The sequence below is a fragment of the Nerophis ophidion genome, linkage group LG18 (assembly GCF_033978795.1).
Source record: "Nerophis ophidion isolate RoL-2023_Sa linkage group LG18, RoL_Noph_v1.0, whole genome shotgun sequence".
NCBI lineage: Eukaryota > Metazoa > Chordata > Actinopteri > Syngnathiformes > Syngnathidae > Nerophis > Nerophis ophidion.
Window position 1 is genome coordinate 23,610,414 of NC_084628.1, and position 62,500 is coordinate 23,672,913.

A 62,500-nucleotide genomic window follows, 5' to 3' on the forward strand; every position below is an offset into this window, starting at 1 on the left:
ATCAGCGTGGACCTACATCAGCTTTATTTCTCAACTCACTTACGTAAAAAACTTACGCAACATGTGAGTAAAGAATAAAAAAGAATAGAAAGTACTTTATTGATCCCTGGGGGAAATTCAGCACCACAGTTCGCTCACAATAGACAATAATAATAATAAATAATATATATCATATATTATATATATATATATAATATATGATAAATGAATAATATAAATATAGTCTACATATATTCTACATTTAAGTGCAGTCAAGAAGGAACATATGTATTATACAGTTTGTAGATATGGGACAGTGTCAATTCTGGTCTTTCTAAAATTACTACTTCTGCAAAATCTAAGTATATATATATATATATATATATATATATATATATATATATATATATAGCTGATTATTTGCACACTATTGACTAGTGATGTACTGAAAATTTGGTTGCTGAAAATAGACTTTTCTCACTAAAAGTGGATGTTGTGATGAAGTAGCCACTCCTGCTGACAGGCTGCCTTTTTCCTTGCGCACACGAGTGATGAAGCCCGCCCAAAAATAGCGCAAAAGTCGCATTATTGGGGTAATTTCCCTTTAGACTGAAGTCACATTTGAAAAAAATCCTGTTATTTTTTCTGGATTTGGACTACCTCCTGATGTGGCCTGAATCTGATGCGAAAGGATCAGATGCGAAAGGATCAGATTTCAAGCACCTTGGAGCGTTCAGACTGCCAACAAAAATCCGATTTGTGTCACTTGAAGGCAAAACAATCCGATTTGTTTGGACAGTTGGAGCAAGGAGTAGATGAAGCTGGAGGTCCACCTGCACAACATGCATGGCTGAGGCACAGGCACGGTACTACATGCAGACATGGATCAACAGAGACCACAGCCCCGGAGGAAAAGGAAGGAAAAGAGTGGTAGGACACACACACGCACGCACGCACGCACGCACGCACGCACACACACACACACACACACACACACACACACTTTGTTAGCTCACACAAGGTCCCAAGTACGAGTAACCTCTCCAGACCGAGGTCAAAGAGTGTCCGTTGGTACTGAAAACAAGATTTGCGCAAAGAAAGAAGATCATGTTGCTGTGAACTGACCTGAATGGGAAAAAAGGAACATTTTGCATGATGTTGCCTTGCTTTAAGATGGTGTGTAATGATGATCCACTCTCCAGCTTCTTTACATCTCAAAGGTGTCATTACTCATTAGTCACCATTTTCAACTTGGTGGGCTAAGTGGGGCCATATCTTAATCCCCTTAGTATGATACACAGGACCTCTCTGATGTTTTCACAGACATGTTTAGTTGGCTTAGTAAACGTTTGCGTGTTGGGACAGACTTCATATGTCCACAAGGGGATTGTTACCAACAACAATGCATTGAAGGGAAATATTCACAACATTTTGTTATTTTACAGCCTTACTCCAAAATGGAATACATTTATTTTTGTCCTCAATATTCTAGACACACTACCCTAACTATAGTTTTTTATGCTATCAAGTATTGTCTAAAACAGTTAATAACATAAAAACTATCATAGTTAACATAAAAACTATCATAGTTAGACAAAAACATTTTGCAGCACAAACAAATGGGACAAGTTTGGGGGCTGGTAATGAATTATTACATGTTAATAACATAAAAACTAAAATAGATATTAACAACATAAAAATTACAATGTATGATAGTTAACAAAAGTGTGACAGTAATATGATAAGAACTACAATAGTTAATAACAAAAAACTATCATAGTTGATAACATATAAATGTTAATAGTTAATAATAAAACTAATAGTTGATCAAATGAAAACGATAATAGTTAATAACATAAAAATTATAATAGTTAATAACATAAAAACTACAACAGTTATTAATAAGATCAAATCTATAATAGTTAATTACATAAAAACTATAAGTTAATAATATGAAAACTGTAAGTTAATAACAAAAACTACAAGTTAATAAGATAAAAACTATAATAGTTAATAACAAAGTTTATAATAGTTAATAACATAAAACTAGTTAATAACATAAAAATGATAATAGTAACAAATATGTCAGCTATTTAATAACAAAAATATGTAGTTAATATCATAACAGTGATAGTTAATAAAATAAAAACTATAATGGTTAATAACATAAAAATATAATAGTAACAAAAATGTCTGATAGTTAATAACATAACAAATATAAGTTAACAACAAAAAGTACAATAGTTAATAACATAAAAACTATGATAGTAACAAAAATGTCTGATAGTTACTAACATAAAGGAATGTAATTAATAACATATAAACTACAATAGTTGATACCATAACTATAAGAGTTAATAATAACAAAATCTATAAAAGTTAATAACACAAAAACTATAATAGATAATAACATAAAGGGGGGTGGGGTGGGGGGTTGGGTTGCTTGATGACATCATTAGTCAGAAAATGTATTTCAGAACAACTTCAAAACCATAATGGACGGCACAGACTGCAGTCAGCCCTTTGGTCCCTGGTCATATTAAAGACTGACTGGAGGTCACAAAGGACGTCCTTGAGGACGTAAAGACTTTAGGACTCACCCGGATGGTCTCCTCGCTGAGGCCCAGCCTCCCGGCCACCTGTGCCCGCACCTCTACTGGGGGGTAGTCATTGCTGGAGAACAGGCTCTCCAGGTGTTTGGTCTGACGCTCCGTGAAGACGGTCCTCACCCGGGCCTTCTGGCGCGGCAGCCAGCCCGCAGCTGGTGCTGCAGGGCGGTAGCCATGGTAACCAGAGAACGCATCTGCACAAGGAAGAGGACACATACAGTACGTGACCCTGGTTTTTTTCAAGTTTGAAGGGTTTTTTTTTCTCCTATTTTCAATATGTATGTGATAAAAAATATGTCCTAAATGTTATTACCAAATAAACAATAATATAGATCCAGCCATCCATCCCATCCATTTTCTACCGCTTATTCCCTTTCGGGGTCGCGGGGGGCGCTGGCGCCTATCTCAGCTACAATCGGGCGGAAGGCGGGGTACACCCTGGACAAATCGCCAGCTCATCGCAGGGCCAACACATATAGACAGAGAACCTAGGACTGCAGGACCTTCGTATTGTGAGGCAGGCGCACTAACCCCTCTGCCACCGTGAAGCCCCAATAATATAGATATCATATATATTCAAGAATGTCTAAGAATAGACAATCAAAAGCACAAAATGGTTCGTCCCAGCTGGATTGCGGCGAATCCAACTCGGAACACTTCAATGGAGTGGACACAGACGCCATAATGTCCTCAAAACTCACCTTTAAGCTTTTACCTCAACATTCTGGAACAAGAATGAAGTGACATTGACAAAAGAGCAAAATATAATACATTTATTGTGGGTTATGTACATCACATTTGCCCACAACTGTGGTGCGTTCAAGGACCCTTGATTGAAGCTAGAAAATGAGGCGTTCCTGAGTTTTGAAGACAAAAGGAGACTTAAAGGGGACCTATTATGCAAAACCAAATATTCTTACCTAATGGTACCTGTTTTTGTGTATTTGGGGTCTGAAAAATAGAGAATCGATCCATGGAGGCATGGTTGACATGTTTATAAAACAATCTTGTCTTTCTTTAAACAAGTTGTTTGGAGGTTACGTGGTCCTGTGACGATTATCCATAAATGGGATACATTTACCCAAAGTGCTTTTCTCCATCCTCTTGTCGTGGGGCAGACTGGCTCGTACATGCACGTGCATCCTCCGCCTAATACACAGTAGCGTATAGTTTGAACTCATATCCCAGTAGACTCGCTTTGGACTCGTTAAAAACGACAACACGTTTGACTTAGAGAAGACGCAGTGGGAGGGGAGGCACGTAAATAATGGCGCCCACAAACAAGAAAGCGGCGTGTGGTCTGTAAAACATAATCTATGCAACATTTTGAGAAAAGAACCACCATTACATGTTATGTAGACCACAATGAAGTATTTTCAATCAATCAATCAATCAAAGTTTATTTATATAGCCCTTAATCACAAGAGTCTCAAAAGGCTGCACAAGCCACACATGTATAAATCAAATCATAATATGACCACTTTAACTCCCAGTAGTTGCATTAATAATGATATATTTTGATGTTTTATATATGTTTCATATTATCCACTGATTATAATCCTGAAATAATCTCTATTTAGTGACTCAGTGGCCTAGTGGTTATAGAGTGTCCGCCCTGAGAATGGTTGGTTGTGAGTTCAATAGTGAATAACATTGAAACTATAATAGTTAGACAAAAACGAGTCATACCAAACACTATAAAAATGAGACCCATTACCTCCCTATTTGGCACTCAGCATCAAGGGTTGGAATAAGGGGTTAAATCACCAAAAATGATTCCCGGGCGCGTCACTGCGGCTGCACACTGCTCCCTCACCTCCCAGGGGGTGATCAAGGGGATGGGTCAAATGCAGAGGACAAATTTCACCACACCTAGTGTGTGTGTGACAATCATTGGTACTTTAACTTTAACTTAATATGAAGTAAATATATAAAATCATATTTAAGTGAAAAATGACAGGTTATATCAGTGGTTCTCAAATGGGGGTACGCGTACCCCTGGGGGTACTTGAAGGTATGCCAAGAGGTACGTGAGATTTTTCAAATTATTCTAAAAATAGTAACAATTCAGAAATCCTTTATAAATATATGTATTGAACAATACTTCAACAAAATATAAATGTAAGTTCATAAACTGTGAAAAAAAAAATGCAACAATGCAATATTCAGAGTTGACAGCTAGATTTTTTTGTGGACATGTTCCATAAATATTGATGTTAAAGATTTTTTTTTTGGTGACGAAATGTTTAGAATTAAGTTCATGAATCCAGATGGATCTCTATTACAATCCCCAAAGAGGGCACTTTAAGTTGATGATTACTTCTGTGTGTAGAAATCTTTATTTATAATTGAATCACTTGTTTATTTTTCAACAAGTTTATAGTTACTTTTATATCTTCTTTTCCAAATAGTTCAAGAAAGACCACTACAAATGAGCAATATTTTGCACTGTTATACAATTTAATACATCAGAAACTGATGACATAGTGCTGTAATTTACTTCTTTATCTCTTTTTTTCAACCAAAAATGCTTTGCTCTGATTAGCGGGTACTTGAATTAAAACAATGTTCACAGGGGGTACATCACTGAAAAAAGGTTGAGAACCACTCGGTTATATAATGATTTAAATTTTCATATAACTTTTTATTTTCTAAAGAAAACCAAATTATTTAGGGAGTGAGTCAAAAATATGATTAAAACCATTGTTTTTTTGTTGTTTTTTAAAACAGATTTCAACCTAATTCATGCATTACTGATAGTTTTCTTCGTGCATGTTAAAGTACCAACTGGGTTTGGGGTGGGATGGGGGGACCTTTAAACTCAGAATTGGCGCTGCGCCCCTGCGTGAAAGACATGAAGTTGTGTCGAAAAGATACCTGCTGAGTTGGGCCAGAAGGAAACGCGCATATGTGGGTTCTGGTCGATGCCGGACGCGTCTGGCCACTGCAAGCCGACTCGGTAGGGCTGGAACGTCTGTCCGAAGTACTGCAAACAAGCCGGTACTGGCACCGGAACCGCTGACCTCGCCTGTGTAACGTCCACGCAGAATCCGAAACGGGTCACGTCACGCAGGTCCGGTGCTAAGCGAAATCCGGCGGGGGTGTGGCGTCCGAGTTCCGAGGAGAGGATGCGCGCGATGCTAAAGTCCGACACTTTGCTCTGCTCCATGGTGACTTCGACAATTCAACACAAAGTTCTCTCTCGGATGCTGTAGCAAGCTGGAGTCCATCTTTAAAGACGAGGAGTGCCGTCATCAAACACCTGGAATATGTTTGATATGCTAATCAGCTGCTTTTCAACTCGCACTTATCGATAGTAACTCTTCGTCGAAACCTTCACCGGAAACACAACTGTTGGTTTCACTGCAATTGTTCGTCATGTCGGAATAAAATGATAATAAACATGAATGCTTTGTGTGTTAACTGCAGTGTTACACTCACTGAATCATTCATAACATAGCGTAATAAAAATGACAGGAGTGACCGTATAGTGAGTGCAGTGACACTAAAATTCCAGCAGATGTCGCCAAACTACAATAAATCCAACTCTTATTTTAATTTGATTATTAAACGTTTCTGTCAATAAATACTCCAACATTTACTTATTTACTAATTCATATACACGCTTTTTTTTTTTTACCTTTTATGTTGCGTTTTAACACCCTGTAATCGTTAATTGTCCTTTATCTCTGCAGAAGCTGCTCTTTGACAGTTTTTCTTGGCCCATTTTATTTATTTATTTGGTATTTTGGTAACACCTTTTTGCCTTTATGTTTGCTAGTTCGTGCAGGATGACTAATCGATCATAACACATGTTTATTTTAGCAAATATCAAATATAATAATGTAGCAAATATATGAATATATCAATCAATCATCCTTTAGAATTGTTTTGGGATTAAAATTAAATAATAAACCCAGAGTGTTTCCTATAGTAAATATTAAATAGAATAATAGAGTACATATAATAATATAGAAATATAAATCATTATTTAGATTTTTTTTGGGGATTAAAATTAAATATTAAACGCAGAGTGCACGGGGGCGGGGGCGGGGACTATTCATTTTATTTTACGTTTTAACACAATTTAATCTCTTATTGTCCTTTATCTCTGCAGAAGCTGCTCTTTGACAATTTTTTTGGACCATTTTATTTATTTCTGGGGTATTTTGGTAACACCTTTTTGCCTTTATGTTCGCTAGTTCGTGCAGAATGACAAATCGATCATGACACATGTTTATTATAGTAAACATCATTAATGTAGTAATTATATTAATATAGTGAATATAAATCATTCTTTAGAATTTTTTTTGGATCAAAATTAAATAATAAACCCAGACTTTTTATTATAGTTAATATTAAATATAATAATAGAGTAAATATAATAATATAGTAAATATAAATCATTCTTTAGAATTCTTTTTTTGGGATTAAAATTAATATTAAACCCAAAGGGGTGGGGGGTTGGTGGGTGATTTTTTCAACATTACGTAATTATTTTTAAAACGAAATCATTGATAAAGACATGAAAAATAGAAAACATACTTTTGTCACAATAAATCACGTTTTAGTACCAATTAAGTCCGCTTCGATTTCATTGATTGCAAATAAACTAATTAAACATGAAAAGCAACAAGTTGAGTGTCTAGAGATTGGGGATCAATAGTATCGACGTAACAATCAGCGTTTAAATTCCTTTGATGTACCGACATGAAAGGACTCGTTAAAAAAAGCACACACTCGTGTTCAATGTTGACGTCGAGATGACGTCACGATTTTACAAAGATCAAAAGACTAAAACGGACTGATTTTATTTTGATGAATATTGATGACGAACAAGCTCTGGTTAATCTTCATCTTGTTTATGGTTGCGTCATTTACGTCATGACCTACTTTCAGCACGTGCATGTCTCCCATCTGACCGCCAGGGGGCTCTACTGACCGCAATCATTGTCTTTTGAATACAACAAACTTCAAAGTCTCAGGATTCTTGCGTGTGAATGCTGAAAAGCCGAACTGAAATGTTAACAGTTAGCACGCTAGCCAGAAAGCGTGGGGTAACAAAAACTAACAGCTTGCATCAAGTACCAAAATATATAACTTTAAGGTGTATACCATGAATTGATTAACGTGGGCCCCGACTTAAACATTTTGAAAAACTTATCGGGGTGTTTGCATTCAGTGGTCAATTGTACGGAATATAGACTGTACTGTGCAATTTACTATTAAAAGTTTCAATCAGTTTCAGTACGTTCAAAAATATTCAAAGTTAACATGCTAACAGTAAACATGTGTCAAGTACCAAGATATACGACTGTGAGGTGTATATCTAAAATAAATTCTAAAAAAAAATAGCATACTAATTTTAACATGCTTACATGCTAACCATTAACATCTGTCAAGAACCAAACTATCACAATCTGAGGTGTATACCTGTGAAATTAGCTAAAAAGCTATAATGCTAATTTTAACAGGCTAACCATAACATCTGTTAAGTATCAAAAAAGCACCATGTATACCTGCAAAAGTAGCTAAAAAGCTAGCATGCTAGTGCCAACATGCTAACAGTTAGCATGGGCCAAATTTAAAAATATATGAAACTAATAAAAATAGCTTAAAAAAAGTTTGTATGCTAATTAGAACATGCTTAAATGCTAACCAATAAAATCCATCTAGAACCAAAATTTCACAATCTGAGGTGTATACCTGCAAAATTAGCTAAAAAGCTATCATGCTAATTTTAACATACTTAAATGCTAACCATAACATCAGTTGAGTATCAAAAAGCAACACGCATACCTGTAAAATTAGCTAAAAAGCTAGCATGCGAGCGCCAACATGCTAACAGTTGGCATTGGCCAAGTTTAAAAATATATGAAACCAGTAAAAATAGATTAAAAAAAGCTAGCATGATAATTTTATCATGCATACATGCTAACCATTAACACCTGTCTAGAACCGAAATATCACAATCTCAGGTGTTTACCTGCGAAATTAGCTAAAAAGCTAGCTTGCTAATTTTAACGTGCCTAAATGCTAACCATTAACATCTGTTAAGTACTAAAATTATATCATGTATACCTGCAAAAGTAGCTAAAAGCTAGCATGCGAGCGCCAACATGCTAACAGTTAGCATTTGACAAGTTTAAAATTATATGAAACCAGTAAAAGTAGCTAAAAAATAAAACTAGCATACTAATTTTAACATGATTACATGCTTACCATTAAAACGTCTTGAACCAAAATATTACAATCTGAGGCGTATACCTGCGAAATTAGCTAAAAAGCTAGCATGCTAGTTTTAACATGCTTGAATGCTACCATTAACATCTGTTTAGTAACAAAATTATACCGTGTATGCCTGCAAAATTAGCTAAAAAGCTAGCATGCTAGCACCAACATGCTCACCGTTAGCATGGGCCAAGTTTAAAAATATATGAAACAAGTAAAAAATATCTTAAAAAAGCTTGCATGCTAATTTTGTTTTGTGTACATGCTAACTTTTTACACCTGTCTAGAACCGAAATATCACAATCTGAGGTGTCTACCTGCGAAATTAACTAAAAATCTACCATGCTAATTTTAACGTGCTTGAATGCTTACCATTAACATCTGTTAAGTACCAAAATATCACCATGTATACCTGAAAATGTAGCTAAAAAGCTAGCATGCTAGCACCAACTGTTAGCATGGGCCAAGTTTAAAAATATATTAAACCAGTAAAAATAGCTTAAAAAAAAGCTAGCATGCTAATTTTGTCATGCATACATGCTAACCATTAACACCGGTCTATAACCGAAATATCACAATCTGAGGTGTATACCTGCGAAATTAGCTAAAAGCTTGCATGGTAATTTTAACGTGGTTAAATGCTAACCATTAAAATCTGTTCAGTACCAAAATATCACCGAAATATGCGAAATTAGCTAAAAATCTAGCATGGTAATTTTAACGTGCTTAAATGTTTACCATTAACATCTGTTTAGTACCGAAATATCCCCGTGTATACTTGCAAAATTTGCGAAAAACGCCAACATGCTAACAGTTAGCATATGTCAAGTACCACAAGATAATGTTATCGTGCTAGCAATTGACTAACATTCGCAAGGAGCATTTTGACTTTGTAATATTTGAAATTCGTATAAAAAAATGGCTATTAGTTTTAATTGGGCAAACATGTATGTAAAATATATTTACAATTCATGGTAATAGTGGGACAAAATAAAATAGGTAGCACGCCAAACATTTAGAAAGTGAAATAGTTTGATTTGGATTAAAATGTTGGAGAAGAAAGTGGATGAAAAACCGGATGGAATAATGGAACACCACAATCAGCCAGCATAGTTAGCATGACGAGAGGGAGGGAATCGAACCTGTGACCTTTCAGCAACCTCACCGAGCCACAAGTTCACCGGACCTCCAAACCGCATCGCACAATAAACTTCGAGCTCTCTTAATAAACGTATTTTAGTTGCTAAAAAATTTTACAAATCGAAAAAGTCCCTTTCTAGTCCAGTAAAGTGCGACCCCGGGGCCATTTTTCACTGGCCTGCAGGACATTGTAAAAAAAGTATTTAACACAAAAACCTAGAAGAAAAACAGCACAAAGGCACAATGTAAAGACAAAAATGGAAATGTTGGTACTAATAACCCATAATTAGACACATGTCTTGAAAATATACAATTGTTTATTGTTGTTGATTGGACATGACTGAGATATTTTCCTCTCTCCTCTTCTTTACTATATAAACAATAAACAATAATTTATTATTATATATTTTTATTTTCTAACTGTTTATTTTTGTCAGTAAATGGTCACACTTTACCCTTGCACACCTTTTGTTTTTGTTTTATGTTCCTCACGTCTTATTATCCCTCTCACTTCCTTAATTTCTGTGCAGTAGGAATCATTAATCATAAAAAAATGACAATTTCATAGCTAGAGGATAAAAAACTGTTTACGAACTTTTATAAACATCACAAAATCCATTTAGACATGAAACAACACCCTTTAGTCGACTTTACACTCCTTTAATTCAATATAATGCTTTTTGCGGCTGAGGCAAAATACTGAACAGTGCACTCTGGTTGATTTGGCGCTCTCTAGTGGCCATCACTACAGTAATATTGATGTTTACTTTATTAAAAGGCTTAATTTAGGACAAACAAGTGTAAAATATGCAGAAAAAACGATATATATATATATATATATATATATATATATATGTATATATATATTGGGGTGTGGGAAAAAATCAATTCGAATGCGAATCGCAATTCTCACGTTGTGCGATTCAAAATCGATTCTCATTTTTTTTTAAATTGATTTTTTAAATTTAATTTAATTTTCTATTTTTTTTATCAATCCAACAAACCACTACACAGCAATACCATAACAATGCAATTCAATTCCAAAACCAAACCTGACCCAGCAAACTCCGAACTGCAATAAACAGAGCAATTGAGAAGAGACACAAACATGACACAGAACAAACCAAAAGTAGTGAAACAAAAATGAATATTATCAACAACAGTATCAATATTAGTTATAATTTAAGCATGGCAGTGATTAAAAATCCCTCATTGACATTATCATTAGACATTTATAAAATAAAATAAAAAAGAACTATAGTGTCACAGTGGCTTACACTTGCATCGCATCTCATAAGCTTGACAACACACTGTGTCCAATGTTTTCACAAAGATAAAATAAGTCATATTTTTGGTTCGTTTAATAGTTAAATCTAATTTACATTATTGCAATCAGTTGATAAAACATTGTCCTTTACAATTATAACATATTTTTTACAAAAATCTACTACTCTGCTAGCATGTCAGCAGACTGGAGTAGATCCTGCTGAATGAATACAGAATCGTTTTGAATCGGAAAAATATCGTTTTTGAATAGAAAAAAATCGATATATTATTGAATCGCGACCCCAAGAATCGATATTGAATCGAATCATGGGACACCCAAAGATTTGCAGCCCTAATATACATATATATATATATATATATATATATATATATATATATATATATATATATATATATATATATATATATATATATATATATATATATATATATAAATATATATATATATATATATACACATACCATATATACTTTTTAATTATTATATATTTTTTGAAGCGCAATGTGTATAGTGTTTTTTTAGTATTATACAAAATTATATATATGCATATATATATATATATACATATATACACATTTATATTTTTATATATATGTGTATATATATACATATATGCATATATGTGTGTATTGCATTTTTTAATCTATTACAAATTATATAAATGTATATATATATATATATTCATATATACTCATATATTATTTTTTATTAATTTGTTTTTTTAAGTGCAATGTGTGTAATGTTGTTTTAGTCTCTTACATAATTTTATATATATATATATATATATATATATATATATATATATATATATGTATATATATATATATACTTTATATATATGAATTGTATTTTTTAATCTCTTACAAATTATATAAATGTTTATGTATGTGTATATATATATATATATATATATATGTATATATATATATATATATTTATATATATATTTATATATATATATATATATACATATATATATACACATACATAAACATTGTAGCTGAGATAGGCACCAACCAGCGCCCCCCGCGACCAAAAGGGAATAAGCGGTAGAAAATGGATGGATGAATGGAGATGACGACTTGTCCAGGGTGTACGCCGCCTTCCGCCTGACTGTAGCTGAGATAGGCTCCAGCATCCCCCGCGACCCCGAACGGGACAAGCGGTAGAAAAAAAAAAAATAAAAAAAAAAAAAAGAAAAAAAAAAAAATATATATATATATATATATATATATATATATATATATATATATTATATATACATATATGTATAAAATGGCTTTTGCCTCTTATAATATAAATAAAAAACATGTATATAAATATATATCATATTATAACATATCATTATATTATATAATTCATTTATATTATATTGAAAAAAATATTGGGGATAGGTTGATTGGCAACACTAAATGGTCCCTAGTGTGTGAATGTGAGTGTGAATGTGATGTCTGTCTATCTGTGTTGGCCCTGCGATGAGGTGGCGACTTGTCCAGTATGTACACCGCCTACCGCCCAAATGCAGCTGAGATAGACTCCAGCACTCCCCGCGACCCCGTAAGGGACATGCGGTAGGAAATGGATAGACGGATGGCTATTAAAAACATGAATTTGTTGTTCAGAAATATTGTATAAAAAGTATGAACACCCTCGCTCTTGTCAGACACGCACACACACACACACACACACACACACACACACACACACACACTTGAACAAAAGAGATGGTAGGGGGTTCAATGGAGCAGCAGATGGGGGTTCAAAAAGAGTATCTCCAAGCTGATTGGTCATTTAGTGGGCAGGGGACGTTGTGATTGGCTGACCAGGAGAACAATAGGACTGTTATTGGCTGACAGGAGGACAATGGACGTGTCATTGGTCACTTTTAGACCACAAAGGGAGGTTTGAGCGCCCGGAAAGAGGTGACAGGTCAGTGTGTGTGTGTCCGCTAAGTTATTAGAGCCAAATATTAATCAATAACCAAGGCAGGGCGTCCCAGAGTAACCATGAAGAACAAACATGCAAACATAGTGACTTACAAATATGCAAATGAGGTGCTGATCTGTCCGCTGATGTCCGAACTCCACACTTTCTGTTTCCCTACCATCAACTAACTCAAGAGAAACCGAAAGTTGCACAGGTCCGCCATTACACTATTCCCTCCTGGTATTTTATGGTCGACTTATTTGTTGTTAAGTACATGACTGAGACGTGTGCGGTGATGACTTATTTTGAGTGAGCTATTAAAATCATTGCATGTGTGTTAGTGTCGCCAAACAACAAACGGGAGGTGGCAAAATATATGCGAGGCTAACTAGGTCACGCTTGGCACACAGAAGTTGACCCGTGAGCAGTTTCAGGTGTGCAGTGGTTGGGGGGGCGTGTCAGGTTAGGGGGGCGTGGCCACCAGACAACCTGCAGCAGGTAGGTTCAAGTTACCTTCAGTGTGGCTCAGGCAATGTGCACACCCAACGTCTGTCTCTCGGCTGGTGCGATTTCCTGTGGTTTTAAAGCAGTTCATCGCCCATGACGTCACCTGTCGGCAGGTAAGGCCATCACATGCTCCTTGATTACAACGGAGCCCCTCGTTAAAGGTCGAAGGTTAGCTTTCTGCTCTGTTTGTTTACTTTCCTCGTCACCTGAGCCTGACGTCGCCCGCTTGTGTCGCTTTAAGTACACGTTAAGGCCCATTATTGACGCCACTCAAAAACCGGTTTGTGTGAGTGTGTCACGGCAGTGCTTCCCCAGGTCAGGACCTTTAGAAGGTGCTGTGTGTGTGTGTGTGTGTGTGTGTGTGTGTGTGTGTGAGAGAGACCCTGCGTTATCATGACAGGTGTCACTCTGCTGGTCAAGCTACAGTAAGCAAGCTATGACCAACATGCAGAATTTTAATTACATTAAGTGGATCAAAGACGCCAAAAGCCACCCGATGTAGGTCAATAAAAACATCCACATCTCATCTCCTTAATAATAAAGTCACTTTATGTTTTACAACCAGACGAGGGTCAGTTAAAAAATGTAATTAGACACTACTGGTGTAAGCCAGGGGTGACCAGACTGACACAACAAAGGCCATTTTGGGAGTTTTCATCTTGAAAACCGGTACAATATCCATCCATCCATCCATTTTCTACCGCTTGTCCCTTTTGGGGCCACGAGGGGTGCTGGAGTGTATCTCAGCTGCATTCGGGCAGAAGGCGTGGTATACCCTGGACAAGTCGCCACCTCATCGCAGAGCCAACAAAGACACCGTATTTCCTTGAATTTCCGCCGGGGCGCTAATTAATTGAAAACCTCTTCTCACTCCTGCGCTTACCAAAGGCATGTGGTAAAAGTAAGCATGCGCTAATTATTTTAAAACCTCTTCTCACTCCGGCACTTACCAAAGGCATGCAGTAAAAATTTGAGTGTGATGTAAGCTTGGACCTTAAATTCTTCTGAATAGCTCTTAATCTTCTTCCCTTTATGCGATTTCAAATTACCAGTATTGAAATCAGCCTCCTCCATTTTGAATATGATGACAGGGGAAGTGTCAGTCGTGATGTCACGAGTTTGACTAGGCGGTAATACTAAGCATGCGCTAATTATTTTACGAAGCGAGTTCGACCCGGCAGTAATTCAAGGCAGGCGCATACTATACGCCCTGCAGCAATTCAAGGAACTACGGTAGACAGACAATATTCACACACTAGGGACCATTTAGTGTTGCCAATCAACCTATCCCCAGGTGCATGTTATTGAAAAAAAAAAATAGTTCGCATGCTAGCCAGATAGCATCAAGTAACAAAATATATGAGCAGAATGAGATAAAAAAAAGTTAACAGTATTATGCCAACATGCTTTACAGTTAGCGTTAGTGAAATACCAAAACATATGACACTGAAGTGTATATCTGCTAAATTAGATCAATCAATCAATCAATCAATGTTTATTTATATAGCCCCAAATCACAAATGTCTCAAAGGACTGCACAAATCATTACGACTACAACATCCTCGGAAGAACCCACAAAAGGGCAAGGAAAACTCACACCCAGTGGGCAGGGAGAATTCACATCCAGTGGGACGCCAGTGACAATGCTGACTATGAGAAACCTTGGAGAGGACCTCAGATGTGGGCAACCCCCCCCCCTCTAGGGGACCGAAAGCAATGGATGTCGAGCGGGTCTAACATGATACTGTGAAAGTTCAATCCATAGTGGCTCCAACACAGCCGCGAGAGTTCAGTTCAAGCGGATCCAAGACAGCAGCGAGAGTCCCGTCCACAGGAAACCATCTCAAGCGGATCAGCAGCGTAGAGATGTCCCCAACCGATACAGGCGAGCGGTCCATCCTGGGTCCCGATGAGCGGTCCATCCTGGGTCTCGACTCTGGACAGCCAGTACTTCATCCATGGTCATCGGACCGGACCCCCTCCACAAGGGACGGGGGGACATAGGAGAAAGAAAAGAAGCGGCAGATCAACTGGTCTAAAAAGGAGGTCTATTTAAAGGCTAGAGTATACAGATGAGTTTTAAGGTGAGACTTAAATGCTTCTACTGAGGTAGCATCTCGAACTGTTACCGGGAGGGCATTCCAGAGTACTGGAGCCCGAATGGAAAACGCTCTATAGCCCGCAGACTTTTTTTGGGCTCTAGGAATCACTAATAAGCCGGAGTCTTTTGAACGCAGATTTCTTGCCGGGACATATGGTACAATACAATCGGCAAGATAGGCTGGAGCTAGACCGTGTAGTATTTTATACGTAAGTAGTAAAACTTTAAAGTCACATCTTAAGTGCACAGGAAGCCAGTGCAGGTGAGCCAGTACAGGCGTAATATGATCAAACTTTCTTGTTCTTGTCAAAAGTCTAGCAGCCGCATTTTGTACCAACTGTAATCTTTTAATGCTAGACATGGGGAGACCCGAAAATAATACGTTACAGTAATCGAGACGAGACGTAACAAACGCATGGATAATGATCTCGGCGTCTTTAGTGGACAGAATGGAGCGAATTTTAGCGATATTACGGAGATGAAAGAAGGCCGTTTTAGTAACTCTTTTAATGTGTGACTCAAAGGAGAGAGTTGGGTCGAAGATAACAACCAGATTTTTTACAGAGTCACCTTGTTTTATTATTTGGTTGTCAAATGTTAAAGTTGTATTATAAAATAGAGGTCGGTGTCTAGCAGGACCGATAATCAGCATTTCCGTTTTTTTGGCATTAAGTTGCAAAAAGTTAGTGGACATCCATTGTTTAATTTCATTAAGACACGCTTCCAACTGACTACAGTCCGACGTGTTGGTCAGCTTTAGGGGCATGTAGAGTTGGGTGTCATCAGCATAACAGTGAAAGTTAATACCGTATTTGCGTATGACGTCACCCAGCGGCAGCATGTAGATGCTGAAGAGTACAGGGCCAAGGACCGAACCCTGGGGAACTCCACATGTTACCTTAACATAGTCCGAGGTCACACTGTTATGGGAGACGCACTGCATCCTATCAGTAAGATAAGAGTTGAGCCATGACAGGGCTGAGTCTGACATACCAATTCGTATTTTGATACGCTCTAATAAAATATTATGATCGACGGTATCGAAAGCAGCGCTAAGATCGAGGAGCAGCAACATAGATGACGCATCAGAGTCCATCGTTAGCAATAGATCATTAGTCAATTTTGCGAGGGCTGTCTCAGTCGAGTGATTTGCCCTGAAACCGGATTGAAAGGTTTCACATAGATTGTTAAACGCTAAGTGTTCATTTAGCTGCTCTGCAACAACTTTTTCGAGGATTTTCGAAATAAAGGGAAGGTGAGACACCGGTCGGTAGTTTACCATGAGGTCAGGATCGAGGTTAGGTCTTTTAAGGAGAGGATGAATAACCGCTTTTTTGAATGCAACGGGAACAGTGCCCGAGGAAAGTGATAAGTTTATAATATTTAGCACTGATAGACCTAATAATACAAAAAGCTCCTTGATAAGTTTCCCAGGAAGTGGGTCAAGTAAACATGTTGTTTGTTTTATTCCATTTACACGTTGTAACAATCCTTCTAATGTTATTTCATCAAAAGGAGCGAAACTATTTTGGATATTTGCAGTATCCGCCGTATATACAGTCGTATCTGTGTTACTATAACCCCGTTGTAGGTGGGACGCATTGTCTTTAATCTCCTTTCTAATAAGTTAAATTTTCTTATTAAAGAACTTCATAAAGTCATCTGCCGAATGGGTGGAGCTACTGGAAGGAGTCCCTTGTTGGGTTAGCGATGCTACTGTACTAAACAAAAATTTTGGATCGTTTTTATTAATGCGGATGAGATTTGAGTAATAATTAGTTTTAGCTAAGGTAAGCATGCGTTTATAAGTTATTAAACTATCACTCCATGCTTGATGGTGCACCTCAAGTTTAGTCGTGCGCCATTTGCGTTCCAGCTTTCTACATAATTTCTGAGCTCTAGTTTCTTCAGTAAACCATGCCGTACGCCTTTTTGGAGCCTTTTTTAACTTCAGCGGTGCTATACTATCAATGGTTTCGCGCAGGGCGTTGTTAAAGTTGTTAGTGAGGTTATCAATAGAGCCCACATACTTTGGGAACGGTGCCATTACCGAGGGCAGTAGGTCCGCAAGAGTCGTCGTTGTGGCAGCATTAATGTTGCGGCTGCTATAGCAGTTATTATTATTATTAGCTTGCCGAACATGAGTCTGAACTTCGAATTTTATAAGGTAATGATCGGACATTACTTTAGTATACGGGAGTATCATAACTTTGGAAACGGTGATACCTCTGACAAGCACTAGGTCTATCGTATTACCGCTGCGATGCGTCGGTTCATTTATTATTTGTGTAAGACCACAGCTATCAATTATAGTCTGGAGCGCCACGCACGGTGGGTCCAATGGGGTATTCATATGGATATTAAAGTCCCCCATTATAATTATATTATCGGCGTGCGTCACTAGATCAGCAACAAACTCTGAGAATTCACTAATAAAGTCCGAATAGGGCCCTGGGGGGCGGTAGATAACGGCCAGGCACAGAGGCAGAGGTGTGGCAGACTTCATAGAAAGCACCTCAAACGATTTATATTTATTATTTAAGTTAGGACTAAAGTTAAAGTTTTCGTTGTATATTAGTGCGACACCCCCTCCCCTTTTGAGGTGACGGGCAATATGCGCATTCGTATAGTTAGGAGGGAATGCCTCATTTATCGCAAAAAAGTCGTCTGGTTTAAGCCAGGTTTCGCTAAGACCGATGACGTTAAGGTTGTTGTCTCTAATGACCTCATTGACTAATAACGTTTTGGGAGACAAAGATCTGATGTTTAGAAAGCCCATATTATAGGTAGTGGGCTGTTTTAAGGAGTTGTTGATAAAATTATCCGTAGTAGCAATATTAATAATGTTGCGTTTATTATGCGCAGTGTACTTAAAATAATTGCGACCATATCTAGGAATTGATATGACGGGAATTTTCAGATTGTCTACTTGGCGCTGCGATAAACTGAACGCATCATAATTTGCCACCTCAGTAGAACGCATGTCTAACTCTGACGTAGTCATAGACACAGTAGAAAAAACATTTTGTGAGTTGTGTATTATTCTACGAAAATTGCTATGTGTAAAGGGATCATCCAGCCTGGCGCTGGCTAGTTCTAGCTTAACTGACTCCATACCCAGGCTAGCAGGCTCTGTAATTGCCTGCGACCGGGCTTGCTCTAGTGCAGTTAGTCAAATGTGGCTCAATGCGAAGTCTAACATATTAATGTTAGCATGCTAAAAAAGTATATATATATATATATATATATATATATATATATATATATATATATATATATATATAATATATTATACTACACTACTCTGGGGTGTGTACTTGGGAAAAATGTGTTAAATCAATATTTACATAATTAGCTAAAAAAGAAAGCTAGCATGCCATCAGGTATCATTCATCAAGTAACAATATTTGACACAGATATGTGTACATTAGCTTAAAAAAAGCTAGCATATAAATGTCAGCATGCTACAGTGATAACTGTAACATGCTTCGAGTACCAAAATATACTACTCTGTGGTGTGTACCTGGAAAAATGTGTTGAAAATGTTAGCACACACCAAGTATGAAAATGACTGGGGTGTACATTTATAAAATGAGCTTAAAAAAAAAAAGTTAGCATGCTAACAGGTATCATTCGTCAAGTAACAATATTTCACACAGATATGTGTATATTAGCTGTTAATTTAGCTTAAAAAGCTAGCATATTAATTTTAGCATGCTATAGTGCTAACTGTAACATGCATCAAGTACCAAAATATACTACTCTGTGGTGTTTACCTGGAAAAATGTGTTGAAAATGTTAGCGTGCATCAAGTATGAAAATTACTAGGGTTTACATTTTATAAAATTAACTTTAAAAAAAAAAACTAGCATGCTAACAGGTATCATTCATCCAGTAGCCATATTTGACACCAATGTGTACATTAGCTTGAAAAAAAGCTATCATATTAATGTTAACATGCTACAGTGCTAACTGTAACATGCATCAAGTACCAAAATATACTACTCTTTGGTGTTTACCTCGAAAAATGTGTTGAAAATGTTAGCATGCATCAATGAAAATGACTGGGGTGTACATTTAAAAATGAGCTTAAAAAAAAAGCTAGCATGCTAACAGGCATCATTGGTCAAGTAACACAATATTTGACGTAAGGTTACGCTGAGGCTACCTGCATGGTAATGTTACCTGCTAATTTAGCTAAAAAAAAGCTAGAATGGTTAATGTTAGCATGCTACAGTACTAACTGTAGCATGCTAACATTAACATCAAATACCAAAATATACAACTGTAGGGTGTGTACGTGGAAAAATGTGTTGAAAATTTTAGCATGTATCAAGTAGGAAAATGACTGAGGTGTATGTTTACAAAATTAGCTAAAAAAAACGAAAACAAGAAGCAGGTATCATTTAAGTAACACAATATTTGACGCTGAGGTGAATACAGTACCTGTTAAATTTGCTTAAAAAAATAGCAAGCTAATTTCAGCATTCTAAAATGCTAACGGTAGCTTGTGTCAAATAACAGAAAATATGAATCTGAGGTGTGTACATGAAAAAGGTGTTTAAAATGCTCGCATGCTAACGTTAGCAAGCATAGAGTACCAAAATATTGCAGAGGTGCATTTCTCCACAATTAGCTAAAAAAAAAAAAAAGAAAGCCAGCATACTAACAGGTATGCTGAGGTTTATACCTGCTAAATTAGCTATATAGCTAGCATGCTAATATTAGAATGCTACCAATTGCTTACAAACGTGGCTCGGAGTGACGAATGAAGAATCCTTTCGAGCAGAACGCTATGGACGGTTTTACTTCCCGTTTAAGGCGTCAAAACAGGAAGTGCACTTGCATTGAGCAAACCTGTCCAAAAGATGGGGCCATAGCACAAACACTGCATCAAAACTATTGAACACAAAACATATATATGTATATATAATTTGTAAGAGATTAAAAAAAACATTGTACACATTGCACTTCAAAAAGAAAGAAAAAAAAAAATATATATATATATATATATATATATATTTTTTTTTCTTTTTGAAGTGCAATGTGTACAATGTTTTTTTAATCTCTTACAAATTATATATGTGTATATATATATATATATATAATTTGTAAGAGATTAAAAAAACATTGTATATATATATATATATACTGTATATATATATATATATATAGGACCACAGTGCGTATCGCATGACCATGTCACCTGACCTTCACGCTCGCGCCAGGTGACCCACCATCAGTTGCCGCGGCAACAAGTTCTCACTTTTCAGCGGAGTCGTTGTGCCGACCTGAGACAGGAAGCGAGGAAAGGCTGGTACAGCGCCACCTCGAGGCCGCCGGCCAAGCTTACGTAGAGCGGCGCCATCTGCAGGCTAACATCTCCTCTGGCGGCCGTAAGGACACAAAGTTATGATGTCATAAAAAAGCTTTAATTAACATGGATGCTGGACCTGGCTGGTCCAGACAAGACCCGAAGAGACCACACTAGATCTACTTCTAACTAGATTACTGGTTAGTCCTGACAGGACTCGACCAGATTTACAAACCCCGTTTCCATATGAGTAGAGAAATTGTGTTAGATATAAATATAAACGGACTACAATGATTTGCAAATAATTTTCAACCCGTATTCAGTTGAATATGCTACAAAGACAACATATTTGATGTTCAAACTGATAAACATATATATTTTTGCAAATAATCATTAACTTTAGAATTTCATGCCAGCAACACGTTGGGAAAGGTTGCACTAAATACTGATAAAGTTGAGGAATGCTCCTCAAACATTTATTTGGAACATCCCCCAGGTGTGCAGGCTAATTGGGAACAGGTGGGTGCCATAATTGGGTATAAAAGCAGCTTCCATGAAATGCTAAGTAATTCACAAACAAGGATGGGGTGAGGGTCACCACTTTGTAAGCAAATTGTCCAACAGTTTTAGAACAACATTTCTCAACGAGCTATTGCAAGGAATTCAGGGATTTTATCATCTACGGTCCGTAAAATCATCAAAAGGTTCAGAGAATCTGGAGAAATCACTGCACGTAAGCGATGATATTACAGACCTTTGATCCCTCAGGCGGTACTGCATCAAAAACCGACATCAGTGTGTAAAGGATATCACCACATGGGCTCAGGAACACTTCATAAAACCACTGTCAGTAACTACAGTTTGTCGCTACATCTTAAAGTGCAAGTTAAAACTCTACTATGCAAAGCCAAATCCATTTATCAACAGCACCCAAAAACGCCGCCCGCTTCACTGGGCCGGAGCTAAACTAAGATGGACTGATGCAAAGTGGAAAAGTGTCCGGTGGTCTGACGAGTCCACATTTCTAATTATATTTGGAAACTGGACGTGGTGTCCTCCGGAACAAAGAGGAAAATAACCATCCGGATTGTTATAGGCGCAAAGTCCCAAAGCCAGCATCCGTGATGGTATGGGGGTGTATAAGTGCCCAAGGCATGGGTAACTTACACATCTGTGAAGGCACCATTAATGCTGAAAGGTACATACAGGTTTTGGAACAACATATGTTGCCATCCAAGCAACACTATCATGGACGCCCCTGCTTATTTCAGCAAGACAATGCCAAGCCACGTGTTACAACAGCGTGGCTTCGTAAAAAGAGTGCGGGTACTTTCCTGGGCCGCCTGCAGTCCAGACCTGTCTCCCATCGAAAATGTGTGGCGCATTATGAAGCGGAAAATACGGCAGCAGAGAATGGGAAAGAATTCCACTTTTAAAGCTTCAACAATGAGTTTTTTCAGTTCCCAAAAGTTTATTTAGTGTTGTTAAAAGAAAAGGTGATGTAACACAGTGGTGAACATGTCGTTTCCCTACTACTTTGGCACGTGTTGCAGCCATGAAATTCTAAGTTAATTATTATTTGCAAAAAAAAAAAAAGTTTATGAGTTTGAACAGCAAATATCTTGTCTTTGTAGTGTGTTCAACTGATTATGGGTTGAGAATTATTTGCAAATCATTGTATTTCGTTTATATTTACATCTAACACTTTTCCCCAACTCATATGGAAACGGGGTTTGTAACTATATTACACCGGACCTAACTAAACCCGAATGGACCACATTGCACTACACCAGACTAGGGTTGTCCTGATATCAATGATTTGGTACCGTTACTAAAATATTCTACTCTATTTCCTGAGTTTATAAACATAACATGAATTTTTTTTAAAGGAAAAATGATTTTGTGAGGATAAAAAATATCAATATTGTCATAGTAATATCGACTTTATACGCTTTTGTAATTGGTATTACAGTGGATATTAGGTGTAGATCTACCCATGGCGTTTGTTTACATTCAGGAGTGCTAGTTTGCTGTTAGCGGTTAGCTATCTTATCCTACGGTGTGTAGTGAAGCCTGTTTAGATATTCCTTGTAAGAAACTTACTTTTTATGGCCATGGAGACGATGATTAGTGATTTAGAAACAGCTAAAACACTGTGGATGAATGTTAGCCGCTAGCTAGCTAGCCATGTCTTAAATCACCTATTCCTGAGGGCGTTTCAGTGTTGTAACTTCACCTTTATTGTCAATTTTCAGGCCAAAATGTGTCAGTTCTCCCTTTTCTGTCTCCACACTGTGTCTGCTTGTAAGTACTCTGTGATTATGCGCTGCCGAACATGCTTTTCTGCTCGTAAAACCAGGAATGTCATGACATGACAACGCGCATAGTTACCAACCCTCCCGATTTTACCGGGAGACTCAGAAATTTCAGTGCCCCTCCCCAAAATCGCTCGCGGCAACCATTCTCCCGGACAACAATATTGGGGGCGTGCCTTAAAGGCACTGCCTTTAACGTCCTGTACAACCTGTCGTCACGTCCGCTTTTCAACCATACAAACAGTGTGCCGGCCCAGTCACATAATATATACGGATGTTACACACACACAGGTGAATGCAGGCATACTTGGTCAACAGCCATACAAGTCACACTAAGGGTGGCCGTAGAAAAACTTTAACACTGTTACAAATATGCGCCACATTGTGAACCCACACCAAACAAGAATGACAAACACATTTCGGGAGAACCTCCGCACCGTAATACAACATAAACACAACCGAACAAATACCCAGAACCTGTTGCAGCACTAACTCTTCCGGGATGCTACAATATACAACCCCACTACCACCAACATAATTTATACGGATGTTACACACACATATGTGAATGCAGGCATACTTGGTCAACAGCCATACAAGTCACACTGAGGGTGGCCATATAAACAACTTTAACACTGTTACAAATATGCCCCACACTGTGAACCCACACCAAACAAGAATGACAAACACATTTCGGGAGAACCTCCGCACCGTAATACAACATAAACACAACCGAACAAATACCCAGAACCCCTTGCAGCACTAACTCTTCCGGGATGCTACAATATACAACCCCACTACCACCAACACCCCCCCCCCCTCTCGCCATCTCCCGAATTCAGAGGTCTCAAGGTTGGCAAGTATGACGACTTGTCGTCATGCCCGTTTTAAAAAAGGGGAAAAAAATAAAATAAAGGACAATTGGCACTTTTCAAACAGCGTATTCTTGATTTACTAGTATCACGTTACTATACTAGTACCAGTCTACCGTACAACCCTAAACCAGACAAGACCTCACAGTCTGCGTGGACCTGCCAGGACCAGACTAGACCTGAATGGACTGCCGATGCTAAAGGAAAACTCGTTTAACAAGCAGGACATCCATACAAGTCTGAGCGCAGAGTCTCCCTGGGACTTCCAGGTGACGTTTGCGTGTGTGTCCAGGTCCACATAGCGCTGCAGTCTCCTGATGAGATCTGATCCGAGGTCAGCTAGAAGAGACGTGACGTCCTCGGCTCAGCCTGAAGGCTTTCAGGCCGTGTAATTCTTCTTATTTAAAATTCATATCTGCCGAGTCTGCTATTTGGGTCACCAGATGAACACCTCCAGACAAAAAGCTCTGCTGACACCTTGACAAACGTTAGTCCTCTTTGGTCTGATCCTAAAGTCCTCTGCCTTCCACATTGTTCTTTTTATTGGATGAGACTTTTTAGACTGATGGGTTTTTTTTGGAGCAACAACCTGGTTTTGAAGGACTTTTTTTTTTTTTTAAATCAAAGTTTTAATGGTTTTTTTGTGCCAACGGGTATCAGACCGGGACAAGAGAGGACACGTGGAGCTCCTCCGGGCCTGTCCTCGCCGTGATCACCTGATGTTCTGATGCCACGATTACAGCAACATCCCACTTGACCCGGGTTCAGCGTGAAAGACGAGAATAAATGTCGCATCTGTTACGCCTCCAATGCCACCGATTTGACTCGGCAGTCATGTGACACCATGAGAACTGTCTTCTTCCCGTCCTTTTCTGATCCTTCGCCTGCGTCTAACCTTTCCGCGCGTCACAAGAGAACTTCCCTCCTGGCCGAGGAGGACAGAGGACGTCTTTGTTCCCGTCCCGCTTCTCTTTTGTCATCGGGAGACAATGAAACTAAAGAATTGTTCGGGGTTTGTTTTGTTTTTCTTCGCTGAAAAAGTGCAGCAGCGGGCTCAGGTGTCATCGTGATGAAGATGACGCCCGGTCAAAGAGTGACATCGCGGACAGAAGGCACAAACATCACATCACAGGACAAGGGAGGTTTCGGAAAACCTCTGCCAAGGCTCAATCGTGACTGTGGACTCCTACCTGCTAGCTCGGCGGCTAACGTTAGAAAAACGGAGCGGGAAGATTGAGGAAAGCCGGAAAAAGGATGGCCGAAACATTAGTGGACTTTAGCTAGTCAGTAATGTTCCACTCCAGCCCTGCAGGTGGCGGTAACGCGCTTTACCGAGTGGCTGCAACGTGCCAAACAAGACAGAGACAAGAAGTGGTAGGAGTAGTTGTTGTAGTAGAACATGGTACTCAAGTAAGAGTACTGTTACCTTTTACCCATATTTGGTAGTTTTCTCCTTTTTCAAAGAACCAGAAAAGGCCATTTTGGTAGAACTTGTGTGTGACCGCTGAAAAGAAAAAGTGGAACTGAAATGCTAACAGCTAGCATGCTGCCCAGGTATCACCAGGTAGCAAAAAATAGGAGCAAAATAAGCTGAGAAATCTAGCATGCTAACAATAGCATGCCTACAGTTAGCATTGGTGAAATACCCAAAAATTACTAAGGTGTATATCTACTATAAAAACATGTTAAAATGCTAACTGTAACATGCGTCTAGTACCAAAATGTATTGCTGAGGTGTGTATCGGAAAAATTTAATCCAGCTAACGCTAGCATGCATCAAGTACCAAATATGCCTGAGGTGCAAACCTCCAAAACTAACTTAAAATTAAAGTACCAAAATATGACCGTAAACCTAAAAAATGTACTTGATAAAACAGCTAGTATGCTAACGTCAATCATACGTCAAGTACCAAAAATAGAAAAGCAAAAGCTGAACTGGTAACAAAAAAAAAGGAGCAAAATGAGTTAAGAAAGCTAGCATGCTAACAATAGGATTGGTGAAATACCAAAAAATGATTAAGGTGTATACCTGCTATAAAAACATGTCTTAAAATGCTAACTGTAACATGCGTCTAGTACCAAAATATATTACTGAGGTGTGTATCCAAAAGATGTTGTCCTGCTAACGTTAGCATGCATCAAGTACCAAATATGCCTGAGGTGTAAACCTCCAGAACTAACTTACAAAAAAAAGTACCTAAATATTACCGTAAACCTAAAAAATGTACTTGATAAAAGAGCCAGCATGCTATCGGCGATCGTACGTCAAGTACCAAAACTAGAAAAGCAAAAGCTCAACTGAATTTCTTAGCACGCTGGACAGACAGCGCCAGGTAGCAAAAAATAGGAGCAAAATGAGCTAATAAAGCTAGCATGCTAACAATAGCATTGGTGAAATACCAAAAAATTACTAAGGTGTATACCTGCTAAATTACTATAAAAAACATGTTAAAATGCTAACTGTAACATGCGTCTAGTACCAAAATATATTACTGAGTCGTGTATCCGAAAAATGTATCCTGCAAACGTTAGCGGGGATCAAGTACCAAAACATGCCTGAGGTATAAACCTCCAGAACTAACTTTAAAAAAAAAGTACCAAAATATTACCGTAAACCTAAAAAATTTACTTGATAAAACAGCTAGCATGCTATCGGCGATCGTACGTCAAGTACCAAAACTACAAAAGCAAAAGCGCAACTGAATTTCTTAGCACGCTGGCCAGACAGCGCCAGGTAGCAAAAAATAGGAGCAAAAGGAGCTAATAAAGCTAGCATGCTAACAATAGCATTGGTGAAATACCCAAAAATTACTAAGGTGTATACCTGCTAAATTACTATAAAAAAAAACATGTTAAAATGCTAACTGTAACATGCGTCTAGTACCAAAATATATTACTGAGACGTGTATCCGAAAAATGTTATCCTGCTAACGTTAGCGGGCATCAAGTACCAAAACATGCCTGAGGTGTAAACCTCCAAAATTAACTTAAAAAAACATTTAGCATGCTAAAAGCTATCATTCGTCACGTACCAAAATATATTACTGAGGTATGTACCAAAAACAAGTTTAAAATGATAGCCAGCTAACATTAGCATACATGCAAAAGGACAAAGGTGTATAACTCTAAAATTAACTTTTAAAAAAACCCCAAAAAAACAAGGACTCTTAACAGCTATCATTCCTGAAGTAATAAAATATTTGATGCTGCGGTGTGTACCTACAAAAATAGCATGCTAATGTTAAAATGCTAACTATGAGCCACGCACCGTTAAAAAACTATCAGCTACAGTCTGCCAATGGCCTTCTGTTTGCACTTTGGACACCCCTGCTTTAGAGTAATATGACTCGAGTGAAAGCAGTCATCCAAATATTTACTTGAGTAAGTAAGTACAAATTAAGTACAAACGTACTTAGTAACTTCGAATGTATTTAGTAGCTATGTTTTTAATGGTACTTGCACTACGAATGTGTGCGTGTGCGAGAGAGAGAACCTAATTGCACACTTCACAGCAGGGATATGAAACTAAATTGTTTTGGGGGCCACATTTCCAGAAAGCTAAGGACCAAGGGGCCAGACAGTTCCATTTACTGATAGTCTTATATGTTGTTTATTACAGGAGAACCGATATCCCCTACAGGAGACATCAAAATATGGTCTATTTATTTTGTCAGACTTAAAGAAACGTTTTGCTGTTTTTTTTACGACCCTCTACAAAAAAGCTAATCAAAGATCATCTACACGACAGCACTGCTGTAAAAATGTTAGTCTCAAGTTTTTTTTAACGGAACTACACGGGCAAACAGCTGAACAGCCCAAAAGATGAAAAAGAGAGGACCTAAAGTGGAACCTTGAGGTACACCACTAGAACAACGAAAGAAGTTGAACAAAGGACTGACAGAATCGGAACGAAACAAGCTGAAGCAACACTTTTAGTTGTATAAATTATGTTACAAATAAATCCTAAATTCTAAAAAGGAGTGGACTTAAAGGGGTGCTTTGAGGAAACTACCACTAAATATAAAATATAACTCGCTCCAATTTAGGTAAAGTAAGGAAACACTTTTCCAAAAAATGTAGTAGCTTGATGCTAATATACATTGGCCTCGCTATTGACGTGCTACTGATTAGCATTAGCGACTTTACATGGCGATTTCATCACCTCCAAATTTGTTGTCAAACTACAACCAGTATGGAAGTTACAATCACACAGCTGGTGCGTAATAAACATTATTAATACTTCTTAGGGCGCAACAAAAGACGAGATTCAAACAAGGATTTAATTGACCAGCCAACACACCATAGATAACACACTACTGCCATTTAACGACTTGCAAATGTGATTGCAAGTTAATGCCATTCTTGCAAATGAGACTTAGCAATGTTGTAATTTTAAAAAGACAGAGGCTCCAGCACCCCCTGTTACCCCAAAAGGGTCAATCGGTACAAAATGGATGGATGGAAAACAACTGGACATAATCGGCTAATTTTTAAATGTTGCCATGAAAAAATGTATTTAATTTATCAACACACATAAAAGTAACAAAAATTGTTACTGTTGAATATCAGTACCCGGTCCCGGGAATAAATACGGTATTAGTAACTCAACTTAGATATAAATAAATGTAGCAATCGGAATGAGACTCAATGTAACAAAGTAAAAGTGTTTCTTTACAATAATTGTTGCATTAAACCCAGCAGGCACAAGACATGGATACAATATTGATTATACATCTGTACAATATTGATTATACATACATGTCCTTTAAAAAAGTATGTTGCATTAAACCCAGCAGGCACAAGACATGGATACAATATTGATTATACATGGATACAATATTGATTATACATACATGTCCTTTAAAAAAGTATGTTGCATTAAACCCAGCTGGCACAAGAGATGGATACAATATTGATGATACATACAGTACATGTCCTTTAAAACGCACTTTGAAACCACATTGCAAAATAGTTTTAAATTGTGACAATGTTCATGTCTAACGTTGGATCCACGTTGTTGGTTGGGAAATCACCAAATTTCAATGGTCAAATCAAAGTTACAAGCCAACATTGATTAAACGTCATCAAAGCATGTTTTCTCAACGTTGTATTTGTGTTGTGGATTATTGGTTGGGAAAATGACCAAATTTCAATGGTCAAATCAACGTCAGAACCCAACATTGATTAAATGTCATCAAAAAGCATGATGTTTCAACATTGTATTTGTGTTGTGGAATATTGGTTGGGAAAATGACCAAATTTCAATGGTCAAATCAACGTCAGAACCCAACATTGAATAAACGTCGTCAAAAAGTATATTGTTTCAATATTGTATTTGTGTTGTAGAATATTGGTTGGGAAATGACCAAATTTCAATGGTCAATGTAAGCTTCTTACTCACAGTTCCCACAGATGCACGCTGGACGCCAGTGGTTCGGGTTTGACAGTAGTTTTAATTTTTCAATTTTGCTCAAGATCACGCTTTTCTGCTTGACTTTTTCAGTCTCACCAACAGCAGCCGCCCTCTCCTCCGCTGGCCGTTTACTGTTAAAGACAAGAGTTAATTAGATCAGCGCGTACCACCTGCGACATCTAATCAACTGCCAGCTGCGTCTCGCCGTCCTGCCCATGCCACCCCCCCGTCTGAGGGTGCGCTGTCTCCAGCCACCCAGACGGGGTCGCTGATCTTCCTACCTGCAGTGTGCTAATCACAACCTCCCTCCACATACCTCCACCGCCAGACTTAGGCCGGGCCCCGGCCGCACTTACTCGCCCCCCCCCCGCCTGAGCGCGGGAGAGGAAGTCTGCCACGACCATCTGCGCTCCCGGCCTATGGACCACTCTGAAATTGTAGGGTTGTAAAGCGAGATACCACCGGGTGATCCGCACGTTGGCATCTTTCATGCGGCGGAGCCACTGGAGGGACTTGTGGTCCGAGCAGAGGCTGAATAGTACCGGAGGGCACCGACAGCCCACCGGATGGCGAGGCACTCCCTCTCCACCGTGCTGTATCTGGTTTCCCTTTCAGAAAGTTTCCTGCTGATGTACAGGACCGGATGGTCGGTGCCCCCCCGCTGCTGGGATAAAACGGCTCCCAGTCCTCTGCCCGACGCATCTGCCTGCAAACAAAAGGGGATGGAAAAATCAGGCATGTACAGTACCGGCTCCTCGCAAAGTGCTTTCCTTACCTTCTCGAATGCCTGCTGGCACCGCTCCGTCCGCTGGACCAGATCTGGGGCACCTTTCCGGGTGAGGTCAGTTAGTGGACTGGTCAGGTCTGCAAACCCGGAGACAAACCTCCGGTAGTAGCCCACCAGCCCCAAAAACTGCCTCACCTCCTTTTTCGTCTTCGGGGTCGGGCAGGCCGCAACTGCTGCGGTTTTATCTACCTGAGGCCGCACCTGGCCTTCCCCCAAGTGGTACCCCAGATACTGTACCTCCCTCCGGCCAACCGCGCACTTCGCCGGGTTGGCGGTGAGCCCCGCCCGCCTCAGGGACTCGAGTACCGCTCCCACTCTCTGCATATGCTCCGCCCAGCTGTTCCCCTGGATGATGACATCATCCAGATAGGCGGCAGCATATGCAGCGTGCGGTCGCAGCACCCGGTCCATGAGTCTCTGAAATGTGGCGGGCGCACCGAACAAGCCGAACGGAAGGGTCACGAATTGGTATAACCCTTTCGGAGTGGAGAATGCCGTTTTTTCCTTGGACTCTGGAGACAAGGGAATCTGCCAGTAGCCCTTAAGTCAAATCCAGTGTCGTAAAAAAACGAGCAGTGCCCAACCGGTCCAGGAGCTCGTCGACCCGGGGCATTGGATAGGCGTCAAAACGTGACACATCATTCACCTTGCGGTAGTCTCCACAGAACCGTACAGACCCATCTTTCTTCCCTACCAGAACTATGGGGCTACACCATGCACTGTGAGACTCTTCTATCACTCCCAATTCCAACATGGCTTTTAATTCTTCCCGAACTACTTTGCGTTTGTGTTCGGGCAGCCTATAGGGCCGGGACCTCACCGTCACGCCCGGGCTGGTCTCTATGTGATGCTGGGTGAGAGTCGTGCGGCCTGGCAGGGGAGCAAAAAGGTCAGCAAAATGTTGCTGCAATTTGGCCACGTCTGCTTTCTGTGACAGCGTAAGATGATTATCACAGCGGAGAGGGGAGGGCCGGGGGGGGGGGGGGGAACCTCCGGCCCCAGCTCCTCGCTCTCCGCTATCGCCGTCACCATGGAGACGGGCTCTGCTTCCCTCCAACCTTTTAGTAGGTTGAGTTGGTATATTTGTGTTGCCCCGCCCCGGTCAGACCGCCTGACCTCATAATCCAACTCACCTACTCGTCGTGTGACCACGAAGGGTCCTTGCCACTTGGCGAGTAATTTGGAGCTGGATGTTGGGAGTAACACAAGTACTTTCTCTCCTGGTGAAAATTGTCTAAGTTGCGCTCCCCTGTTATACAGGCGCTGTTGACGTTCTTGAGCTTGGAGCAAATTCTCACGTGACAAGTGCCCTAATGTGTGGAGTTTTGCTCTCAAGTCCATGACATACTGAATTTTATTTTTACTGGGGCTTGGACCTTCCTCCCAGCTTTCTTTAACCAGGTCTAGTAACCCCCTCGGCTTCCTGCCGAACAATAACTCAAATGGAGAAAATCCTGTTGAGGCCTGGGGAACCTCCCGCACTGCAAATAACAGGGGATCCAACCATTTATACCAATTTGGTTTGTCCTCGTGTACGAACTTCCGGATCATGGATTTCAAAGTTCTATTCATCCGCTCCACCAACCCATCTGTCTGCGGGTGGTAAACGCTAGTCCGAATAGACTTGATCCCCAATAAAGCATACAGCTCCTTTAATGTGCGTGACATAAAGGACGTGCCTTGGTCAGTTAGAATCTCTTTCGGGATTCCAGCTCGGGAGATAATTTGAAATAGTGCCTGTGCTAAACTCTTTGCAGAGATGGAGCGCAGTGGCACTGCTTCGGGATAGCGCGTTGCATAATCCACCAGGACTAGTGCAAAGTGATATCCCTGGGTGCTCGGGTGAAATGGCCCGACGAGGTCCATGCCAATTCGCTCAAACGGGACCTCTATGAGTGGTAATGGCCTCAAAGGTGCTCTAGGGGTGGCTGCTGGGTTGACTAATTGTCATTCCGGGCGTGCCGCGCACCACCGGCGCACGTCTGCCCGAATGCCTGGCCAATAGAACCGGGCCATTATCCGATTAAGTGTTTTATCATAGCCCATGTGTCCGGCCATTGGGTTAAAATGAGCTGCCTGGAAAATCATTTCCCGACGGCTTTTTGGTACCAACAATTGGGTAATTTCCTCCCCTGTCTGAGTGTCACGGCTCACTCTGTATAGTCTGTCCCTAATCAATACAAAATGAGGGAAGTCCCGCGTTATTCCCGGGCGAACCCGCTGCCCATCAATTGCAATCACTTGTGGAAAATCATCCGTGGGGCACCATCGGGGCACCGGGGAAACCTCCTGGGAAGTCCCCGCCGGCCCCCCTTCCCCCTCCCCCTCGGCAGCGTCGGATAAACTCGCGTCGCCGATGAGAACAGCGCGGGTATCCCCTTTCCCTACCGTCCGTGAACGCAACCCTACACATTGCTTCATTAACCCCTTAAATCCCGACCAATTTGTTCCCAAGATTAAGGGGTGCGCAAGGCGCGAACTTACAGCCACCTTAACATTGTTTTTCACCCCTGAAAAAAATTTCCACCTGCCCAACGGGATACGTGTGAATATCCCCATGCACACATTTAACCCGCACCCGTGTAGCCTTACTCAATACCCCGGGTCGAACCAGGTTTTGGTGAATCATGGATTGTTCACAGCCCGAATCCACCATCGCCCGGTGTATACTCCCTTGTATCCTTACCGGTACATAGTATGTCTCTCCCGGACCAGGGGAGGATGCCGGAGGGTCGTCCACCCGGATCACCTGCCCCACTTCCATCGCTGGACACTCCCGTTGCAGGTGACCCAGTCGTCCGCACCTCCAACACACCTGCCCCGGCATTTGAGCCGCTGTTTGCGGGGGAAGACGCGGTGTCTGCAGCGGTCTGTCCCTGCAGAGGAGAAAGCAAATTTATGTTTCGTGGCCTGTGCCACGGCCGGGCTCCCTCTGGTGGTGGCCGCATTCTGCGCGGCGCCGGTACTGGCCGCTCCGCTCCTCCTGCAACCTTCTCCCGCTGTACCGCCAGGTGGTCCTCCGCCAAGGCTACCGCCGCTGCTACCTCTTGTGGCCGGTGGTAGCGGACCCATGCCGATGTCCGCGCCGGGATTGCCTCCACGAATTGCTCCAATACTATTTGTTCGATCACCTCTCCGGTGCTTCCGGGTTGTAGCCATCTGATTGCCGCATCTCTTAATTGTTGCCCCAGGATGAAAGGCCGCTCATCTTGTCCTAGTTTCATGCTTCGAAACTTCCGTCTATGGTCTTCTTTGGTTCCTCCTGTCCGGTCCAACACCGCCCTCCTCATGTCCCTGTAGCTCACCCGGGACGCTGGTGGCAGGCTGAGCGCCGCTCGCTGTGCCTCTCTCGCCAGCAGCGGCAGCAGCCGCACCGCCCACTCTTCTTCCGGCCATCCGCATAACTTGGCTGTGGCCTCGAACATGTCCAGGAAACTGTGTGGATCTTCTGTTTCCGCCATCCTGTGCATCCCCACTGCTTTGAAAGCCGGCCTCGCTGTTGTGTGTCCCCGCTCCGGTCCTCTCCGTCAGCGCCTGCAGAATCTGACTCTGCTGCGCAATTTGGCTTTGCATCTCCATCTGCCGGTGATTAGCGGTAGACACTTCTGCCACCAACTGTCCCAGCGCCTCTATGGGGCTTGGTGACGACATCGCAGCTTTTGTTTTTGTTGGGCGCCAATTGTAAGCTTCTTACTCACAGTTCCCACAGATGCACGCTGGATGCCAGTGGTTCGGGTTTGACAGTAGTTTTAATTTTTCAATTTTGCCCAGGATCACGCTTTTCTGCTTGACTTTTTCAGTCTCACCAACAGCAGCCGCCCTCTCCTCCGCTGGCCGTTTACTGTTAAAGACAACAGTTGATTAGATCAGCGCGTACCACCTGCGACATCTAATCAACTGCCAAATGCGTCTCGCCGTCCTGCCCATGCCACGCCCCCGTCTGAGGGTGCGCTGTCTCCAACCACCCAGACGGGGTCGCTGATCTTCCTACCTGCAGTGCTAATCACAACCTCCCTCCACAGTCAAATCAACGTCGGAACACAACATTGTTTTAACATTGTCAAAAAGCATGTTGTTTCAACGTTGCATTTGTGTTGTGGAATATTGGTTGGGAAAATGAACAACATTTAATAGTCAAATCAAGGTCAGAACCCAACATTGATTAAAGGTCGTTAAAAAGCATCTACCCGATTGCAGCTGAGATAGCCTCCAGCACCGGAAAGGGACAAGCGGTAGAAAATGGATGGATGGAAAAAGGACGTTGTTTCAACATTATGTTTGAGTTGCTCAACGTCACGACCTAATTCAACAAGTTCTCAATGTCGTTTTCCTGCCTTGTGCTTGCTGGGAAACTACTGACAAGTACATCCATTTTTCTACCGCTTATTCTCTTCGGGGACGCGGGGGTCGCTGGTGCCTATCTCAGCTACAATCGGGCGGAAGGCGGGGTACACCCTGGATATGTCGCCACTGACAAGTACAATGTATCCTAAAATTTATTTAAGTAAATGTACCGTATGTTCCGGACTACATAGTGTCCTGGTTTATAAAACACACCCACTAAATTTTAGATGGAAAAAAATAAAAATACAATTTATATTAGTCTCACCGGACGCAGATATATACATTGTGAAATTAAATTATTTACACAGATTTTGTCAATTTTTGTTTACATTAATTTGTAACACAGCAACGGTAAACTCTCCAATTAACTAAACAGACTCAATAACTCCACGGTGACGTTTTGGTGACTTTACTGAAGAATTTGTGAAACTGAAACAATACAAAAAGAATGCTCTTGTAAGTTAATAACACAAACACTCGTAAACGTGTCATCATATTAGCTAATGCTAACGACGCTCGCTTGATTACATTACGATAGCACGTACAAGTATGCATAAAAACACTCCTACACACATCACACATGGGACAGTTTAGTCAGTATGAATAGTTTTAGTCACTGCTCCCTTCACCTCCCAGGGGTTGATCAAGGGTGACGTGTCAAATGCAGAGAATAATTTCGCCACACCTAGTGTGTGTGTGTGAGACAATCATTGGTGCTTTAACTTTTTATATCGTAAAACTTACTATCATTGCTTGGAGGGATGAGGAATCCTTTTGAGTAGAAACGCTACGGACGACTTAGAAGATGGAACAGCAAATATACTTCTGTCTCAAAACTTTAAACCCGGGGTGCTCAAACGTTTTGCCTCCAAAGACCTAAGTGAACATTTGCCAATGGGTTGTGGGCTAAACACAGTCATTTTAAGCATACAGGAGCAGCATAAGTGAGATTAGTCTCCTTACCGCCATATATAAGGTAGTTTCACACGTCACTTGTTAGCCCTGCGGACATGCCATCAATGGTTGTGTGATCTTGCAAGAGGTCAGTATGAATATGTCTGTAACGAAACAACAACAAAATGGCGGGCCAAATTTGGGCACCCGTGCTCTAAACAGAGGAGCATTGCGAGAAAAATCATCCAAAAGATGGGGCCGTAGCACAACCATGCTTGTATATGCTTGTTTTTATTTTTATTTTTTTAAAACTATTTGCATTGTGGCTGTCAGCGAAGAAAAATCCATACCGTTTTATTCACCGCAGGGTTCAAAGCGTAGGAGAAAAATAGCAGCTTGTAGTCTGGATTTTTGGTACTCACCACTGCCCCTCAGGCTGTAGTCCGGTATTGCAGGTTGTTAACAACGTTGTGTTCTCTAGAAGGTGAACACAAGGTGATGTCTGGATCAGACACGCCCCCTTCCGACGCCGTCCACCATGTGACCACTGAGGAATCTCGGCCTGCGTCTGTGTCAGATCCGTCGACGAGTGACGGCCGCCGGGATCAAGATGGCGACCTGTCAGGGGGGCGTGACCGGTGAGTGCTTTCAGAGCTGGACCGGAAAACCATCCGGTCCTGACATGGCCGTCTCACCTCCAGGCTGGAGAGCCGCTGGCTGCTGTGGCACGCTTTCATGAAGGAACACGCCCACGTGGAAGCTTGGCTGCGATTGGCCGAACAGGCCGTCGGATCTCAGAGCTGGACCCGGGTCACGTACACGAGCGCTGAGGAGGAGCTGAAGAGGTTTAAGGTGAGGAGAACAACACCAAGCAGCAAAAATGTTCCACCCTTAACATCCTGGGCCTGGAAAGCAACTATCACTTGTTAGAACCATGCAGAACTTTCCGTGTGTGTGTGTGTGTGTGTGTGTGTGTGTGTGTGTGTGTGTGTGTGTGTGTGTGTGTGTGTGTGTGATCACAGAGGCTGCGTTGCGAGGCGGGATCTCGGCTGGTGCAGCTGGACGGGATGACCCAGAGGAATCGAACGCTGACTCTGCTGTTTAAGGGCGCCATGCGGGCCCGTCTGCTGGCGGTGGCGAGGGAGTGTGGCCAGCGATGGGACAACGTCAATGTCCAGCTGGAGTCCATCACGGGACGGCTGCAGGTCAGAACTTGTGCACCGCGAGTCCGAACCTGAAGAACGAAACCGAAACCGACAAACTCTTCCAGAGGTTTGTGCGCCAGTGGGAGGAGTTTGAGACGGAGCGGGAGGAGCTCGCTTTCTGGTTGGCTGAGCTGGAAGTCCATCTAACCCAGGTCCAACAGCTGGCAGGGAACACCTGTGAGAAACTCAAACAACTACAGGTGTGTGTTGGCGCTCACCATAACATATTGTTACGTCACAGGTGTCAAACTCAAGGCCTAGGGATGCGCCACATTGTTTTATCTGGTGCTCCACAAAGTTTTATATTGCCCGCCACATCCTTTTTATCTGGCGCTCAACATCGTTTTATCCGTTGCTCCACATCGTTTTATATTGCCTGCCACATAATTTTATATTGCCCGCCATGTCATTTTATATGGAGCGCCACATAATTTTATATTGCCCGCCACATAATTTTTATTGCCTGCCACATAATTTTATATGGAGCGCCTCATAATTTTATATTGCCCGCCACATCATTTTATCTGGTGTTTCACATTTTACATCATTTTATTTGGCGCGCCACATCATATTATCTGGTGCGCTACATCGTTTTATATGGCCTGCCACATCATTTTATGTGGAGCGCCACATCGTTTATCTGGTGCGCTGCATCGTTTTATATGGCCTGCCACATCATTTTATGTAGAGCGCCACAACGTTTTATCTGGTGCGCTGCATCGTTTTATATGGCCCGCTACGTCATTTTATGTGGAGCGCCTAATCGTTTTATCTGGCCCGCCACGTCATTTTATGTGGAGAGCCACATAATTTTGTATTGCCCGCCACATCATTTTATATTGCCCACCACATCATTTTATTTGCGCCACATCATATTATCTGGTGCGCTACATCGTTTTATATGGCCTGCCACATCAATTTATGTGGAGCGCCACATCGTTTTATCTGGTGCGCTGCATCGTTTTATATGGCCCGCCACGTCACTTTATGTGGAGCGCCTAATTATTTTATCTGGCCCACCACGTCATTTTATGTGGAGAGCCACGTCGTTTTATCTGGCCCGCCAAATCATTTTTTCCTGGTGCGCCACATCAGTAGCCTGGAAATTACATGCATCAAAGTACTTTACCTTTTCCTACTAAATGTATTAATTTTTTTCCATTTCGACAGAAAAATACATACAATTGCATAGCTTTAAAATGTTAATATTATCTAATAATGCAACAAACGTATTATAACACGTTACAAAATTGTATTCATTTAATTTTTGGTTGATGTTTTTAAAATTGAGTCATCCTTCAAATTGTGCGGTGTAAAAATTACAATACAGTTTACAGTAAAATGGTGACTGAGCGACCGATTTTTACAGTAGTTTTTACGGCAGCTTACTGTAAATGTGAAAAAAAACAGTAGAGAAAAGGGTGGAGTGTCATCTCCAAGTTGGGGAGGAGATTTTGCCCCAATTCAAGGAGTTAAAGTACCTACGAGTCTTGCTCACGAGTGAAGGAAGAGTGGATCGTGAGATCGGAAGGCGGATGCGAACGCCGTATCGATCCGATGTGGTAAAGAAGGAGCTGAGCCGGAAGGCAAAGCTCTCAATTTACTGGTCGATCTATGTTCCCATTCTTACCTATGGTCACGGGGAAGACCCAGGACACGGTGGGAAGACTGTCTCCCAGCTGGCCTGGGAACGCCTCGGTATCCCCCCGGGAGGAGCTGGACGGAGTATCTGTGGAGAGGCAAGTCTGGGCTGCTCTGCTGAGGCTGCTGCTCCCGTGACCCCACCGTGGATACGCGGAAGACGATTGTTGGATGGAAAAAGAGTAGTGTCTGTAAAAAAAACAGTTGATAATCAAATGCACTGGCCGATGTGTAAACAAAGAATGAAGTAAATCATAATAATAATATTATATAATTATATAAAATAGATGTAGAAGTGGCCCTGAATGAAAGCCAGTTTGATGCCCCTGGTCTGGTCTACATAGTCCTTACAGCAGCGCCTGTGCGTGAACTCCGGGCGGGTCAACAGCCTGCTGGAGCGTGGCGAGGCGCTCATCCAACTCAGCGAGCCCTGTGATGCACAGCGTGTGGAGAGCCATCTGCTGGATCTGCTGAAGAGCTGCAGTCACGTGTACGACGACATCGGACGCACGCACACCCGGCTGCTCAGCATGAGACTGGTGTGCACTCAGTGACCACTCGCTGGTGTGTGTGTGTGTGCGTCTTTATCACGCTCGTCTTCCTCCTCCAGGTGTTTGAGGATGATATCATGCTGACTCCGCCTCCAGATTCCGGTTGTCCGTCAGAAACCCTGTTGGAGGGGGACCTGCCAGGCGGTCCTAAAGGTGACTCAGTGGTTGTTGTCGCCGTCGACCACCTCAAACGTCTCACTCGGCCGTCTTGCCCTCTCAGATCTCCGTCCTCCCCGTCCGTCTCCGCCTTCCCACGAGCACCTGGGACTGGAGTGGGACCCCTCGGTGGATGTTGGACGGTCCGTCTCCTGTAGCGGCGACTCCTGCTACTTCAGCTCCTGCACAGGTGGGAGGTGCCAGGATGGGGAGATGACGTCGTTAGTCACTTCCTGCTTGACGAGGCGGAGCTACATCGGCTCCCTCAGCTCCGACTCCAGCAATGACGCAGTTAACCAGGAGGCGGAGCCGGTGAGTCTCATGGACGCATGCCGACTGGGAGGTGCTCAGAGACGAGTCTCGTCTTGACTCACAGGACTGGGACGCCTCTCCGCTGCGTCACAGCGGGAAGGCCGCTGCTCGCCATCCCTTGAGTTACTTGGCGACCTCCACACCGGAAGAGAAAAATGGTGCGTCCGTCGGGTTTGATGGTCGCGTGAGGGCGTGGCTCGGAGGCCAGAGCCCTGCCCCTCTTTCCTGCTGCAAAGCTGCGCAGACTGATGGACAGGTGGGTTGCATCATCACCCCTCCCACTCGCTTTCTTCTGGCAGAGTACTGATCCAAGTTACTTTGTGTTCCCGTACCTTTGATTGGTGGGCGGAGCCTTCTAGCCCCATGATGATGATGATGATGATGATGATGAATGTTGTCACAGTTCAGTACCGCCAACAAACTGGACCCTCTGCTTCCTGGCATCGCCGACAGTCCAAGTTGCCACGACAACAACTCCCGTGTCCCGAACCCCTGGCCGGATTGGACGAGGGAGTCACAGGTGAGTCCATTAGTGATGATATCATCAGTCAAAACAAACAGGAAGTGTTGTTGTTTCAGACTAGTAGTGAAGAGGAGGAGGAAAAGGTGTTGCGTTTTGACGAAGCTGCGTGTCGTCTTCCCAAACAAAGGTAACACACACACACACTTCTATTATATTATTGAAAGAAAAGAGAACTTTTTTTTTTTTAAACATTTCGCCTATTATTCACAAACCCTGTGTGAGACAAGAACACCTATGTTTCCCTTTTCTGTGCCTTCTAAATCATGAAAAACTGCTACTATGTGGTGGCATACAATGCAGGTAATTGGAGTACGGTCTATTCCACCTAAAAAAAAAAACATGCTGGAATAAAGTTACAGGCACCTTCAACTTTCCGGACTATAGAGCGCTGTGGTATATAAGCCACACCCACAACATTTTTTAGGAAAAAACAATATTTTCCCATATGTTAGCCACACCGGACTATAAGCTCCATCACGTTGTGACATGAGTTATTTAGACAGACATATTCTGTAATTGTTATTTATATACCTTGTTTGTTTCCAAATGGTGTCTGTAACACGGTAGTAAAACGGCTGATCAGACAAAACAGAAGTCGTCGTCATGGACCCGCTAGCTGCGGAAGCTAACTCTCCAATCAGCTAAACAGACTCGGTAACTCCACTGTGACATTTTGGTGAATTAAAAATCTAGATCAATACGAACAGAATGCTCTTGTAAGTTAATAATACTAACACAGACACTTCAACGTGTTAGCATATTAGCTGATGCTAATGATGCTAGCTTGATTACATTACAATTGCACATACAAATATGTATGAAGACACTCCCACGGACTTCACACGTGGCACGCTTTAATAAGTATGAAGAGTTTGTTATTTCGTAAAACTTGCAAACGTTGCTTGGAGTTACGAATTAAGAATCCATACGAGTAAAAACGCTATGGACAGCTGGAAGACTGAACGACACTTTCGGTTGAAACGACTAAATAGGACACCGCAGCTACTGCAGTGAGCAAACTCGTCCAAAAGATGGCGCCATAGCACAGACAATACCACCCCTTTTTCAGTGTGTTTGTTATTTTTTAAAACTATTTGCATGATAGACACTAGTGAAGAAAAATCTACAACTGAGCCGCACCGTTATGTAAGGCGCAGGGTGCAAAGTGTAGGAAAAAAGTAGTGGAATTTACAGTATGTAATATTTACAGTATTTTGCTCATTTTCACTTATTTTCTTCCCAGAAGGCATAGCAACAATCCTCTACTTCTGTCAACAACAGTGAAGAGAGCACTTTCTGTTTGCTACCAATAACAAAGTTATTGCTAAATGTTCGAAATAAAAACATAAAACCGTGACTTATAAAGTTTGCTAAGATGGCGACGGGCCCAGATGGCTGTATCTTTCAGCACTTGTGCTCTCCTCGAGCACATCGATTTCGAACGAACCTCACTCCTCTGATGAAAAATGCTTCCGAGCGATGTTGCGTCCCATTTGTTGTATCATGCGCAGCAATCTTGGACCAACCGGATGAGGCGCGTGATTTATAAAGCTAGTGTTGACTTAGAAGCAGCCCAAGCTCCTTTTTTGTTTTTATGGGCTGCAACCAATGTTTTGAGCAGCTCCAGCTAGCGAGGAGCAGTGTGTCAAAGGCAACGTGTCCCACGCCATAAAAGTAATTCCTCCGCGTTAACTCATACCATTATGGTTAATATGCAGGACACAGCAAGTGTTAGCAGTTTTTTTCAAAGCGCTTTATAGGCAAAATGGTGAATCTCCGTTGTCAGCTGCCTCTTACTAGCCGTTTTTTACTATTTAAGACGCACAAAAAAGAGAAAGACATGTTCTTATTTCACACCGGGATGATGGGGGTGTGGGGGGAATACTCCCAAAAAGTGAGATTTTTTTTAAAGCCATCATTTCTAATCGGCTTTCACGCAGTACCACCCCTAGTGGTTTCTGCCAGTACTGCGGCGTCTGCTATGTTTCCACCAGCTAGTGATGAGAAGAATGCTTGCAGATATAAACGAGCCTTTATAAGAATGTTCAGACGGTCACTAATTTGCCGGATGCTTGCGGAAGCACGCAGAAGAACAGAACGCACACTGTGACGCCAAACAAACACGTCTTTGATGGTGTGTGTGTGTGTGTCTGTATGTTCTTGTATTTCAACCCTTCTTGAGACATCAACAAGGAAAAGTACTTTCCATGTGAGGACCGGAGAACAAGTTATGACCTAAATCATGGTCCCCATACGGAAAACCATTGCATCTAATAGAGAGCCAAATACTAGTGTCTGTGAACATTGCTCTAAAGTAAGGATTTTTGGTTGATTTACACAAAAGCACACAAAAGTAAACATTTACAGGTGCAAAGGCAGCAAAATGTTGTAAAACAAGACGGCAGCTAAAGAAGGACTTCCCAGTAAATAATCCCAGAAAAAATGCGCCATGTGAACATCTGGTTTTATGACTTCCGGTGCTGACGTAAGACAACCCACACCTACATGTAAAACGTACAAACGTCAAAATAGTGTATTTGTTCATCCTATGGATGAACAAATACGGTACTAAGATTTTAGTGGCCATTAACAGTTAACTTCTATAGCTGGGTTGCCCAAAGTGCGGCACAGGGGCCATCTGTGGTCCGTTACTCCTTTTGTCATCAGCCTTCAGCACATTACGAACAAGAAAAAATTTAGATTTATTATTATTGATAATTAGCAGCACGGTGGAAAGGGGTTAGTACGTCTGCCTCACAATACGAAGGTCCTGAGTAGTCCTGGGTTCAATCCCGGGCTTGGGATCTTTCTGTGTAGAGTTTGCATGTTCTCCCCGTGACTGCGTGGGTTCCCTCCGGGTACTCCGGCTTCCTCCCACCTCCAAAAACATGCACCTGGGGATAGGTTGATTGGCGACACTAAATTGGCCCCAGTGTGTGAATGTGACTGTGAATGTTGTCTGTCTATCTATGCTGGCCCTGCGATGAGGTAGCGACTTGTCCAGGGTGTACCCCGCCTTCCGCCCGATTGTAGCTGAGATAGGCACCAGCAACCCCCCTCGACTCCAAAGGGAATAAGCGGTAGCAAAATGGATGAGAGGATAAGATCACGGATACAAGCGGCCGAAATGAGTTTCCCTCCGCCGGGTGGCGGGGATCTCCCTTAGAGATAGAGTGAGAAGCTCTGTCATCCGGGAGGAACTCAAAGTAAAGCCGCTGCTCCTCCACATAGAGAGGAGCCAGATGAGGTGGTTCGGGCATCTGGTCAGTATGCCACCGGAACGCCTCCCTGGGGAGGTGTTTAGGGCACGTCCAACCAGTAGGAGGCCACGGGGAAGACCCAGGACACTTTGGGAAGACTATGTCTCCCGGCTGGCCTGGGAACGCCTCGGGATCCCCCGGGAGGAGCTAGAGGAGCTAGACGAAGTGGCTGGGGAGAGGGAAGTCTGGGCTGCTGCCCCCGCGACCCGACCTCGCATAAGCGGAAGAAGATGGATGGATGGATATTAATGTTGTAAATACAAATCTTTAAACATCTAAAAAGGGTGATCCTATAGAGGTATAGGCATTTTTCGGAGGTCTCAACGAGGCAAGAAATACAAGTGTGTGTGCGTGCAGATGCAAAGTGGGGTAAAAAAAAGCCTTAAGTGTAATAAAGTCCAGGTGTCGCATGAAATTAAACTTTCACTTCGTTAACATCTCCACCCAGCAGCAGCAGCAGAAACAGAGGGGCTCCTTGGGGCCACCCACCCACCCCGGTTCTCGCCCGCCTCCTGCTCGTCGCCCTCCTCGCCCTGCTAGCCAGCGTCCTCTGGCGCTCCACCGAGCCGTCGTGTCGCCGCGGCATCAGCCGGTCGCAGCGCAACTTCCACCTGAGTTACGTCAACGGAGCCCCGCCCACTTGAGACGAAGGACTTTCAGCTGTCTTATCACCCAAATTAGCGCGTGTTATAGAAAATACAAAAAAGGTCGAATGGAAGACATGAGCTAAACATGCTAATTGTTAGCCAACTAGCTTACTTCAAGAACATTGGTTTTGAGTTTTTTTGTTGTTGTTTTTCAATTAGAAGCTTTGTTTTGTAAAATGTTTTTTTGTACGAAATATCGAATAAAATGTACAGTAAGATTGCTTTAAGTGACTTTTGTGCCAAAAAAACTATGTGATTAGTGTTGTGGTTCTCGTGCTGCACTCACGTGTCCGCAGGAGGGTTCGTCACCGCCATACTATGTATTTAAGTGGGGGTTGACCACGCCCCACTTGGAAGTGTGTCCGCGCGTGCGTATGTGTGTGTGTGTGTGTGTGTGTGCGTGTGTGCGTGTGCGTGTGGGAGTGTGTGTGTGTGCGCGCGCACACTAAGGGAAATCATTTAGACTGTCCGTCACTTGAAAGTGTGTGTGTGTGCACGTGTGCGCATACTAAGGGAAATCATTCAGACTGTCCGTCACTTGGAAGTGTGTGTGTTTGCACGCACACTAAGGGATATCATGCGGACTGTCCGGCCCTTAGATGTGTGTGCGTGCGCGCGTGTACGTGCGTGCGCGGAACTAATGGAAATCATTCGGACTGTCCGTCACTTGGAAGTGTGTGTGTGTGTGTGTGTGTGCGCGCGCGCGCGCGCGCGTGCACTAAGGGAAATCATTCGGACTGTCCTTCACTTGGAAGCGTGTGTGTGCGTGCGCACAATGGGGAGTCATTCAGACTGTCAGTCTTAGTCATAAGTGCCAATCTTGAGACCTCCGATTTCGGGAGGTGGGGGGTAGGGGGCGTGGTTGGGGTGTGGTTAAGAGGGGAGGAGTATATTTACAGCTGCAATTCACCAACTCCAGTGTTTCATGTATATTTCATATAAATATAGGTATGAAATACTTGACTTTCAGTGAATTCTAGCTATATATATATATATATATATATATATATATAAAAGAAATGGTTGAATTTCAGACGGCACCTATCAAATACACAGTAATAAAAACAGAGGTGTTCTACTAACTGTACTGTGCTTGCTGGTTACTAAAAAAAAAAAAAAGAACACTTCCATCCATCCACCCATCCATTTCCTACCGCTTATTCCCCTTTGGGTTCATGGGAGGCGCTGGTGCCTATCTCAGCTACAATCGGGCGGAATGCGGGGTACAACCTGGACAAGTCGCCACTTCATCTTTACCTTTCACTATTTGAACCTTTGTTCTGCCGTTTGCATACTGGCGAGCGATCTCCAAATCCGGGAACATATCTTTCACGGATTTGTTGTAGACATCCGCAAATGAGAACGGGATGTTGCTTCCAGCTATCAGCATAGCCATCTTTGTCTCAGCATAAGTTACACCATCGGGTCTCCATTTTGCGAGGTGGGCCATAATACTGGGTTTTGAACAATGCTACGCTGCGGACGCTTTGTGCTTCGTTGACCGTTCATGACTGAGTATATCCGTTCGGCCGCCGTGTTCAATGGAGAAGTCTGTTCTACAAAATTTACAGGCTACATACCCTTTCCCCTTCGAACTCTCCTGGATAAACTGAAATTCTTGTTTCCATTCGTTTTGGAACTTGCAAGCGTATTTCTTCATTTTGCTCGTCGACGGTGTCACCATGGCTGTAACTTCCTCGTTTTTCTGCTTCGTCTCCCTGTGTGTGCAGTTTTTAATTAAAATCCATCGATGTTGTAACGTGATTGGGCAAGCTAGCTGTTTATATAGTGGGAAAGCGGACATGAAAACAGGCTGTCCCCACTCAGGTCCGCACGGAGCTGGAGGGGGCGTGGCCTCCAGCTCCGGCTGAATTTCGGGAGATTTTTGGAATAAAATTTCTTACGGGAGGTTTTCGGGAGAGGCGTTGAATTTCGGGAGTCTCCCGGAAAATCCGGGAGGGTTGGCAAGTATGGTCTTAGTGTGCATTGACAACATGTTAGTCATGATGTCATGAGACTGTAACTCAAATATGCTCCATTGTAAGTTGGTGTGTGTGTGTGAGATGGGGTCTGGGAGTCGGTGGAATGGACGGGATTGTCTCCAATTGAGTTAATAGCTAATTATTTCATAATGGCTGTTAGTAGTTCAGACAAAAGCACCAAGTGCAGATTCCCAAGGATGGATATTTGCAGCAATTAGACACGTCCTATCTTCATCACCATGCACACGCTAGAACCGGGCTGTCCAACGTATTATTACTACTGTGGGGAGGGTGGGGTTTTTTGCCCTGTGAGAACCCTGCGTGTGACTGACAAAAGCAACCAGCAGGTAGGATATGTGAACCAGATAATACTGTATCATCTCAATCTCTTTCAGACTTATTAGGTCGGTGGTGTATTTTCACTCACGCTTGTAGTGAAAGATGGGGCAAAAATACAACTTAATCCACGGTATTACAAAAAAAATATAACTTTACCTACAGTATTAAAAAAACAAAACTATTTTACCTACGGTATTACAAAAAAAAATAACTTGACCTACGGTATTACAAAAAATAAAACATTAACTAGAGTATTACAAAAAAATAAAAAATTACAGATGGTATTACAAACAAAATACACAGTATTACAAAAAAATACAACTTTACCAACGGTATTAAACCAAAAAAGTAACTTGACCTAGGGTATCCCATAAAAAATACAACTTTACCTACGGTATTACAAAAAAAAAAAAAAAGTTTACCGACGGTATTACAAAAAAAAAAAATACCACTTAACCTACGGCATTAAACAAAAAATACAACTTTACCTACAGTGTTATAAAAAAATATCTATACAACTTTACCTACAGTATTACAAAAAATAAAATACAACTTTACCTTTACAAACTTTACAAAAAAATATACAAATTTACCTACAGTATTGCAAAAATAAAATACAACTTTACCTACAGTATTACAAAAAATATACAACTTTACCTACGGTATTACAAAAAATATACAACTTTACCTATGGTATTAAAAAAAAAAATACAACCTTACCTACGGTATATTACAAAAAAAAAAAAAAACTTTACCTACGGTATTACAAAAATAAAATACAACCTTACCTACAGTATTGCAAAACATAATACAACTTTACCTACGGTATTACAAAAAAAATGCAACATTACCTACGGTATTACAAAAATAATTACATTTTACCTACGGTATTACCCAACAAATATAACTACCTAAGGTATGACAAAAAATACAACTTTACTTACGGTATTACAAAAAAAATACAACTTTACCTACGGTATTACAAAAATAAAATACAACCTTACCTACAGTATTGCAAAACATAATACAATTTTACCTACGGTATTACAAAAAAAATGCAACATTACCTACGGTATTACAAAAATAATTAAATTTTACCTACGGTATTACCCAAACAATATAACTACCTAAGGTATGACAAAAAATACAACTTTACTTACGGTATTACAAAAAAAATACAACTTTACCTACGGTATTACAAAAAAATATAACAACTTTACCTGGGGTTGGAATTGGGGGTTAAATCACCATAAATGATTCCCGGGCGTGGCACTGCTGCTGCCCACTGAGAGTAAAAAAAATTAAGAATGAATTATTTCCACATTTTTGTGATTGGGGCCTATTTGGATCTCTTAGAATTGTAGTGGTACTGTCATTGCTCCAAAATAATAATTAATCAAAGTCAATGTTACAAATGATTGACATATTTAAGGATACAACTACTTTACATCAAATATTCCATTTGGGGGTGAAATGTTGCACATTTTGTGTTTTCTTGCGCAAAAAGGGCATAAAACAAAATAAAATAAACTTTGTATCGCCAGATAGAACTGAAGTTGGGAAAAAGAAACTTGTTTTAAATTTTTTTTGGATGGGCCCTAATCTAGAGTGCATCTGTGAAGTATTCGCAATGCTTAGCTTTTTCAAAAATTTTTTCAATGTTTTTTGTCCTGTTCATTTTTGTCCTCAAAATTATACACACAATACCCCATTATGACAATGTGACTTTTAATTTGTTTTATTTGGCCAATTCATTAAAAGTAATAACATTTTAAAAACATTACGTGTACATTAGTATTACCGCCTTTGCTCAATACTTTGTTGATGCATTTTTAGCAGCAATTGTGAAGCCTCAAGCCTGGCACACCCATCTTTGGGCATTCAACATATTGAGCAAAGGCTGCACTTCTATACTTATGTAGATGTGATTTTATTAGTGTTATTTATTTAAAAAAAAAATAAATAAATAAAACCCTTTCCACATTGTCATTATGGGTTATTGTCTGTGGAATGTTGAGGACAAAAATGTATTTATTCCATTTTGCAAAATGGGTAAAATGTAAAATGTGAATAGAGTGAAGCACTGGTGCACTGTACTTATTGTGTTGTTGTTGAAAATGAAAAATATCAAAATGTACCTGCTTGCTTTGATTGTCAGTGGAAAATATTTGGACACCCTGGCACTAAGCAGGAATAAGAAGTCAAGTAGAGAAAAATGTGTGTGTGTGTGCTCAGCAGTGGACAGGAGTTAGAGATCAGTGTGACATGGTGTTTGACAGCTGAGTCACTGAGGTCTCTCCCCCGCCTCCTGGCCAGTGTTTCACCGTGCCATCAGCCATTAGCGCCATGAGCTAGAGACACCAGTAAACTCGTGTTGTACCAACAGGGCCAGCCCCTGGCAGAAAGGTTCTGTGGGGCGTTTTAGGGCCATGGCGTCTATAATGTGGGTTGCACGATTATGGCAAGCGGTCACTTCAGTGGGTGATGGTCAGCGGGGTCGTGGTGCTCTGTGGGTGTTAACTTGTTATACTTTGATGGACGCCCATTCAAAAGTCCATAGAGATAATTTCTCATTTAGCGTCGCTTCCAACGTGGCATATTTATAGCCATGGTTCCAGGACGACGTTTACACTGCACACCAAATCTGATTATTTTTTGCCCTCAAGTGACACAGATCACATTTTTTCTGCCGGTCTAAACGCTCCAAAGGGCTTCAAATCTGATTTTTCGGCATCAGATCCAGGCCACATCAGGAGGTAGTCTTGAATCTGACTGGAATCTGATCTTTTCAAATGTGACTTCAGTCTAAACACAATGTGACCTGAATGTGATTTTTTTCGTCAGTTTTGGTCGAGCTATGTCGGGCTTCACGGTGGCAGAGGGGTTAGTGCGTCTGCCTCACAATACGAAGGTCCTGCAGTCCAAGATTTGGGATCTTTCTGTGTGGAGTTTGCATGTTCTCCCCGTGAATGCATGGGTTACCGCTGGGTACTCCGGCTTCCTCCCACTTCCAAAGACATGCACCTGGGGATAGGTTGATTGGCAACACTAAATTGGCCCTAGTGTGTGAATGTGAGTGTGAATGTTGTCTATCTGTTTTGGCCCTGCGATGAGGTAGCGACTTGTCCAAGGTGTACTCCGCCTTCCGCCCGATTTTAGCTGAGATAGGCGCCAGCGCCCCCCGCGACCTCAAAAGGGAATAAGCGGTAGAAAATGGATGGATGGATGGATACGTCACTTGTGTGCACCGGAAACATGCAGTCGCCAGCGTAAGTGAATATTCCATTACAACATCCGGTTTAGATGAGCAACGTTTATTTAAGACGACCAAATGTTTGATGCATCACTTGTCGATAGTACACAAATAATAGTCTATATGTAATATATGTATATATATTTTGATTCTGAAGAAATAGCGATTGTTGAAGGACCAACATTTCCGCTGTGGTGCATTTTCTTACATGGGAGTTGAAAAATAAATATGTAGTCCCACACTGATATCAGTGTTTCCTCAACTTAACACACATTTAAATATCACAACCCTCCCAAATATATTACACTGTCTACATCCATTCATACATGATATAACTTTGATTTATTTTCATGTAAAAAAAACACAAATTTTTAAGACTTATTTTATTTTGTAGTCGTAACTACTTAAGTAGTAATGTCCTTTATTTCACTTTATAGGAATACACATGTAAGTGACGTTGATGTCACATTAGGGCCTGTATGTGTTTACACTAGACTTTGATTAAATAAATGTAATTTTACTTGCAGTGTAAACAGTCAGCTGGGAAAAATCAGGTCTAAAAAAAAATCAGATTTGGACCACTTTGGCCTGCAGTATAAATGTAGTCAATGTGACCCCAATAAAGTGAAAACAAAGGAAGTTGACCGGGAGGAAGTCGCTACTACTATAAAATACAATTTTTTTTTACATGAAAGTAAATGAAAGTAATATAATTTATGAATGTATATACAGTACAGGCCAAAAGTTTGGACACACCTTCTCATTCAATGTGTTTTCTTTCTTGTCATGACTATTTACATTGTAGATGAATGAACACGTGGAGTTTTAACAAAAAGGTGAAATAACTGAAAACATGTTTCATAATGTAGTTTCTTCAAAATAGCCACCATTTGCTCTGATTACTGCTTTGCACACTTTTGGCATTCTCTCGATGAGCTTCAAGCACACCTGTGAAGGGAAAACCATTTCAGGTGACTACCTCTTGAAGCTCATCGAGAGAATGCCAAGAGCATGCAAAAAAGAAATCAGAGCAAAGGGTGGCTATTTTGAAGAAACTAGAATACACTACATGTTTTCAGTTAGTTCACCTTTTTTGTTAAGTACATAACTCCACATGTGTTATGATCCGCTGCCCTGATCACACCATATTCTAGTTTATTCCGTGTTTGTATCATATTCTGTTAGTGTTTGACTTCCTCCGTTCTTGTTTGTTTCTGTCACCATGGTTGCTTATTATTTTCACCTGCCACGGTTTTCAGACGCACACCTTTTTTTCGGTAATCACCGTCCTTATTTAAGCCTGCCGTTTCTGTTCATTCATTCTCGCTTCTTAGTTTGTGTTACACGTAGTTTGTGTTTCGCAACAGTAACGACTCTGATTCCCATGTTTTCACTTGCTACCTTTTGCGCTATGCTTTTGTTTTCCTCTAGCTCCCATGCTAGTAGTTTTTGTTTTGCCTTTTGTGCCTAGTACAAGTTTTTTCTGTTTCTTAGTCTGTTTTATTCATTAATAAATCTTTATTTCTTACCTCCACGCTGTGTCCGTTGCCCGACTGCATCCTTGAAAGAACGGCTTCGCATCACCATTACATGTGTTCATTAATATTTTGGATGCCTTCAGTTACAATCTACAATGTAAATAGTCATGAAAATGTAGAAAACAAATTGAATTAGGTGTGTCCAAACTTGGCCTGTACTGTATACAGTGTAATATATATACTGTATACAGGTTGTAATATTTAACTGTGTGTTAAGTAGAGTAGACACTTATATCAGTGTGGAACTACAGGAGATTTATTTTCAACTCACATGTAAGAAAATGCACCACAGCGTCAATTACGGTCTTTCAACAATCGCTATTTTTTCGGAATCAAAACATATATTCATATAGGATATGTAGAATTATTTGTGTACTATTGACGAGTGATGCACCTAAAATTTGGTCGTCTTAAATAGACGTTGCTCACCGAAACCGGATGTTGTGATGAAATATTAACGTCCGCCGGCGAGTGCGTCTTTCCGATGCACACGAGTGACGTAGCTCGACCAAAACTGATGAAAAAGTCACATTCAGCTCACATTGCGTTTAGACTGAAGTCACATTTGAAAACATCAGATAAAGGAATACCTCCTGATGTGGCCTGAATCTGTTGCCAGAAGATCAGATTTGAAGCACTTTGGAGCGTTTAGACAGGCGAAAAAAATCTGATTTGTGTCACTTGAGTGCAAAAATAATCCGATTTGGTGATGTGCAGTGTAAATGGGGCTTAAACGACCGTACTATTTGAGTTTGTATCGTAGCCTAACATTTTCCCTCATGATACGCTGTCGTAAAAAACCCGATAAATTCCTAATTTGTGCCGATTTATTGTGTTTGGTTGACTTTTTCAATGAAGGCCGAAGCAGCATGGCAGTTTTGAATGTACCTCACTGCATTATAAAAGATATAGAACACTTGTCTTCCCTTTAGACCAGGGGTCACCACACGGGCACCAGGTAGCCCGTAAGGACCAGATGAGTCGCCCGCTGGCCTGTTCTAAAAATAGCTCGAATAACAGCACTTACCAGTGAGCTGCCTCTATTTTTTAAATGTTATTTATTTACTAGCAAGCTGGTCTCGCTTGCTTGACATTTTTAATTCTAAGAGAGACAAATCTCAAATAGAATTTGAAAATCCAAGAAAATATTTCAAAGACTTGGTTTTCACTTGTTTAAATAAATTCATTTATTTTTTTACTTTGCTTCTTATAACTTTCAGAAAGACTATTTTAGAGGTAAAAAATACAACCTTAAAAATGATTTTAGGATTTTTAAACACATACACCTTTTTACCTTTTAAATTACTTCCTCTTCTTTCCTGACAATTTAAACCAATGTTCAAGTAAATGTTTCTATTTATTGTAAATAATAATAAATACATTTTAATTTAATTCTTCATTTTAGTTTCTGTTATTTTGACGTACAATATTTGTGAAATATTTCTTCAAACTTATGATTAAAATTCAAAAAAATTATTCTGGCAGACCTACAAAATCTGTAGAATAAAATTTAAATCTTATTTCAAAATGGATTTCAACCTATTTAAAACATGCCGTCAAAATTAGGTGTTTTTTTTATCATTTATTCTCTACAAAAAACCTTCCGTAAAAGGAAAAAAAAATGTACCACGGAATGACAGACAGAAATACCCATATTTTTATATATATAAATTTATTTATCAAAGGTGAATTGAGCAAATTGGCTGTTTCTGGCAATTTAAGTGTGTATTAAACTGGTAGCCCTTCGCATTAATCAGTACCCAAGAAGTAGCTCTTGGTTTTAAAAAGGTTGGTGACCCCTGCTTTTTTTTTCTTTTTTTCTTTTCCATATGAACTTTGGACAAATGTGGAACATAAACTAAACATGTGACTATTGAACTAAATTGTAGATTTCAATCAAGTATTTTTGGTTATCTTTAACTTAAATCACATAATATATTACTTCTTAATATCCAATTTCAAATGGACTCAAAGTGTGTGGATTGTCGCTGTCAATTGGTTCCGTTATCAATTTCTGCCAAGTTGTTTCAAATGTAATATTTGAATTTTTTACTTTCTAAATTGTTTTTTAAGAATAAGGAATCGTCTTTGGACATGTAATTCCACCATTTTTGTCCCGAGTAGCGTTGTACGGTATACTGGTACTAGTATAGTATTGCGGTACTAATAAATCAAAAACAGTTCTATGCTGTTTGAAAAGTACCGGTTCACCATTTAACTTTTTTTATTTTTATTTTTTTCTGGCATGACGGCGCGTCGTCACGTCATGGTTTTACGAGCAGAGGAGCATGTTCGGCAGCGCACAATCACAGAGTACTTACAAGTGAACACAGTGTGTTGACAAAAAAAAGGCATTAAAACTGAAAATAAAGGTGAAATTATAACATAGAATTGCCCTCAGGAAGAGGTGCTTTAAGACATGGCTAGCTAGCTAGAAGCTAACATCCATCCGCAGTTGACAAGTGTATTTGCTACTTCTAAATCACTAATCCTCACCTCCACGGCAATTAATAATGTAAGTTTCTTACAAATATCATCCCTGCAGGACGAGGAATAGCTAAACATGCTTCACTACACACCCTAGGATACTACAGCTAACCGCTAACAGAAAGCCTACACCCCTGAATGTAAACAAATGGCATTGGTGGATCTACACCTGACATCCATCGTAATGATACCAAGTACAAGACCGTATCTAGTTGATACTACTATGATTGCATCGATATTTTTTTATCGTCACTAAATCTTTTTTTCCTTTTTGAAATTCATATTATGTTTTCTAAACTCAGGAAATATAACCCTAACCCTAACCCATAAGGACTTTGAATATGACCAATGTATGATCCTGTAAGTACTTGGTATCGGATCGATACCTAAATTTGTGGTATCATCCAAAATGAATGCAAAGTATCAAAACAACATAAGAATAAGTGATTATTACATTTTAACAGAACTTTAGATAGACCATATTAAAAGAGAAAGTAAGCAGATATTAACAGTAAATGAACTAGATTAATCATTACTTTTTACAGCTTGTCCATCATTGTTATGACAAAATAATAGAATGATAAATGACACAATATGTTAATGTCATGTCTAGTGATCATGTTTTGTTTAGTTATGTTGTTTTGCTTAAGACTCCATTGTTTCCTGTTTTTGCACTTCCTTGTTTGCTTTGTTTCCATGCCAACCCATTAGTTTTCACCTGTCCCCATGTCACGCACCGGTTTTCACTAATCAACACAGTATTATTTAAGCCACATTTGCCAGGTAGTCAGCCTGGCGACATCACCTTCTATCACCCTTGATCACCGTCTACGCACCTTGTAATCCATGCCAATGATCTATTTCCCTTTCTCGTTCCGTTCCAAGTAAGTTTTTTGTTATTCATGCCATAGTGCAAGTTTTTGTTTTCACAGACAAGTTTTTGTACCTCCTTGTGAGCGCCTTTTGTTTGTTCCTATTTTAAGTTAAGATTAAATCATGTCTTTACCTTTACGCCGTCTCCGCTCCAATCAAATTGCACCTCGGGAAAACAACCCTCACCCAAGTCCACGCCTTGATAGTTACTGCATATGCAGCAGACTAATTAGAAGCCTTTGTTTGTTTACTTACCAATAAAAGACAGGTTGTTTGTATGTTCACTATTTCATTTAAGAAAAAACTTGCAATTAGAAACATGTTTAATGTACCCTATTTTTGTTAAATAAGGCCAAAGACATTTTTTTGTGGTCCCATTTTATTTTGAAAAGTACCGAGAAGTATCGCGATACATTTTTTTTTTACATATTGGTATTAGGACAACCCTACAGTAGTCCTGAGCGTGTTCACCAGTAATGTTCAACAGAATCTTGTCGAGGGCCACAAAGAGTTTGGGACCGCCAGACAACTTTAGGTCACATGACCAAGGAGCCGGCCCCCTTCATCAGTCAAGATGGGGCAACATGTTCCCCTGTTCCCACGGCACAGAGCTCAGAGAAGTTTGCTGCGGAAGAACCGCAACCTCGCGTCTTCACAGTAACCACCTCGAGCACGCCACTGTCGGCATGTCCAACATGGCCGGCGTCAGCCCAAAAAGTTTTTTTTGTGTGCTTCCTTCCATCCCCGGAGGGGCGGGACCATCTAACGAGATCACGGCTGGCTAATCAACCAAGACGCCTCCCATTGGCCGGCCGTACGGGGGCCAGCCCGCGGCAGCAGGTTGGCATGGCGACGACGCTGATTGACGCTGGCAGCTCATCGCCACACATAATGGGATTAGGGGGGTGAAGGAAGGGGAGGGTGGGGGTTGAGTGAATAGTTTGTGTCACTTTGCGGTCGTTGACGACCCTCACGTGCTCCTCTACAGCCAAACAGTCCACACATGGTGCTTGCTCAAGCTAACTCTCAGGAATGTCTTTTTTTTTTTTCCCTCCTCCAACATGACCTCAGGCTGACCTGATGCCAGCTCCACGTTAATCGCCACCATGCCATGGCTACGCCCCCACCCCCGTATTAACGGCACGGTCGCCAACTCTCGCGCTTTGACGATGATGTCATCGCGACCGTCCTCACAGGACAGTGAAGTTAAAGTTGCAGAAAAACTATAGTTCCACCCCCGACCCCCTGCAGGATGGGAGGGGAACAACATGGAGGCGATGGGGTATCACTTGACGCGGGTTCGGCGTCAAGGGGTCAAATCCGCGTCCGTTTCCCCGGGTCGAGAAGGCGCATCTGTTGTCAGGCTCCACACGGGAAGCGCGAGCATTCCTCCTCAAAGTTGCGACAGGAGAACGTTCCTCAGTGCACAGCGGCCATGTTGCTCTACTTTGTTGCCACGGCGACGCACGGCACTTCGAGAGGGACACTACAGGAATGTGTGTGCGTGATGAGTCATAGCTTTGTGTTTAGTTGTTGTGCTCACTCTCTCTCACACACACACACACACACACACACACACACACACACACACACACACACACACACTGAATGGGGCACCGTGGGGGGGATGAGTTTCCACGCATCACAGCACAGCCAGTGAAAAGCGACTGGCTCCTCCCCTTCCTCCTCCCCCCCATCAGTCTGTTTCCCTCCTTCCTCCCATCTTTCCAACCATACGTCCTCCCAATTCGTCTTCTCATCATTTTCCGCATGGACACCGCTCGTGTGATGTGATGTAGCAGTCAACACCGATTAGGCCGCCGACTTAATCCCGCCTAAACACCTCTACTAATAGCCCGTCGGCCTCGGCCAATCACGGGGCAGCTCGCTGCCAGCGAAGCTCCGAGGCTCCGCCCCGATCGGCCGTGCACGCTGCAGGTCTGACAGTAAGCAAGTAGGGATGAGAAGTGAAAGCGACAGGTAGCATGCACAGAACACATGTTACACGGGCATCCCAAAGTGGTTTCCATGGCGACAGAAATACCAGGGACAACAAAGTTGTTCCTTGTGTTCACACTTCCACTCCAGTCCGTTAGGCGGCGCCAACGAGCACAACAACTTACAGACAAACGAAGGAAAAACATGTTTTTTTTTAAAGGCCTACTGAAATGAGATTTTCTTATTCAAACGGGGACAGCAGGTCCATTCCATGTGTCATACTTAATCATTTCACGATATTGCCATATTTTTGCTGAAAGGATTTAGTAGAGAACATCCACGATAAAGTTCGCAACTTCTGGTCGCTAATAAAAAAGCCTTGCCTGTACCGGAAGTCGCAGACGATGACGTCACAAGGGTGAGGGCTCCTCACGTCCTCACATTGTTTACAATGGGAGCCTCCAGCAGCAAGAGCTAATCAGACCGAGAAAACGACAATTTCCCCATTAATTTGAGGGAGGATGAAAGATTTGTGGATGATATTGATAGCGAAGGACTAGAAAAAAATATATATAAAAAAAAAAAAAGTAGAAAAAAAAGGCGATTGCATTGGGACGGATTCAGATGTTTTTAGACACATTTACTAGGATAATTCTCGTAAATCCCTTATCTTTCTATTGTGTTGCTACTGTTTTAGTGAGTTAAATAGTACCTGATAGTCGGAGGCAGGGGCGCCCAAAAGGGGGGGTAAAGGGGACGGATTCTAGGGGCCCATGATGGAGGGTGGCCCCGAGAGGCCCCTAATGATGATGAAATTATAATACAGAGGGGTCCTGTAAAGATACAGGAGCCCTGTAAAGATTCTTTTCATGGGGCCCAAAATCCCTAGCGGCGCCCATGGTCGGAGGGGTGTGTCCATGGGTGTCTTGACGCCAGTCTCTGAGGGAAGTCGACGTCAGCTGCATGGACGGCGCACGCTCAGCTGATCTCCGGTAAGAGGCGACTTTTTACCACAATTTTCTCCCCGAAACCTGCCAGTTGACAAGTGGTCAGGATCCATGTTCGCTTGACCGTTATGATCCATAGTAAAGCTTCACCTCCAGAAATTTTAAACAAGGAAACACCGTGTGTTTGTGTGGCTAAAGGCTAAACCGTCCCACCTCCATCTTTCTACTTTGACTCCTCCATTATTAATTGAACAAATTGCAAAAGATTCAGCAACACAGATGTCCAGAATACTGTTTAATTGCGCGACAAAAAGAGACGACGTTTTAGCCGCAAATGGTGTTGCGTTAATATGTCCTCTACAGTACGTGACGTCACGCGCACGCGTCATCATTCCACGACGTTTTCAACAAGAAACTCCGCAAGAAATTTAAAATTGTAATATAGTAAACTAAAAAGGCCGTATTGGCATGTGTTGTAATGTTAATATTTCATCATCGATATATAAACTATCAGACTGTGTGGTGGGTAGTAGTGGGTTTCAGTCGGCCTTTAAATGTATATCAGGGTAAATCAGGTGTCACATGACTTGAGGGTGTTGTCATGGCGACTCAGCTATCAGGTGGCATCACAAATGAAGCAATCAGCATCGAGTCAATCATGACAGCTTCACCACACAGGTGTGTGTCATGTGACTCATTGACACGTGCCAATGCGTTTGAAGCGCATGAAAATGTTATTTATTACCCAGCATCCTTTGCTTTGGCCTACTAACAACACCCAACCCCACCCCCCCCCCCCGCCCCCCCCCCCTTCCAAGCCCACCGGCAAGATGTCTCTCTTTAATTAGCTGACATTGTCTCTATGCTCTATTTCTGTTTCTATGGCCATCACTCTACAATGTTGGACTTTCTCCTCCTGCTTCTTCTTCTGCCTCACTGCTTCATCTTGTGTTGATACCAGGGGCGGTTCTAGGCATGGTTATATGAGGGGGCAGTCAGAAATGTGAAGGGGGCATCATGTGTACACATCATGCTCCAGCACTTTTTTTTCTGTGCTTATAGTAACGATGCTTTCTTCATTGAAATGGGTCTTTAGCTATGTGTCCAACCACAACCTGGAGTAGTGGATTGCACTTTGTCAGGCCTCTACCTTCAGACCTGTCCAACTTGGGTGTCCCACCTGAAGACTAAGCCCCTGCTGGTATAGCTCTTACGGTCACTGAGGCACGCAAACCCCCTGACCACAATAAGGTGGCAATCCCTCAGGGGAGGCAACATTAACAGCGCTGCCATATTTCTGACAGGGGAAACAGAAGCAGGCGTCTCGCACCACAGAATACTCTAGCCATGGTCGTGTGCGGTACCAGGCAGGATTGAATGATCTTAATGTTGTACCAAATGCACGCTTTGGGTAGCCACCCAGTATTGGCTGAGATGGTGCGTTGCCATTTAAGTCATTGGGTAGCTGAGCAGGCTGCTTTGGGGGAGCGCTTGTTGGGGGGACGGAGGGAGCTGGTGCAGGAGAAACAGTGCTTGCTGGTGCTAAAGGTGCAGTATTGCTAGCTGCTGTCCCTGATGTACTAGCAGTAGCATCATTGCTACTACTACATGCAGGAGCAGGACTAGACTTTTTAAATGCTCTAAAAAATGGATGCATTGCAGAGCATTAACTTTCTCTTTGTGAACTGCTGGAAGCTGGAGCAGAAAATAAATAAGCTTGAACAACAACAGAAAAAACCTGCTGTTATTACATGAAGAAAAACAACAACAGTACAGGACTACAGCCTGGGGCGGGGCTTTACGTAGGGGTCTGTCAGACACAGGTCACTTGTCTTCAGTTTGTCACGTGCAGTGAACGTGGGCACTCATCTGGGCACAAAATTCATTCACTCCAATGTATGTGTGTTGCCCACTTGCTTGTAAATTGATGAAAACGGCAGTGTTTTTGTTTTTAGGTGTCTTGGTCATATCAAATGAAACTTATAATTTGTTTATTACAAAATGTAGATTGAGACATTAAAGGTTGACTATGTAGAATTACAAGAAAAACGACAGAAAAATAATTCCAACAGTCGATTAAGAGACCGTTGCTAAGTAAAACGGGCCGTTGCTAGGGACTCCGCTCTGAACAGAGGACGGCAGAGGAGGACTGCTAAGCAGGATATATACCTTATGTTTCATTTTTACCGTCATTAACAGCATAATAAATGACTTGTAGCTTGTTACACGGACAGTGGAGGCTCTCTGCCTTCCAAACCACTGCTGCTCAGAGCCTCCGCTGTCACTGCTCTCGTCAAGTTGTAAAAAAAAAAAAAAGGAACTCCGTAGCACCGAAAGTCCGCGACGATAAACGTGTTTATGACAGATAAACCACACAAGTACACCCATCCTAACAAGTATATGATAAATGTAGACAACTTTTCCTTTTCTTTTACTTTCATACTGCAACAGTGATTGGATGTTTACTGAGGGCTGAGGGGTGTGTGCGCCTGTGCGGGGGTGTGTCTGCTGCGCAGCCTGTGGAATGTTGAATACACGCACAGCGGAGGGAGGGATGAGAGGGAAGCCGACGCTATATCGTGTGTGTCCCTTTTCCGGCGTATTTTTCCGCTAGTGCAGATAATTTTGTCAACTTGTAATGTAGTAATTTTGTAAGTTTATAAAAATTTGCCTTCTCAAAATTTTGATTTGAGGGGGCAAGACAGAATAAGCGGTAGAAAAATGGATGGATGGATGGACATTTATTTAAGGGGGCTCTGCCCCCTCTTGCCCCCGCGTAGAGCTGGCCATGGTTGACACACACACGCACGCACGCACGCACGCACGCACGCACTCACACACACACACACACACACACACACACACACACACACACACACACACGCACACACACACGCACACACACACACTCAGCTGTCACGAAAGCCAAGCGACTCTTTAGACTACATTGTCTATGCTGATATAGGACTGTGTCGCATTCACACGCGCGCGCACACGCACGCACGCACGCTTAGATCCTCCTGTAACAATTGTCATTTGTCTGGCATCAAACGCTGACTCAAAGACAAAGCGGAGAGGTGGGAAAGGGGGCGGGTCTTGTGTGAAAGAAGCCCCGCCTACCCAGTAAGGACCAATCATTTTTTGATGACATCACGGTCCACTAATGAGGTGAAAAGTCATTATGACACTTTGGCCTACATGCGCCACAGTGGGCGGGGCTTTGCCAGCCTGCCCAAGGTGTTGCCATGACAACACGGAGGAGTAAACAAGTGATGGATGATGTCATCATGTTGCCCACTTCCTGTTTCCCTTCATTCCAGGAGGTCACATCCTCTTCCTGTTTGCATCATCATAATCATCACCCTGACTTTGTTTTCATCTTTTCTCATCTTCAACATCCTCATAGTCGTTTTCTTGTTCTTCTCCGTTCTTAGCCTCCTCATCATTCTTCCTTCCTCCTCATCATCATCCTGACTTCTTCCTTATCCTCATCCTTCCTTCTTATCTTCCTCTTATAATCCTGTTCGCGTCCTTCCTTATTATTCTCACTATTATCCTGTTCTCATCTTCCTCACCATCCTGTTCTCATCTTGTCATCCTTAATCATCCTCACCATCGTCCTGTCAGCCTTTTTAATTTCCTCATCATTCTGTTCTTATCTTTCCTTCTCATCTTCCTTCTCATCCTGCTCTACTCCTCACCATCATCTTCTCCTACTGCGTCTCATCTTTCTCATGATCCTGTCCGCATCCTTCATCAGCATCCTCCTTTTTATCGTCCTTCTCACACTCATCCTGTTCTCATTCTTCTTCTCAGCTTTCCCTCATCCTGTTCTAATCCTTCATTTTCATCTTTTTCGTCATCCTATTCTCATCTTCATTATTCTTCCTTCTCATCTCCCACCCTATTTTCCTGTTCTCATCTGGCAATCACCCTATTCTCATCTTGCTCATTCTCATATTTGCACCTTCATCATCATCCTTTTCTCATCTTTGTCACACTGTTCTCATCATCCTCGCCACCTTATTATCCCTTTCATCTTTTTATCATCCTATTCTCATCCTTTTGTAAAGTGGTGTCACAGTCATCATCCTGTTCTCATTCTTTTTTCTCATCTTTCTTATAGTCCTGCTCTACTCTTCCTCATCATCCTGTTCTCATCTTTCATTATTATCCTGTTCTCATATTTTACTATCATGTTGTCATCTTCCTCATCATTCGGTTCTCATCTTCCTCATTACCCTGTTCTCATCCTTCTCATTCTACCTTATCTTCATCACCATCCTGTTCTCATCCCTTTCATCATTGTAATTGTCATTATCCTGTTCTCATTCTTCCCATTTTCTGCATCATCCTGTTCTCATTCTTTTCATGGTCCTGTTCTCATCTTCATCATAATCGGGGCGGCATGGCGAAGTGGGTAGAGCGGCCGTGCCAGAAACCCGAGGGTTGACGGTTCGCTCCCCGCCTCTTGACATCCAAATTGCTGCCGTTGTGTCCTTGGGCAAGACAATTCCCCCTTGCCAGCCCGGTGCCGCTCACACTGGTGAATGAAGGAAGGGTGGGGGTCAGAGGGGCCGTGGGCGCAACCTGGCAGCCACGCTTAAGTCAGCTACCCCATGGCAGCTGGGGCTACAAATGTCGCTTACCACCACCAGGTGTGAATGAATGATGGGTTCTCACTTCTCTGTGAAGTACTTTGAGTGAAAAGCGCTATACAAGTACATCCCACATGTATTATATATAAATCTAATCCATTATTAGAATGTATTGTTATCCTATTCTCACTCTTCCTTCTCATCTTTTTCTTCATCCTGTTCTCATTTGTCCTTCTCATCCTGCTCTCATTCTTCCTTGTTATTAACCTCCTACAGTCATGTTCTAATCTGTCCTTATCATTTCTTTTTCATCCTTCCTTTACATCCTGTTCTCATTCTTCTCATCATCCTGTTCTCATTTGTTTATCTCATCCTCCTGTTCTCATCATCATCCTTTCTCATTATTCCTTCTCATCCTTCTTGTAGTCATGTTCTCATCTGTCCTTATCATCCTGTTCTCATCTTTCCTTCACATCCTGTTCATTCTTCTAATCTTCGTCATCATCCTGTTTTTATTCGTCCTTCTCATC

At 41.6% G+C, this 62,500-nt stretch overlaps 1 protein-coding gene across 5 annotated transcripts; it reads left to right on the top strand.

Annotated features, from left to right (window-relative positions):
- Positions 1–13,632: 13,632 nt before the first annotated feature.
- Positions 13,633–44,236, top strand: si:ch211-137a8.2 (uncharacterized protein LOC777613 homolog). Of its 5 annotated transcripts, none has more exons than XM_061877763.1 (12): positions 13,633–13,793; positions 36,202–36,358; positions 36,422–36,572; positions 36,743–36,925; positions 36,991–37,125; positions 38,911–39,105; positions 39,177–39,270; positions 39,338–39,585; positions 39,650–39,841; positions 39,989–40,105; positions 40,147–40,235; positions 43,817–44,236. In XM_061877763.1, exons 2-12 carry the CDS (start codon positions 36,219–36,221, stop codon positions 44,010–44,012), a joined length of 1,740 nt encoding a protein of 579 aa, XP_061733747.1. In that variant the 5' UTR covers positions 13,633–13,793; positions 36,202–36,218; the 3' UTR covers positions 44,013–44,236. The 5 variants fall into 5 exon arrangements, with proteins under 5 accessions (XP_061733747.1, XP_061733749.1, XP_061733750.1 ...); XM_061877765.1 differs by having other exon boundaries at positions 43,820–44,236; XM_061877766.1 differs by having other exon boundaries at positions 40,165–40,235.
- Positions 44,237–62,500: the final 18,264 nt, after the last annotated feature.

Excerpts from the sequence above, each read along its gene's own strand:
- si:ch211-137a8.2 (XM_061877763.1), top strand. The coding sequence starts at position 36,219 with ATGTCTGGATCAGACACGCCCCCTTCCGACGCCGTCCACCATGTGACC. Across the intron at positions 36,359-36,421 it reads CTGTCAGGGGGGCGTGACCG|GCTGGAGAGCCGCTGGCTGC; the intron begins GTGAGTGCTTTC and ends TCTCACCTCCAG. Across the intron at positions 39,586-39,649 it reads TTAACCAGGAGGCGGAGCCG|GACTGGGACGCCTCTCCGCT; the intron begins GTGAGTCTCATG and ends CTTGACTCACAG.